Source organism: Neolamprologus brichardi, chromosome 6 (assembly GCF_056152115.1).
Source record: "Neolamprologus brichardi isolate AB-2024 chromosome 6, ASM5615211v1, whole genome shotgun sequence".
NCBI lineage: Eukaryota > Metazoa > Chordata > Actinopteri > Cichliformes > Cichlidae > Neolamprologus > Neolamprologus brichardi.
In genome coordinates this window covers 7,378,559-7,434,777 of record NC_142109.1, presented here as the reverse complement: position 1 = coordinate 7,434,777, position 56,219 = coordinate 7,378,559, and the positions used below count along the sequence as shown (strand labels likewise).

Here is a 56,219-nt window from a genome sequence, read left to right as displayed (position 1 = left end):
AACTGTCCTTTCAAGATCCCCACTTTCACTCCTGCTTATCTGGAGGTGCACACAGTTTGTCCTGGGCATCCCTTATTTTTATGCTAACTTCTTGTCATCCTCTCACAGGTAATTCAAGGATCAACTTGTCAGTTTTCCTGCATTTACACACACTGCCCTCTCTTCCAAGTGGAGTATTTGGAAATGCGTTGGTTTCTGTCCCGCCCTGAATTTAATTCAAACCATTTAAAAGCTATGCAACACAATGATTTGAAAGTCAAATATGCAGAGGACAGGAAAAGCCTTCTCCCTGCTCAGTATGATAAAGAAACAAAGCAGATCCTTGCAGCAGCAGGTTTATCAGCTGCTCAAGGCCATGGGAGACTAGAGTTAGGATACAGTTTAAATAAAACTGTCCACGTTATTTTATCCACACAAAGGCTTCAGATGTGTAGTTCTGTTCTGTCTGGTGTTTTTGTTTTTTGCACACTTGCACTTTATGTAGGCCTGTGTTGATTGTCCCTTATATGTAGCACCATGATCTTGGAGGAGCGTTGTCTTGCTTCACTGTGTACTGTACCACTGTACATGGTTGAAAAGAGTTGGGAGCATGAAATTCTTTGAATGCTGAAGAACGAGTTCCTTTCACTGGTGCTAAGGGGCAGAGCCAAACTCCACTCGGCCATAGAAACCCATTCCATGAAGCTCTCTACGCACTGTTTGAAAGTCTTTAGTGATGTTGGCAACCTCTGTGTACTATATGTGTCTCTGACTTTATGTAACCTTCCACATTGTTAAAATATCACTGACAGTTGACTGTGGAATATTTAGTAGTGAAGAAATTTCATGACTGGACTTGCTGCGATCCTATCACGGTACCATGCTGGAATTCACTGAGCTCCTGAGAGCGACCCATTTATTCCCAGATGTTTGCAGAACCAGTCTGCATGCCTAGGTGATTTTTACATATATTTGATTTTTTACACCTGTGGTCGTCAAAGAGATTGGAAGATGTGAATTCAGTGATTTGGATTGGTGAGTAAATACTTTTTCTTGGCAATAAAGTTTCTCTGGCTTTCACATTCACAGAACTAAAACTGCAAAAATGTATTATTGCTTGATTTTTAAACAGTTGAGACAGGATGGCTGCTAAGGTTTTCACTTGTGTTTCTGTGTATTTGTGCAAGTGATCATAGGAAAATGTGTTGTTGTCACCTTGCGTCACAGCAGCCTCCACAAATACATTTTTGAGTACTTGACAGGTTTTAACATCTATGTGGAAAGACTTCACCAGTTTTGTTGAGTCACGTGTGCTGTTGAAATTAAATTGAAGGCCAACTTCTACACAATGGTTGTGGTCTGAACCATGAGTGCTGAGGAAGAGGTGACAGTAGGTGGCAAAATTAGCCACAGTCATTCTTTTTGTTTGTACATAAGTGTGACTGTGCCAGCTTTAAGGTTCTGGTCTGTTTATTACTTAAATGTCACTATGCAATTTTCAACAACTGAAGTAGGACAGACACGGCAGCATTAGGCTAATATAAACATTCAGTTTCAGACAGTTCTCTTTCAAACCCTCTTTTCAGTGTCTCACTGTTGGGAACACTCTTAACGCTGCACTAAGCACCTGCAGGTTGATCACTACACTGATTTGAGCCTCAAGTGGAGTCTTTCATTATGAAATACAAATGCATTTATATTTTGGTATTATAAATGGATTTATAATAGCAAAAAAAGAAATGCAGCATCATTCACATTCCTCCTCTCTCCTGAATGGGTCGTGTCTGCACTGCTTAGTCTCTACCGAATATTCAGGTTGAGCGAGCTCCAGACAAACCTTGCCTTTTTGCAATAGTAAAGAACATAGCTCCGCCCTGACACAAGCATCACAGCTGCCAGACATCACAGCTGAGTCTTGTAACAGCTGTTATGTTTATCATCATCAGACAATACCTGATTGGGAGCTTTTTTTTGTCAGGCTATATTTAAAAAAATAAATAAATTTTAGAATTGCTAGAACTGCTACAGGTTGATGTGAACACAACAGTCTATCTGCGTTGGCTTTGCGACCTGTTCAGTGGGGTACCTTTCCCCCACTCCGATAAGAGATCAAACAGACATTTGGAATGAGGTAACTGGGCCAAAGTGTGAAGTCCATCCAGGATGTGCACAGAGTGGAGCTGTACTGTAACAATGACTCTTCAGTGAGCAAAATGATGGAACAGCCCCCCCCCTTGGCAGACAGTGGATAACTAAAGTTCACTTGTTTGTAGACTCAACCCATAAAACAAAAAACCATGAACACCCAAATATTTTTTAAATATTATTTTAATACTTTTCTTTAAAAAACAAAAAAAAACAAAAAAAGATGTTGTACTCCATAATCTGAACAAGATGAATCTATTGACCTCAATGCCTCACTCACCAACATACCAACACATTGTTCTGGGTAAAAGAAAAAAAAAAAACATAGCAAAAGGAAAAGAAACTTAAAAACAGTTAAATATGAAAACAGAAAGGAAGTAGAACATTAAAAAAAGGAGAAGAAGAAGACGTGATTATAGAGTCAGAAACACTCACGGATCAGTGGGCCAACCTATAGACAGTTTGGGGGGAGGGAAAAAAAAAAAGAAGCTCAGTTTCCAAACACAATGGCATACAACATCCCAAAACTGTTACCGTGGACGATAAAAACATCTCAGAAATAAAAGCTAAAAACGACAGAATCAGAACCTATTATACAGACTGCAGAAGCTGGGAACGAGATAGTGGGAGATGAGACGGCAAAGAGACTAAAAACATGAACATGATGAAAAAAAACAAAACAAATCCATAAAAGAACACAAGTAATCAATGAGTCAAGAGCGGATTCATCGAACAACTGGAGCATGATGGGAGGGAGCTACTAAAGTAGTCGCATAAGATGATTGGTGGAACCGCTTCAAACTAGTACAGAGCAAACTACTGCATGGTTAAAAAAAAAAAAAAAACGGGGGTGGGGTGGGGGGGGGGGACAGGAAAATTAAATAGCAGTAAAAACAAAACCTTTCATATAAAGTGAAAAGAAGTACACGTAAAAAAAAGAAAAAAAAAGAAAAGTGAATGACGTTTCAGCACTCGATAGATTGGTTTTGGCATAGAGTTGAGAAAGAAAAACAAAACCAGAGGAGAGAGAAAAAAGGTGTGTGTGAGAGAACACATCTTTTCAATAGAATCATAAAAAAGTTCTTCTTCTTTACAGTAATTTCTACAAAATCAAAACCAGAGCTCAGAGATGAACACCGAGACGAGCTTTGCTCCCCGCAATCCAAATCCTTCTCATCTTCCTTTTTCCCGTTGACTTTTCATCGTATAGAATATATATATTTATATATCTATATTTATACGTATTTGTTTCTATTTATATATATAATATGTATAATTTGTGGGGTGCAATCATTAGTTTACAGGCCGGAGCACTAAGGCGAAGGACACGTTGAAATTGTTTTGTTTAAATGTGGTGACTGGCTCTTTCCTTGCTGCTCTCTTCAACCTCTTCTGTTGGTAACTGGAGAAAGAGAGAAGCTGAAGGATGTAAAGGTCTTAGAAAAAGTGTTTGAATGGAGCCATGGCGGGGGAGTTTTCCCCGTTCCCACGGTGCCTTAAGAAGAAACAACGGATGACCGCTCAACCTGGCAAACGTGAGCACCCCGGCCCGACACTCCCAGTTAAAAAAAAAAACAAAAATCCAACTTAAAAATAAAATAAGAGACAAGATCCAGAGAGAAAACTAAAAGCATTATTATTCATTCATCTGTGTGTTTTTAACCCCATCTTTTCATACATGCTTTTTACTGTTTTTTTTCTTTAAATATAGACGCTCAGTCCCCTCCTTTTCATCATATCCTCATATGGGGTGGGGGGCAACCATTTGGACCTGTTGGCCATGGTGATCAAGAATCTACAACCAGAAACACCAAGCCGGGGAAGGGGGGGACAAACAAAAACAAAAAACAAAAGGGGGGCTTGTTATTTTAATTTCACTTCCCCTCATCTCTCATTCACGACACAAACCAGCTGTTTCAACTGCTGAGAGAAAGGGACAGTTAGTACTGAGTCTGTGTATGCAGATGTGTGCATTTGTGTAAGCAGCGACCGTGTGCGTCACAGCACGGGTGTTTGGAAGCGATCTGCAAATCTGCTTCTTGTGAGTCTACGGGGTCCTGCTCTTGTGCCTTCCTCTCAGAACAGATTCTCCTCAAAAATTGCCATCAGGTCACTCTGGAAATTGATGTCAATGGTGTCTGCCATCTGCGGAGGAACCAGAGGACGAGAAGCAGCATGAAAGATCGATTCTAAAAAGAAATTCATAAAATAATTCCCTCCCTTTTTTTCCCCCCCATTTTCTCTCCCATACCGCCTCTCTCCTGCGCCTCTCCTGTGCCTCACGCCGTGCCGTCGCCCTGTCCTGGTTGAGCGTATTCTGTGAAGCGGAGGTGGGTGGGGGGGCTTGTGATTGTGTAGGTGGGGCCTGCGGAGAGTGAGTGGGAGGAGTCGAAGCTGGAGGAACTGGAGCGTGCGGCGACTGCTGATTTGGGCGACGGCGGTCGTCATCTGGCACTCGGCGAAACGGCTCCGCCGTGTCCTTGTCGTCACGGCTGCGACAACAAGCAAACAAAAAGTGAGACAGCTGGCAGTCAGCACTGCATGATGCCCATAAATGATTCCCATCAAGGTCACACTCAAATACAACCTAACCAACAGCAGATTCTTTAGTCCAGTTAACTTGAACCTCGTTTTGCATCGAGGGTCACATACAACCCACTTTGATCTTAAGTGAGTGAAACTCGACTTTCTGTCAGTTTAACTACACGTTCAATCGCTGCAATGTCTTAAGACAAGATAAAGCAGTGCAATGTACACTGTCCCATATTAATAAAAAAATATTTTTTTATTGATTTGAATTTTTCTCCTTGTACCTTTCGTGCAGCTCATGCTTTTTAGTCGTTTCAGTATTCTGGGAAAACCAACCCACAACGTAGCAGCTGATTCACAACCGGAGCAACCCACTTTCAAGGTTTCACATCAAAGTGTGAGAGTTCACACTTACTCACAGGTGACTTGTAAGTTTGGCGGAAATGTCTGACATTTACATCAGCTGGCAGGATACTAAGCTGTGTGATACTAAACCATCAAATGAGCAAAAGCAATAAAGTGGTGATGAGTGCGATATTTATGACTGTTCAAGTCAAGCTAAACTCTAATAGGATTACAGCTTCTGACGCGTTTCCCTGGTCACACATTACCTGCTAACCTCCCACTCACCGTAGCTTCTCTTGCTCCCTCCTGGCCTGTTCAGCCTGTGCTTTCAGCTGTCTCTCTCTCTCCTCCTTCTCTCTCGCGACCTGCTTGTATCTTTCAAAGCTGTCGCTTGAAGAGCGCACCGAGAACGCCGGTGTGGACTGGGACTTTTGAGCCAGGCTGGCCCAAGAACCCATGTTCTTTATCTTGACGTCCTATAAAAAGAAAAGAAACAAACAGAAAAACCAGGTCAAGTTTAAAAAAAGGCCAAAATGAAGGACAGAAAAAAGAAACCAGGAAGGACAGTCTGGTTAATGTGGCTTATGAAATTATTCTCTCATCTCAGGCTTCTACACACCTGTGCCTTCTTGGGAGCGATGGGAGTTTTGGGTTCTTGCTTGATTTTGTTGTCCTGCTGGGAGCAGGGTGGTGCAGGCGAGTCTGCCAAATGTGAAATGGGACGAGAGCCATCCATCGGCTTTATATCTAACCCTGTGAGAGACAAAGAAAGAGTAAATCTATATACTACACACTTTAAGCCACGTCGACACTAATTTCCATTTTAAAATCCAACAACCTTTGCGAGCTTTAGCTGGGAAACTTTTTATCTGGAATCTCCAGGATTAGTTTGTGGTTTTCGTGGGAAAATTGAAGACATTGAAGAAACCCACCTTTGTCTGTCTGACTGCTCACGTCTCGAACAAATGACAGGCGTTGCTGACCATGTAATATTATAATGCTACTACCTCCATGTGCATGTTGCACACGCTGAATAGTGGTGTTATTTTCTGGTGTGTTCGTTTGGACAGACATTAGTTCTGAACAGCTGTTAAAATACTTTGCAATGAAAACAACACTTGACTCAATGCTGCTTCCATAAGCTGGCTATAGGGAACTCTGGGAGAATGCATACAAAAGCCTTCTGGGTTCGATATATACAGTGGTCCCTTGCTATAATGCGGTTCACCTTTCGCGGCCTCGCTGTTTGCGGATTTATTTATTTTTTGTTTGCAATTTTGCTGTTAACCATGTCAAATTAAAATAAATCTTCGATGGCTAATAGTGGTGCAACGGATCACGGTTGATCCGTAATCCGAACCGATCCCACTCCACGGTTCGGCATGCACGTGATCCGAAGATTCGAAAAAGAAGAAAAAAGTATGTGTATGGTGCGCGTGGTGGGTCTGTCAAGCGGTAGTTATGGCCAGCGCTAGCGGTCCAAGTGGAGGAGCAGAGGAGTTTGTGGCATTTAAGCAGCCCTTTGCTGCCCAATGCGACCGGGCTGAAACTATTACAAAAGCTATTGGGGTGTTTAGCTGCAGACGGGAGGACGTATGCCGTTGTGCAAAACAAGGGGTTTAAACTATGATGAACGAGCCACGCTATGATATCCCGCTCGCGTCCACTTTAGTGGCAAGATCGTTCCAAGCATGTATGAGCAGGAAAAGACTTAAGTTGTGACTGAACTGTCCCAGGCATCTTCTGTTGCCCTAACTACTACAAATGGGTGGACCTCCAGGGCAACGGAGAGCTACGTGACCGTGACAGCTCATTATATCACAGCGGAGTGCGATATAATGAGCGGTATGTATTATTGTAGGGTCTACCTTACAATATAAAGCGCCTTGAAGCGACTGTTGTTGTGATTTGGCGCTTTATAAATAAAATTGAATTGAATTGAGAGGTAGATACAAAGACTGTACTGCCCTAATATTGTACCATAATTTCTTTTTAATAATTGCGTGGAATGAGTCTTGAGTTGAATGTTTTTAATAGGCAAAAAAATACTTCAATAAGTAAATGTTAAATTTTTGTCTTTTTTCTTTTTTTGCTGATCCGTGACTTAAAACCGTGATCCGATCCGAACCGTGAGATTTTGGATCCTTTGCGCCACTAATGGCTAGCAGTGTAAGTACAAGTGCTGTACTGTATGTTTGTAGGTTTTCTACCCAACAAACACAACAATGTTGACGAAACGTTTTGCACCATCACAGGTACCTGCAGTAGCACCCAAAAGGCAGAGGAAGATGCCAACCATCACACAAAAAGTAGGACTTCTGGTAGAAGTTACTGTATGTTTCGGACCATAAGGCACACTGGATTATAAGGTGCATTAAGCAGAACAAAACAGTCAGATAAGTCAAACTTTACTCAACTCATTCTTTTTGCTTCCTCTACCTCTGTACCACTGACTTACTAATGTTGAATTCTCTTGCAGCTGCTCTAATCCCGTGTTCTGGAACTGAAAACAGGGTTTGATCTTTGGTTTCATTCTATAATACTAAACTTGTTTTTCCACGAAAGTTTGAACTTTGAGATTGTTTAAACAAGAGAGAAAAGTGTGAAAATGTTCATGCCTGTCTGAAAAAAGTGTATAAAGTGTGTAGTGAGGGGTTTTACAGCCTTAACACATCTATAATAATTGCAAAAACTAAAGCTGGCTACTTCGCGGTTTCACCTTTCGCGGGTTATTTTTAGAATGTAACTCGATAAACGAGGGACCACTGTAACATGAGGTTTGAGCACAACAAAAAAAAATGCAAAAGGTTACCTGCAGCTAAATGTATGATTCTTTTTATTCACATACGACTGGATTGTAAAACAGACACATACACACTTTTGCACTCACTGTGTTTGTTGTCTGGTTTGTGTGCATCCTGACGAACGCCTGGGCTGAAGGGCGAGGGGGGCAGCACTGGTGACTGGGAAAGCTTCTCTTCTTTGATCCCCATGTTTGACCTCTGCTCCTACACAGGATGAACAACCACTTTTGTCAAATCGCTTCTTTTTAACATTTAAACTGATTATTTTACTTGTTTGTACTCACTCAAAATACACATTTAAACATAAGATGAGGAGAGGCATTAGCTTCCAATCCAGACAGACAAACAGTACAAAGTCAATGCTAAATCACTTACGTGCTTCTTGGTCTGTGGAGGCGACTGTTGTCCCATTGAATGGAACGCAGGCATCGGAGGAGAGTGCATCATCAGCGGAGAGGGGCAACCTGCAAAAACATCGGTGTCCCATCATTTAATTAAATGCCTCATTTAATGTGTGCCTACAGTGATTATGTCTAATCGGTACCAAGCATTAGGGTCAACATTACACAACGTGCAGTGATTTGTAACTTTTAAGTATTGTTTTACTGTGCTGTTATGCAACAGGAGCAGCCTCATGTTTTCAGCTGTGACCACAGGTCACATGACAGACGCCTTGCAACATGTAGCAATGTTTTAAAAGACAGAGATTTTGCTCCACACTATGACCAAGTGCAGATATGACACAATATGTTGGGATAAGTTTTACTTGGTACAGTTCACTGACAAAGACTGCGAATGGGCTGTGGTGAGATCTGTGGTCTAGGTCTGTTTGTGATCTGCTCAGTCTGTCGACAGCAGTGGAGGGAAATTGACTGGAAACAGGCAGCTGTCAGCAGTGCAGCTATCTGAATGTGTGTGACCATGAGGCATTAAGACACCTTACCTGTTGTGAAAGGTTCCACTTTGCTTTGTGGTGATGGCTGCTGTTGGTGCTGTTGCAGCTGCTGTACCTTCTGCTGCAGGACCCCGCCCTTCTGCTGCTGCTGCGGTGTTGACGTGTGCGTATGTGGGAACGACTGCTGCATGTGCGCTTGGCCTGAGCCGTGTCTCTGCGTCAGAACGGGGGCGGCTGTTGTCATGACCTGCGCATGCAGTGGCGGCCCCAGCTGCACGGGAGAATGCGTGTGCAGCGTTTGCGTGGGGGCTCTGGGCTGAAGTGACTGCAGGAGGCTGTGGACCTGGCTGAGCGGTGGGGTCTCGGAGCTGGTGGGCGTTGGCTCCTCGTCGTCCTCCAGCAGGGCTTGGGGAGGCTGCGCCGAGAGGGTGCCCAGGATGCCGTGGGATGGCGGTGACGGGACGCGAGGGCGGGGGACAGGCTGTGGGGGAAGGGTGAGAGGAAGCGAGGGCTGAAGCTGAGGTGAGGAAGCTGGAGGCATTGAAGGGAGGGAGGATGGAGGAGGCTGTGCAGGTTTGGGTGGAAGTGGCGCTGCACGGTTGCTAGGTCTTGATGGTTGCTGGGGAAGAGCATTATGGATTGCTGTAAACATAGGAGAGAAGAATGGGAAAGGCATGAATGTAAAGAACACAGGAAACAGGAGGATGTGTACATCATGAAAGCTCCAGCTCTTCAAGCTTCACCTCTCATTAGACTGAAATATTTCACCATTTCCCTACATACAGATTACAGACATATTTAAAAACAAAAAACAACAACACACAACAACCTTGCAAATGTAATTATCTGCTTGTCCTTCCTTGCCTTACTCAAACACTTTAAACTACTAGACACTACGCAATGGCAGCATGTCACTTTGGAATAATTCAGCCATCTATTGTTTTAAAAGAAGCGATACTGGAGGAGAAGGTAGAGAAGAGGAAACTGCATTAAACAGAGCTGCTGCTGATGGAGCAGAACTCCAAGAGAAAGAAGAAGAAAGTCCAGACTAGTAAGCGTTGATGTGTGTTTTGAGTAGCTGACATGAGCCTCCAGCTTAAAAACATTTACAGTTAATAGTGTTGCTCATTACAGATAAAAACTGCTGCCCCCACTCCTTATTCTCCTAGTAGATGCACCTGTGGTGTAAATTTAAAAATCCATGGTGATTTTCAGAAAAGTGGACCCCATTGACCTTGAGGTCGAGGTCACTGAGGTTCGAACTTGTGTAAGATTTTTAGCAGCTGTACCTATGATATCGATTTGAAAATCGTACATCACCTCATTCTTGAATTATTGTATTCACAAGAGAAGAAAAACACTATGGACAGTTCCAGAAGTGATTTTACTTACTTTATTTTGACTGACGAAGCAAGCAGTCTGAACAATTAACTGTTAAGTTGTAACAGAAGACGGCAGCTGTCTTCTGAATAAATGGAACAGTCATTTTTTGGTGATAAACATATAATTATCTCCAGCTATTAAAAGATGTACTGTCACAATAAAGGAGGCCTGTTATGCACACTTCAAGCTCTACGCTTTAATTCTTAGAGACTTAAAGAATAACTGGTATAAAATGATCCTCATTTAGTCCACCCTCTGAAACATCCCAATATGATTCCCTTTGCTCTCTCTTTAAGGAAGCTTTGCTCTGATTGGCTGCCCACTGATAACACAAAGAGTAGTTGGGTGTGACCTCTTGCTCCACTCTCAGTAACATCAGAGCTGAGAGTATGGGAGAAAAAAGGGCCTTAAACAGATTATTTGAACAGCCTGACAGTCTGAAGCTTTTAGCACGCATGTAGTTCTTGGACAGACACTGAACTCATTACTCCAGAGTTGTGTTTGAGGATTTATCAGTGTAACAGTACATAGATGGCCAAAAATACGGGAAAGCATAAAAATCCACCTTTTATTGGCTCTTGATGAAGTGAATACAGAGTTGTTAGCAGAGTCCTGTTCTGATGGACGTACCTGGAGAAGGGATGATGGGATGTTGGTTTAGGAAAGGGTGCGTCTCAGAAGGCGTCTGGTTGGTGGGCGCGTTGGTATTGAGGAGGCCAGAGGCAACAGGAGCACTGGCAGTAGTAATGGTTGCATTAGGCTCTGTGTTGGACTGCGTCAGGTGAGAATTCATGAAGTGGGCCAGCGGGTCAAATCCTGAGGCCAATAGCTGGGAGGAATCCAGAGAGGGGACAGGGACAGGGAGGGAAATAGCTGGAGCCGGGATATATGGTGGTTTGGACTGGACCACCTGAGGCTGTGTCTGAGGTTGAAGCTGAGGCTGAAGCTGAAGCTGTGTCTGAAGCTGTGTCTGAAGCTGTGACTGAGGCTGAAGTAGAAGCTGAGGCTGCTGTGGCTGAGAAGTGACTGGGCCCACTCCACTACCGATGGACTGATGCTGCGGTCTCTTGGTGTCCTTGTTAGTTGAAGTCTTCTTCGGTTGCTTGGGAACCAGCCCTGTACAGACAGCACAATATGAAATGAAGAAATATAACATGTTGAAGACGAAACCTATGACTCTGCTGGTGCAGACTGCCAAGTGTATATTACCACTGTCAGAGTCTTCACTATCTGAGGAGTCACTGCTGCCTGAAGATGAGGATCCCGTCTTCATCTTTGTCACATTTGGCATTTCCAGAGGCTTCTCTGCTGCAAAAAAAAGAGCCACAGCATTCAGAGATTAAACAGAATATAACATCATCCAATAATAACAGAAGCAGCGACACATCTTCCAAAAGAAACTATCAATATGCAGGGCTCGCAAAATTTCAAAATCTCTGGTAGCCCTTCGGGCAGGCATTCTTCCATTTTTGGTAGCCCAAAATAAATTTAAGTAGCCCGAATAAAAAAGAAAGCAATTTTTTTATGTTTTGTTTCCGTTACAATATTATACATTAAAGTATAATATTGTAACGGAATATTGTTACAAGAGAAACAAAATTAATCTCTCACCTCCAAAATTAATCAAAATTGTTAAATTGTTAAAATACAAATCACAACAACTGTATAAAAATTACAAACATCAACTCAAATACTTGGTTCAAATTGAACAGAAATTTCTATGAATTTGTAAGAACTGTGTAGAACATGAATCAGTCTGTGTCAGATCCTGAATTTGAAATTTCCACTGAAGTCACGGGTAAGAGGCAAGTGGAACCAAGATCTAGGCCATTTGCTTTTTGAAGTTTGCAAAAACTGCTAAATTTTGCCAGTGGTAGTTCACTCTTTGCAATATAGCACGCTGTTCTAAACAGCTTTTTCAGGAGTTCTTGTTGTGCTTGGTTTATTTTTAGTATGTTTTTTGCAATTGCTGTTTGTTCTGGGAAAGATACTGCAGACTGGGCAATAATGCATCTCTTGCATTTCTCATGGGTTCTAATGGGGGCCTTTCTTAAAATTACTGGTCCCAGTAACAAAGGCGCTTATGGACTCAGAAATCAAATGAAACTCACAACACACCTGGCAGAACATCATGTTCTTTAGCTTGTCCTATTCCAGCCACAGAAATTCTTTTGTCCATGAAACCAAAAAAGCTGCACTTTCTTTTTGCCTTATAGTCTGATTTGTCATAACTTTTCCGTTTTGTGGTAAGCTTTTCTTTGGCTGCCCCTTCTTCACCCTGACCTGTCTTATTTGGCTGAGCAGAACTAAAATACCTGCGTAAATCCTGCTGCTTTTACACACGTACTTACATAACGGTCAGCGATTTTTTGCGCACTCAACCTCTCACATGTTTAAGCTTGAGATTTCACTTGTCGCGTTTGAATAGTAAGCTAATGAGTGATAAGACGATGTCAGAGGAATTGGTGCGCAATTAATCGTCACTCACCAATCAGTGCTGCTGCTCTCTACACACCGTTCGCGCGATCGCAAAATGAAAGTGAAAGCAAAAAACAAGCGCAAATTCAAACGTGATTTCAATATGTCACATATTGACAGTGGCTCACCGATGCCAATGACATAATTACTCAGCTACATTGGCGAAAGAATGCAAAAGCATAGACATATATTTTCCTTCCTATGATAGCCCAACGGGCAGGGCTGAGTTAGATTTTGGTAGCCCGACTGGAAAGATCGCTAGCCCCGGGACGTCGGGCTAGCGATTTTGCGAGCCCTGATATGTGAAAGCAAGATTGCACCCAGATAACGTTAAATGGAAAGCATGGGGAACAAAGACTTAAAAACAAGAGCTCACATGAGAATCTTTGGAACCTTACGAACCTTATGTGAAAGTGTTTTAAAGCCTACCTGATGGTTTTTTCTTCTTCCTGAGGCAGCTTGAGACATACTTCTCTAGCTCTCTCAGCGTGGAGGGCTTCAGCGTCTCAAAGTCAATCTCAATCTCATCCGGATTGGAGTTTTTCAGCGACGGCTCACGGGTTTGGATTATGTGCACGACACGGCCCAGCTTGTCTCCGGGCAACTTATTGATATCCAGGCTCAGCTGGCGCTTCTCCTCATACGACATTGGCTTGCACCTGTCGGCAGACATGTCTGGAGGAGGACGCATTACAGTAGGTTTACAATAGTCCCAGGCATGCATATCAACAAAACTCAATCATATGTTCTTTAATTAACGTACCGATGTCAACATCTTCAAGAGAAGCCGAAGGGACGAGAGGGGTCGGCCCAGGCTGAGGGGGCACAGCAGGCCGGGGATTTTTAACTCCTTCTTTTTTACTGTAAATGAGAAGTTCTTAGATGAGCTCCATGCAGCGCAGGTACAATAACCTAAGTTTACGTCTGGAAAACCTACCTGGGCTTTTTCCTGTCTTTCTTTGCACTGATAGGTTCTTTACTACTTTTGCTTTTCTTAGATGCCTGAAGCATTGCAAGCGGGAGAGTCTCCAAAGGTTCCTCTGCTCCCACTTTTTTCTTGTGCTTTTCTTTCTTCTTTTCCTTCTTCTCCCTCTCTTTCTTCTTAGGCTTGCTGACCTGTGGCTGGGAGAGCGCTGCCAGCTGCTCATGGACAGCTTTAAGCTGAAACAAACACACACACATTTGTGTGTTAAAGAGATGATGAGCCTCTGCACATTTGATTCTCCAGCATTCAGCTGTGTTTTAATCAGACCATTCTACACGGCCAACCCAACTCTTGTGTCTAATTAGCCAACCTCCCCTTAACTTTCCCTCATCTAACCTGTTCCTGTAACTCAGCTAATCGCTGTTTCCTTTCTTGTTCCGAGTCTCCTCCTGAAGACTCTGATTCTGACGAGCTCGAGCTCTCATCTTCCGAGGCGGCAGAAGGAGGTGGGACTTGTCGAGTGGAGGGGGCAGGGTGGAGAGCTGATGACGGGGTGGGAACAGGGACTGGCTCCTCTGGGTCATCGGGCATTTTGGCGAAACGCATCTCAAACACGTCCTGTAAGATTGAAGGACAGCAAGAAAAGCTGTCAGCTCGAGTGGAGCAACAGACACATTCAGATACTGTGCTATTTGGTGAACTGGCCTTTAGAAGCTCTTCTAAAACTGTTAAATCACACTAGCTTTTTATGCTGTACACCATAGACTTTTTTTTAACCCTCTATGTGAATTTCCTCCATTTCTTCATCGCAGAAGGTCAGCAGCTCAAACACAAGGCAAGCTTTATCAGATATGTAACTGCAATAGAGAATGCAACATGTAATATGTAAGCAGCCTATGAATAAGAGAACAGCTGACTGCTGGAAGTCATCGAGGTTGTACTCGAGTTTGTGCTGCTTATTTAACTGCTGTGCATGCTATGGCTGTTCGATATAACAATATGTATCGGATGATGATATAAAAACGTCTATCGTTTCATTTTACGCTATCGTTTGTTTCGTGGTGTCGCAAAATAAACTGTTTACGGTAATATTTTTTTCATCGTTTTGATGGTCACTGTAGTGGCTATATTAATTTCTTAAAGTTCTCTCTTTCTCTTATATTTAATATAACCACACTACTGACAGACAAGCGCCTGTTTTTATGCGTTGTCATTAGCAACAACGACGGTAAAACCATCGCATGTCTGCTTGTTTATTTTCCACATAAACCTTTCACAATACAGCTCAAGCTGTTGAGATTTTTCAAAATAAACTGAATCACGTGAAAAAGTATGCAGATTATTTACGGATGAGAAGTAAAAAAGAGCCGCCAGGTGCCAAAGAATAAGCCTTAGACTCAAACGTTAGAACAGGTGTTTCCCCGCAGCACGCCGTGTAATAAATACTCAAAGAAAACGGCTGTTACAACCTATGTCTAAAAATGTGTAGTTTCATGCATCGGTTAAAACACTCGACTCCAGGTACACGACGCCCAGCTGGAAACACTTCAGCTGCCCGAGATTCACAGAATTAAAAGAAAATCTTAAATTTTTGTAATTTATATCGTTATTGGGACGATAGATGTTTTATATCGGGATATGAGATTTTGGTCATATCGCACAGCCCTAGTGCATGCTCTTTTTCTCTCTTTTTCTCTCACTTTACTTTGGTGCTGACTTAAAAGTTTTCTACATAAGAAAAACTACTCTGTAACCTACAAAACTGATTTTGATGCTTCTCTCAGCAGTCATCAATTAACACCAGCTTGATAGATGCTGCAAAGGTGTACTGCTTTACAAAGAAAACAATCCTGCAATCATCCACTTGGGTTCTGCAATGATCTCTGCTGTCTCACTGATAGGTCATCTCTGACTTTCTTTTTTCCAGCTTAATGTTTATGCTTGAACTTAAAAGTCTTTTACTTACACCAAAACCTCTTTGTTACACATATCAAGAGTTCAGATCAGCAGCTACAAAATGCAAATCAAACATATGGAATAAACAATAAGACGTTAAAACTCATTAAGATGTCATGATATAACGAGGAAATTGTCCACATCCACACACTGCAAAGCATGTCACCTAACAATCAAATCTTTGTACAATAAGATCAAAATTGTGTGGGCACAGAAGGTTATGAACTTTATGTGATTGTTCAAAACTTTTCTATGAGATTTTGGTAAGAGCTTTTTTTTTTTTCAAATTTAGAGGGCGGTCTAAAGACTTTTGCACATATAGGTTATATAATGTTGGTTACGGTTTGCAGTGTGTGAAATGTCTGGTTTACCTGTAATTTGCGCGCCATGGCAACCACATCGTGGTCTGGAGGGTTGTATTTGTAACAGTTCGAGAACATCAACCTGACGTCTGCTGCAAATTCTTGAGCATCTCTGTACTGTCTGTTGTCCAGCTTTTTCTGGAGGGGATTAAAAAACAAAACAGTAGCGATCAAAATTCTGCAAATTTAAAGACACACGAGACATGCACGTTGTTTGGCTCATTAGTTGTTTAAATGTTTGTGGTAAAAAGATTAAATAAAAGCAAACTAAACAAAAAAATCCAGCAAAATGTCAAAAAACTTTGGTATCAAGAGCAAATTTTATCACAGGCTAAAAACAGGTTTGTACATGTTGTAATAAAATCACCTTGATGGTGCTGAGATCCATGGGGTGCTTGATGATTTCATGGTAGTCGTGGAGACCGAGAGCTTTTGCATCAACAGGTTTGTAAAAAGGCCAGGCATATGCCACGTGTTTCTTAGACAGCATCTCTCTGACGAGGCGTGCACACCAACGTAACTGCTCCTGGCGCTTCGGTGTTCCTGACCCTCCCATCTCCAAGACTCCTCCAAGTTGATGCTGAGAGTCTGGCTGTGATGCTTCTCTTTTGGGCTGCTTTGATGGGCGGCTGCTGTCTCTGCGCGGCCGGGTCTCGGCAGAAATGGGAGACGATTCGCTGAGCTGATCGTTGGCGGTGGGTGTCGTGGTATCAGCTTTCCTCTTCTGGCTCTTCTTCTGCTGTTGGAACAGAAGAGTTTAGAGGTCACAGTCTGAAAAAACCCCCAAAACATCAGCAAGTGTCTTTGTAACAATAGATGCTGTCTTACCTTGATGAGAGCAGGGGAACTTTGCAGTATGGGGGCAGTAGGATGAAGGCCTGGGTGAGTCACAGTCGGAGGGGGAACTGAAGTCATTCCCTGGGCCAGGACGTCTGAAGTGGAGAGGGAGAATGGAGGCCCCAGATGGGGCGCATGGTTTGTGGTTGTAGGAGGCACACGGGGAAGCTGAGGTTGGGCTAGACTCTGGGCCAGAGTCTGGACCAGAGGCTGGGCCAGGGGCTGAGCCAGGGGCTGAGCCAGGGGCTGGACCAGAGGCTGGACCAGAGGTTGGACCAGAGGCTGGACCAGAGGTTGGACCAGAGGCTGGACCAGAGGCTGGACCAGAGGCTGGACCAGCACCTGGTCCAACCTCAGGGGTAAGGCAGGAGAACCTTGGGGGGCGGGTGCAGCACGGGTATGTGGAGTGGTTGAAGGGGACGAAAAGCCTCGTGTATGTGGGGTGGTAGAGGGGGATGATGAGTCATGTCCTGAATCTGATTTTGAAATCAGACCTAGAAGGAAGAACACGAGAGCAGCACAAAGACGAAACTTTAGCATAGTTAAACATTAGGTCAACAGGTTTAAAGCAGATCACCAACAGGCATGACATAACCAAAACCTGATTTCCCAATAAAAGTTCTATATGAGGTGTGGCTGATTAAGTGGGTGGAGGAGAGCAGACAACAATGAAACCAAACATACAAGCTGAGCTGGCTAGATTAGCAGCATTTGCATATCACTGCTGGTGACGCATGGAAACTCTTCCATGAAGTCTTAAGTGTTCACCAGGAAGTAGAATCACATCCTCTGGCATAAAGTTGGAGTACCAATTCTACTGAGGTAAAGCAGCAAGAAGAATTCTTCTGCTTCACAGAAAAACAAATGAACGATGCTAAAATAATACCTGTGTCCTGCCTGCCTCCTCTGCGTCCCTTTGTAACCACAGCAATCTCAGTCTCCTCCTGCGGCATCTCTGTAATCTTCTGGAGAAAGAGCTTTTCCAAGGCCTCTGCCATTAAGACAATATCATCCCCGGGCTAAACACACAAACAGATGAAAACCGCAGAGCACATTAGCCACAATCCACATCTCTTAATGTCGCTGAGCAGGGCAGTCGCGTGTGTGCAGAACTTCTAATGTGGCTGACCTTGTTGTAGATGTAGCAGTTTGTGAACATGGTGTTAAAGTCTTGGATACACTCCTGGGCATTCCAGTAGTAGTTGTTCTCCAGGCGTTTTTTAATCGTGCCCATGTCCATAGGATTCTTTATGATCTTATAATAGTCCTTAAAGAAGAGCAGGGAAACACGAGTATTAGTATTTTAGCTAGACAGAAGAATAATTAAGAGAGTTGAAAGTAAAACATTAAAATTAAAAGCTCATCCAGTTCCTCAAGGGAATGACATTCATAAGAAAACTGGCTATTCCCTGCACAAGTTTAAATACTATGCTAATAGGATCCTAAAGAATTATATTTACCATGTAAAGTAACTCAGGCAAGCTGCTCAGGATTATAGACTGAACTCAGTTTATGGGTTACTGAATAGACAAAAGGCTAGTGAAATTCCATTCTCAAGCCCGGCGCTCAGCATTTTCCTTGTCACCATCTTTGTGTTTTTTGTGTTTGTGTTAGAGACTTTGGAATCTTTTTTGCATTCATTTTAATGGACATTAAAGAAACTCTAGGTTTAAAGCACTTCTGTTTTCATACATAGAAGACATCCATTTTTTTTCTTTGAATATTCCTCCAAAAATTACCTCCCTTCTTTTTTTTTTCTCCAAACCTATTTTCCTTGATCTCAATGGAAAATATCTTGAGTTCAGGGAAAGGTTTTCAGGAAAACTGATATGAACTTACTGCCATATTAAAACTACAACATTCAGAAGATGGACTAAAGAATTGTTATAATAATCTGAACTATCCTGTTGCAGGTCATATAAACTTCACTGAGCTTCACTGAGTGAATGGGTAAATGCAGAGAGGAATTTCCCCACGGGGATCAATAAAGTATACGTTATTATTATTATAAACAACAACAACAAAAACAACAACAACAGATGAAAAATATCACTTCATTACAAAAGTCTCAATTTGTAAGAAAAAAAAGGAACGCAGGCCAGAGCTGAGCCCTACATAAACCTGCTTCTCAGTAATACCACTGTTACTGAGGACAACTGAGCTTCTCTCTGCTTGGATCTGTTACAAACTAATATCTATCATTATACAACTACTTATGAAACAGTGAATGTGTTTTTAAACATACTGTGTCTAACTGCACTTACTGTGAAGTATCACAACAAAACAAAATAACCCAGACTGATGTGTGCTTATAGCTATGTGGCACAGTAACAGTGTCTTAATTAAGAAATCAGAGGCTCAAGATTTTGAGGTAAATAAAGTTTTGTGGTCTTCTGCACATGGCACGCGTCAGCTGTTACTCACAGATTTCATGTTTATATTGTGAAATAGTTCATATGAGATGGAGGCTTGATCCAGCTCTCCTCTGGATCAATCCTGCACTCCACCTGACTCTCAGTCGCAATGTCACACAGTCCTGACAGTTTCTATCAGTTACCCTTACATCAAAAACAGAACGATCCTCCTTCGGCTGCCTGTCATTGATCTGAACTGCTGAACAGATCTGTGCTTACCCTGTAATACGCCTCTCATTAGTACATTACTCAGTCCTTCATGGTGTCTGCTGCTTCTTGAGCCTCTAATTTGTGCTTCTCTTGACAGAATTTTGGTTGCTATTGAAATAAACTGGCTGTTTCTTTGTATCTAAATCACTGCACTGTTAGTAGATCACCCTCCAATCACAGCACATAATTTAACAACAACAAAAACAGCAGTCACAGCCCTAGATGCATCCTTAACATTCTCCCTCTGAAAAACCAACACCTGCAGCAAAAAGTCAGTGCAAGGACTAAAGGTACTACCTTGTGTGTCTCCTTGGTAACCATAACTAGAAGACCACAGAAGACTGCAGGAGAGTTTTTTCCCCAACTTAACTGAAATACTCAATGTGACGTGTCGCAAAGTGTCAAATGAGGTAATGCAGAAAAGAAAAACACACTTTCTGAAAAGCAGAAAAGGCAGCGACATGTTTTACTGCAGGGTTCCACCATCACCGGGTCCTACTGTGTGAAACTTTGCATATGAATTCATTTACTAGTTGTTACAGTGCTGTCTTTGTGCTCAACTCTTATTGCACACACACTGAAACACACACACACACTGAAACACACACACGTGACTCACAGGCAAATTGAGTTTGATGGCATCTACAGGAGCCTGGAAGGGCCAAGCAAAATTGTGTTTCCATAATGTCTTCAATACCACTTTTTGCAAGTACTGAAAAAGAGCAAAAACAAAAAAATAAATATACACACATTAAATAAGTGAAACTGACATTTTACTAGCAGACATGGTTCACAAATCAAAGTCCTACTACCTGCAGCTGGTTGGTCTGTCGTTTGGGTCTGGAGGGGTTCCATGTTTCGGGGGGTGGAGGGTTGAAGGGGATAGGCGGTGGGGCGGAGGGAGGGTTCTGGCTGCTGCCTGCCTCCAGTCCGTCCCCCATCGCAGAGGTGGGCTGCAGTGGCTGAGCAGACACTTTAGGCAGATTGGACCTGGCAGGGGCAGGTGGGACCGGGGGGAACCCCTTCAGGCCATTCCACTCCTCACGTGACTCTCTGAAAGAACCACCGAGGAAAACATTATCTCTGCAGCCGTTATGAGAATTTTGACATGACTTTCTCAGAATGTATCTCACATTTATCATTACTGCCACACGTCGAATCTGAAACCAAACTCCTATCACCCCACTATCTAGATCAAACCCCTTTTACATGTTCTGTCTCAATTATCTGTTTCACGACTAGGGATGGGTACCGGCACCGGTTCTGACATAAACGGTAGTAACCAGACCGAAAAGCAGCGCACATTTCGGTGCTTTATTTCGGGGCTTTTTTTCCCTGAGATGTCACACACTTTGGATTCTAGCCAATCATTTTACTTTTAGGCGTACGTTCTTTTAGAGCAGAGCTACAGAATAAAAAGTCTGGCTGTACTTCACAGCAAAAGATGCAAACTCAGCAGCCTGCAACAAGTGCTTTAAGGTGATACTGTGCAAAGGAGGTAACACCTCGAATCTGATGAAACACCTGGCGACGCATAGCGTCTTTTTAAAAGCCGAGAAATGCACCGTATTTGATAGCTTGCTGCGAGACCTCACACCGTGCACATCTACTGCGGGTGGGGTGCCTGTTATCGGACCTGGAGTTAGCAACATCCCCCAAAAACCCGAGGAGGAGAGTCCTGGCCCCTAGCCCTGCCAGTGTAGCAGAAATGATGACGGATGATGATGGCAGCAGCAGCCGTTCTTCTCTGGGTCAGTAGCTTAATGTTGTTCGTGTGTAATTTACGTTGAGTAGGCTAACCACATTATTACATTAATGCATGTAAGGTGAACTAACAAACACTGTCGTAGTTACATGCGGCTGTCTTCTTGTTTGATGGCAGATACTCCCTTCACCCTGGCCAAAAAGGCTAAAATGACCAAAGAAAAAGTGGAAAACAGCTAAACATGAGAGGTTTTTAGACAAAATTGGTGTTTTTTCCATTGATTAAGCACTGCTTCCAGCCAAGAGTGATACCATTTATACTCTATAGCTGCAGAAAAGGCTAACATTGTTTATCTTTTTACAAAAAAACAGCTAAACATCAGAGGTTTTTGGACAAAGTGTATGTTCTCCATTCTTTAAGCACCGGTTTGAGCACCGTTTAAGCACCGGCACCGTTTCAAAAGTACCGGTTTGGTACTGGTATCGGATAAAACCTAAACGATACCCATCCCTAACCACGACCACAACCCAGTGTGAGCATTTTCTTCTACAGTACATCGCCAAAGGTCTCTGCATGAGAAAGAGAGGCAACTTGGCAAAGGGTCAATCTTTTTCACCCCGCTCAAGACAACAATAAAGATCTCATCTTTGACACGTTCACTGCTCTTTAAGCTGTGACTCAAACTCAGTATCTGATTTTGTCATCACGTGCTTGAAACTACTGCGCGAAATCTGGGATCAGGCACTGAGGACTCAACGTGTGTTTATGTGCACAAACAAAAAGCATGCATTCCACATCAACATCAAACTCTTAGTTTAAAGCATCTGGGAATAAATATTGAATCATTGCTTAAGATCAAATACCGTTATGACTGTTAACCTGCAAAGTTTCTGATCCATCAAATGGAAGCAGAAAGTGTAAACACATTACATGCTTCACCAGCTATAAAATATCCACAAACAATGCAGAGCATTTACTTGTCCTAAAAGCACAAAGACTACAAAACAAATCCCTAGCTTGGAGTATTTTTTTTTTAAATCAATCATGCATTTGTAATTTAGGCAAAACAACAGAAATACACTAATATTTACAGAAGGAATTGACTGAACAGAACAGGATGAGGCAGAACTTCAAATGCATACCTTATTTAAGACTCAGGTTTTGTTAGTAATATCAGAAATTTTGTAATATTAATAATAACTATACACAAGGCAAGATAAAACTGGGGTTCAGGTTTAAGAATGCCTTGGTAAAGTCTGATTGAAGGAAAGGTTTTATGATAATGGCGACTTTTTAAAAGCTGAAAATACAATGTAAGTGTATTTACTTTCTAATCACAGGTGAAAAAAACCCCCCAAACTGTGGTAATTATCTTGCAGAAAAAACTCATCATTAAACTCTCTCAACTCAAAGGCCAATTATTTTTGGTGGACTTACATGTTTGTAGCTGTGCAGCTGTGGTCTAAAGCAGTTGTCTGATCATATCTCAGTTGGGGAGGTGGCAACTTCCCAGGGTGATGTGGGATGTTTGTTAGTGACACGCTGCGGCAGCACAAAAACCACAACACACAGAGAGTCGAGTGTCACACCTGTGAGAGACCGAGATAACAAATTGAATTAGAGTCAATTTATGTAGTTTGTTGGATTTTGTTTGTGCAAACTGCCCTTTTTTAAAACTGAAACTGTCACAATAGAAAACAACACTTCCACATCACAAAACACAGAATTGAAAGCCCAAGACAGCTGCATCATCTGGATAATACAGGCACATTACTCTTCTTTATTCCAGTCAACATCTAGTACATGGAGCAGTTTGCAACAACAAGTTAATTCTCAGGATTTTGGGGAGGGGGGGCGTCCTATATATGCATGTTTTCATAGGTCTTTTGTGCTGCTGTTTATGTACAGCAAACTTAGAACAAATTAGGTTACAGGAGCTAATATGGTACTCTTTTGTATTAAAACTGAACTCTGCCTGACCTACAACCTTGGCATGCTTCAGATGACCTTTGGTACCCCTTGAGATCAAAGGTATTTCTCAGTGAGACAAAATGAATGAATCAGAGACAACAGCTAACATTTAGTTTATTAACACCCTGACAGTTTCTTCTACTAAAGACAGAAAGCTTTATTTACATCTCTTTCTATGCCTGTTACCCGTTACAGATCCATATTCCAGCTACAGATCCGTCATTAGTTAAAAAAACAAAAACAAACATTAAGTGAATAATTGTTCCCTACATTTACCAGTTAAGTGGGTTGCATGTTGATAACTATCTTATCAATGAATATAGACGTGTAATATATGCATAATAATGCTAACTGGGCAGCAGTTAGCACTGCAGCGAGTGCTTGAGACAAAATAAATAAATATTGCGGGAAAATACACGAAAGACCAAGTCATTCTCCAAACTACGTAACTGCATACAATTACACACAACATACACAGCACGTTAAGAACGCAGCAGTGTCGCAGGTAATCTGATCAACAACAAATCAAATATTCTATCAATAAAGCCACTAGACGTAACGATACTGCGAAAGGTATCACATACTGCTACTACTTAGTATCTACCGGTAACCGGGTCATAAAAACGACCCAATTTGTTGCAAAACAACTTTACTCTTCAGCTTTTCCTTTGCTAACCTTCCATGTCTGCCCATCGCCATTTCCACTATGCTCAAGTGACAGCTGCGCACGTAAACTGCGTTTCAGAATACAACTTTGACGGGATTGATATTCTCGAAATGACGTACGTCACATTTCACATGAGCTTCTGCGCCATAGCGCCTTTACTACGCTACCAAGAGAACGTAACTTGTGTCACGAATACGGCCTACGGGGCTACAAACAAACAGCCTAGCAGCTAGCTCACTAGCATGTTAGCGACATGTAGCTAACGTGCACACTGACAACAGACAGCGCCCGCTGCTACAAAAACGACCTTTACGCGAGCGTTAAAAGGAGAAAGACACAACGCAGAATATGTACAACAACACCAAGTCGCTCGCGCCTAAAAGCTAAAAAATGAGCTATATCGCGTGCCCGAACCGGTGCAAGGCCTTGCGAAGACAGCTCATGCTCCGCTTCCCGAAGCGCTCACTGAGCGCGCGGGAAATACGCCACCGATGCCCGCTGTAAGCGTTTTATCTGATCCCCGGGGTCGTAAGCTTTCGTTTGATGTACGAACGTAAGCCACACGAAGGCGAAAAATGATATTTTTACCTTCTTCAGTCGGTTGTCAGCGTTCACAGACCTTCCTCGCCCCAAATCCAGAACAAACAGTCCCGTTTCACGTCAATGACGTCAGACGCACGGGGGGCAGGCCAACAAATGTCACCTACAACTCCTCCCCTCTCTCCTGGGTTAACATCACGCAATAGCTTGTAATCATTTCAGTCAGGAGACAGGTCGGTGTTCACTTTACTAAATGAGTGGGTTTAAATATATAACCGAGTAAAAAGTGCGCGTACACTAAAACGTGTTTTTATTTAGTAGAAAACAAGCTGACAGCTTAAATGTGCACGGCACGGACGGCACGTAGGCCACCCAGCTGCCATCTGTTTCCTCTGTAAATACGTTTTCTACAAACTATAGAGAACATAACGAAAGTTTAAAGCGTTTCTAAAACTTGACAATTTGTTATACGGCTTATCGACCTATTGCAAATAACCTTTTATTGCCCGATTTGATCTCAGGCCCGTGTGAGCATGGTTGTTGTACGTAATTAGATGTTTAGATCTTGATGGGAGCGGTGTCTTCCAGATGTAATGCTGTGTGAGTGGCATGAGGGCTCATTCTACTGTTTGGTAAGTGTGAAAGTCGTGAAGATGTCAATCCAGCTGAATACTGATGGAGATAATGGCGGTAAATTGTGCTTTTTCAGCCTTTTCCTGTGTCCTAGAAGATATTATACCACTCATGTTTATGAAAACTGTTATCAGTGCTTGGGTGGGAGGGAGTAGGTACACCACCTAGTGGTTGGGATGGTGTTAAATTAAAGCACAGTATCAAAACAACCTCTGCCACAGGTTATCAGAATTGTGTGGTCAACAGTCTGCATCAAAATGTGCAAAATTAGCAGTGAATATGTACACATCACAAATGTGATAAGTCTGGTTGCTAGATGATTTGCTTTTGATACCCTGCTCAGTTTACGTTAAAGGTCTACACATGCAGTCCTTCTTCAATTCAAACTTACTGGCCACTTCATTAAGTATGTTTGTTCACCAGCTTGTTAACACAAATATCTCATCAACTAACCATACGGCAATATCTCAGTGCATTTGGACATGTAGACATGGCCAAGACGACCTGCTGAAATCCAAACTTCAGTGACTTTGAACGTGGAATGGTTGTTAATGCTAGACGGGCATTGCTGATGGTCTGGTTTTTCCCGCACAGCCATCGAGTGTTTACAAAGGATGCTCTGAAACAGAAAATATCCAGTGAGTGGCAGCTCTCTGTGAAAAACTGCCTTGTTGAGGTTAGATGTTTACGGCATGTGCAGAAGAGCATCTCTGAACGTGTAACATGTTAAATGTTGAACTACACTAGCAGCACTGACTTGTACATATCTTTCTTGTGTAAATGTAAATGCCTGTGTTATTGTGTATTACAAACAACAGAGAGATTGCAAACTGTGTTTCATTGTTTTTGTAATAAAGACATGTAGGAAAAGACGGAGCGATTCTTTTCTATTCAGAAGACCACATCAGATGCAACTCCTGTCAACTAAGAACAGGAAACTGAGGTCACAGTTTGCACAGGATAAATCAACAAAAAATATTGTTGGTCTGATGAGCGGATTGCTGCTGTGATATTTCGACAGGCTCGGAGTTTGGTGTAAACCACATGAAAGCACAGATCCATCCTGCCTTTTCTCAATGCTTCAGGAGGCTGGTGGTATTATAGTGTCAGGGTAATTTTTTTGGCACACTTTCTCAAACATAATACTGAGCTCTCTGTACTCAAATTACCTCAACAGCCACCATATCTCAATCCAATAGAGCACCTTAGGGCTGTGATGTAACAGGAGATTCAGCTGCCATCATCATTATGAATCAAAAATCCATGAGCAGCGTAAGGCACCTTTTAAGCAGCCACTGAGTTAATTTCACTTGTATTTAGGAATTAACACAAAGAAACTGATTTAGTCAACGAGTTTATTTCTTTCCCAGACCGAGATGAAACTAAAATGACTGAAAATATTCCGAATGATATTCAAAATGTTGCACGCTTATCCTACAAACAGTCCCCTCAATCATCTCAGGCAGCCCCACCTGCAGAGTTAAAAAGTCCTCCTCCTAATAGATTTATCCAAAAGCTTGGAAAACAGTCATTCATCAATACTGGGAAAGGCCTGAAAGCCATAACAATGTGTAAACTCTGGACCCCCCCAAAAAAGTACACAATATATCTCAATGTTACAATAGCCGCAATTTCTTAATTCTAAACAACTTACATTTTAACAAAAAGGCACAACAACAACAACAAAAAAAATTACTTTGACGTTTTCATAAATATGCTCATGTGTCTTCTTGCCAATGTTGAAATGAAAAGTCCAACAATGCCTCTCATGTCTGCACCGAGTACAAAGCTATTCCTGGGAACAGATCAGTTCAGCATTGAGACTGAGGAAGGGTAAACCACACGTCCGGTCTACTCTGATATTTAAAAAGAAGTCTACCCCTAACTTTGTCAAGACTTTGTATGCATGCAGAAGACAAGAGTTACTATTTTTGACATTTGCTTTCATGTAAATCTCTGCAAGAAAGTGAAGAAGAAGAGCAGTAGACAAAATGTGCAACTGCTTTTTACCAAACTCAAACAACAAGCTCAGACTGACAGTGAAACATGACGGGAGCAGGTATATGTAATCCACAATACATGTGGCAGTCAAACTGGACAGTACAGGTCATAGACTGGTCCAAACAGATGTTCAGATGGAAAGGTTACTCTCTCACACAGAGCAGAAATCATTCATGATCATTGGCATCTTCCTCTTCGTGCACTGCTGCCTCCAATCCTTCATCTCCCAAGTCACCGTGTAATCCCTCTTCACCAATCTCATCATGAACCACATATCCCTCATCCTCTTCCTCCCCAATTTCAAAACCTTCCTCTTCATCCTGGTTCTCCTCATTCTGGTTCCCCTGCTCCTCCTCCATCTTTTCCTCCTCCTCTTCTTCTTCCGTGCCTGCTGCTGCTGCTGCTGCTGCTGCTGGTGCTGCTTCTTCTGATGCTGCTGCTGCTGCTTCAGCAGTCTCTCCTGCTTCTCCTTCGACCACCTCTTTGCTAATCTCCCCCTCAGGAGCAGGCTCATCTTTGGCAGGTTCTCCTTCCGCCTGGCTCTCTGCCGCTTCGCCTGTAACCTCCAACTCCGATACGTCCATTGCCATGCTGTCTTCTGGATCCTGTTCATCTTGGTTACCAGTGAACGGGTTTTCACCCTGACGAAATAAAAGAATTGAGAAAAATAATGACATTTTGACCCACTGCACTCATGGTCAGTTATGTATCTTTGCATCAGACAGTTTCTGCACACTACAACCCATATTGCTGATGCAAACCTCCAAAGTGTTATATTATTAATCAGATTTTTTCCAAGTATAAGTTCCCTTTTTTCTTAACAGTGCATTTACTGACACGGCTGGTCTTTTGTTCTTTGTGTTTACAAATAAATAAATAAATAAATACATACATACATACTTGTAGTTGGTGCATATTTATAATCACATTTATTTCTGATCCAAGCCCACACAGGACTCTGTGCATACCTTGAGGTAGCTCTCCAGCTTCTTGCCAATGAGTTTGTGGTTAAGGATGCTTCGAGCAACTGACAGACTGGCCCGCTTGGACTGCTCCATCATACCCTTCAAATAAACAACATTTCCATGTCAGAACAAAACATTCTAAACAATAGCCTCAGCTCTGTGGCACCATTTGTAACATCAGTGGAGGACTTTGCAGAGTTACTGCATTATAAAAAAAATAAAATAAAAAAAAAAAGGCACTGCACAAACAGGGAGTGGATGGGACAAACTGTCTGTGAAGGTTCTCAGTCATCCAGGTCATCGTAGTCAAAGGAGCTTGCAAAAAAAAAAGTGTCTGGACTTCTTTAAGTTACTTGAAGATACTTGTCTTCAAGTAACTTAAAGAAGTCCAGACGCTTTTCTTTGCAAGCTCCTTTGACGATGGGACAAACTGTTACCCCATCCTCTGACAGTCTGAAGTTGTAAATGTTTTCTGATAAGGCAGAATCAATATTAGCCAACCTCTGGCCTTCAGTGCTTCAGTGAAAAGGTCAGCAGCAATGTCTCTACAGAAATCATGACCCAGTTTCACGCAGCCTACAAACATTGCTGTGTGAGCAGCTTCATATACAAATCATTTTCTTCTACTGACTACATCTGCCAATTAAATGAAACACATTCTGCAGAATGACAGGACGGTGTAGTTGGAAGAAAACAGTTACTACATGAAACTGGTCACAACAACATTTGTGGACTTTCTCAATGATGCTGAAATTATTATTATTTTTGGATGCACTGTGTGCTATTTAGATCCATTTATACCGCCGATATCTCCAGAACCAGACAAGCCGCACCAAAATAATAATGATCATCATCTAAACCATTACCCGAAAGACGGCGATAATAATAAAAGTGCACTGATTTGAATGTAGCATTGTCCTTTTAAACATATAGGCTTGTGGGGCAGTCCATTTGCAGAAGACCTGCTGTACCTTGCGGTTGTAGTTGTGGTCAGGAGACTTGATGTGTTTCTGTATCAGGTGGGGCTGCATGGGAATGAAAAGGTCACATGCTGCACAGTGAGCAGCTTCCACCTTCCTCATAAAGTGCTCCATTCCAAGCTCTGTACAAGCGTGAGAGAAATATCTGTAGTGAGCAATCCATGCGCATCTTCAGTTCAACACACAGCAGGAGTTTCTGCTTACCCCTGGTGAGGTCCTGCTCTTTGTACACCTGGCAGATTGCAGCACTGTGGTTCTCCAGCTGGCTCACCCTCTCCTCTGTCTTCTTAAACTTATTCTGCAAATACTCCTACAAAGGAAAGGTTTTTTTTTTCAGTTTAAAGTTTATGAAACGTTTACCTCGCCCAATATCTTTACTCTTGCATACATGTATAAATCACACGTCGGCTCTGGAAGATCACTGCATAAATATTTCAGCACATTCAACCAGAAATGTTTTTCCATTTAACCACACTTCAAATTGTTTTAGTATATTTACAACAAGCACTTCCCTGAAATTTGGCTCAGAAATGTAACATTTCTAAAAGCCTATGATTGGCAAGTTTCTTCAGTTTCGGTTCTTCATCTTCATTAATCATAAATATGACTTCCAATAAATTTGAGTTACCTGCAAAAAGTCTGTAGTGGGCTTGGACAACTGGCTGGAAAGGAACTTAAAGTGGTCCTTGTGGAAGCGACTCTCAAGATGAGCCTCCATTTCTTCCTTGTAGAACGAACGGAACTTGCACACAGAACATGCAAACATCACCCTGGAAAAATATTTAAAGTCTAGTCAAAAAAGCCCATCAGAAAGAGCCACGGGTGAGATTGAAAACAAAAACAGTAAATGAGAGTTGAAAGAACTTTCTAGGAGTTTGTAAATTCACCTTTCCAGGAATCCTCGTCTCTTCCTCATTTTTGGGTGTCTGTCCTGACCCTGGGCCGGTGTCTGTTTGCCCTGTGGCTTTTTCTTCTCTTCCAGTTTGGATGCAGCTAATCAGGAGCAAAAGTGCAGAAGATACGTATATGAACAACCCCAATGAAAAACACACAAACAAATAAAAAAAAAAAAAAAAACAAAAACACAAAAAAACAAAACAAAACAAAACAAACAAAAAAAGAGTAAATTGTAAATAAATTATTTAACTGTACATAAATAATTAAAGAAATAATGAAACACAATATCAAAAGATTCAGAGAATCTGGAGAAACCTCTGTACGCAAAGAACAAACCCAAAAACCAATGCTGGGTTTCCACAATCTTCAGTTAACCCAAAATAAAAAAAGAATATCAGTGAGGAGTCACTGGAGTTAAGCTTACCTTTATCACCTTCTTCAGCAGGTTTTGTCTCCTGCAAAGAAAAATATTTCATTACTCAAAGAAATTTAAAAAAAAAAAAAAAAGAGTCAAAAATAGCTCCATCATCTGAACAGATGTGTATTGCTGGATGTAGTCATGCTGTCATAAATATTCGCAACACGTATTCAACTCAAATCTGTGACACTGGTTGATCATGAAGGAAAAAAGAACATCGCGTTTAGCCTGTTTTGTAAAACCACATTCTCATCCTCATTTGCATTTAAATTATTATTTCCATCTGAAACTGTACACCGGTTGCTTAAAGCAAGTTCCAGGGGCAAGTTAATTAGATCCTAAAGTAATACAATAAACCTTTAAAATACCACTGTTGACAAAAGACTGAGCTGTCAAAGGCTGATCCACTAACCGCAGCAGCTGTTGTCTTTGGCTCACCACCATCGCCGTTTTTCTCTGGTTGCTCTAAGAACACGGAGCACACACATAAGACCAAGAATAAGACACCAAAATATCTGCCAAGTAAAGAGGTCTTTTGAGAATACCACACAGTCGACAAAAACAGTACCTTGCGTAGCCTCTGACTCGGCGCTGTCCGTCTTGTTCATCTTCGACTCTGGCTCATCACCTGATGTCGGGGTCTGCTTTCTTTTCTTCTGAATATCCCGCTGTGGCTTCACCTGCTACAGTACACAGAAATCAGTTTACACACAAATGCATTTAGTGATAATAAAAATAAATACAAACCTGGACAATACACCTTCAACTTAGAATTAAACACTAATAGATGCTAGACTTAATGTTTGGCAATGTTCATATTCTCCTGGTGGCATTTCCACATCAATAGTGTTAGCCTCATCTTAAGACAAGCCACAATTGGGGCAAAGGAAAGAAAAAGGAAAAATCTATCTAAGCTACTTAATGCAAAAAAATAAAAAAAATAAAAAAATCAACATCCGGACAGTTATCAGGGCAATGCATTGTGTGGGGAGATGTGGGATTTGTCTTTGCTGTGGATGCAGGGCAGTTACTTTCTTCTGGAACTAGAAGGGCAAGTGATACTGCAAATATGTGTTGGGCACTATCTGTGACAAACTGCTTTAGGTAGCAAATAGCAGGCACAGGCAGTTTAGCAAGACTTGCCAGTTGACTGAGAATACAAAAGGAGGGAATTAGAAAGGGCTTAACTTTTTCCAGGTATCTGAGGAGGTCTTATTTGGCTGGAGGTACTTACTTTGTTAAGGGGTCTCTTGCGGCCTCGCTGCCGGCCAGCCCGTGGGCCCCCTCCAAAATGCCTCCCAGGAAAGTCGTGAGGCCCTTGAGAAGAACCCTGGAAGCCCCCACTCTCAGGGTACATGCGGTTGGACAGGAGGGAAGGGAGCTTTCCTCTACCACCTCCTGGAGAGTGGCCACGGTGGGACTGGCCACCGCTACCACTTCCCCGCAAACCTCCGCTTAATGGAGTGGGGTCTGACCTGCGGCTTCCAAACCCTCCAGTAGCTCCTCGACCCCCGGCGCTTCCACCCCTTCTGGGGGAACGTCGGCCTGCTCCAGCCCATCCTCCACCTCCAGAACCTCCTCCTTGGGGACTGGTGAAGGACTCCCTCATATTCTGTCGCATTTTAGCGACTCCATAGGAAGAGGAGGGGCTGTCAAAGCCTCCTCCTCCTCCTAGCCCAAGTCCCCCTCCGAAGCCCTGGCCTCCTCGCTGACTCAACAGCATGCTGTCCTCCCGGCCATCACCAAAACCATAGCTACCGCCGCCAGATCTGTAGAGATCTCGGGAGGAGGCAAAAGCGGAGGAGCGCGAGTCGAATGACTCGTACTGGTCAAACCTGCAGGAGGGAGGAAGAGGGTTGGTAGAGAAGAGCAGAGAGCAAGGGAGGCAGAGGGGCAGCCAGGTTTGGATTTCTCCACCTGCTATTCCTTCTCCTCTGTGGTCTCGCTTTCTCCATGTTTTCTTGTCACTCCCAGCTTCATTTCAGAAAACAAATTAGATCAAAAATTAATGATCCACAACAACTTAAACACTGTGCTTGTGGTACATTGAAAAGTTATTCCTTTTGTTTTTAAAATCTCAAGTCTACTGCAGATTAGGGAAATGCAGTTAATTTTTTAAGCCTCCCTCCTTTTTAAAGGATGGGCTGTAAAACCCTGAACAGACATGAACATGGTCCATCAGAACCAATGACGCCTCTTACAAGAAGTAAAGTGTCCTGGGAACTGACTCAATTACAATAAATACTGAAGAAAAGGGGTTTATATACAAAAAAAAAACAAAAAAACAAAACATATATACTGGGCATTTTTCAAGGGGAGATTGTGTTTCTGTAAATACATTGAGCATCCTTCAATAAACATTTCAGCTTAACAAGGCATTATCAGGGCACCTGTAAACCCATCTCTCTTCAGTAACCTAAAGCCAGAAGACAGGGTTAGGTCACACAGAGGATGAGAGAAACAACGTGTGTAAACACAAACACAAAGCCGGGACAAAAGCAATGCTCAGAGTTTTAAATAAAGATGGATTGGCTTTATATGCAACAATGTCAGTTTGTAACAAATGGAAAAGCTGGTCTGTAACTGCACCTCCAACAGGGGACCATGCATGTCACAATGTCTTTGGTTTAAAGGATCACATCATCATTTTCTTCTCAATAAATGAGGGATACTGCAGCATAGCAAATGGGAGCAAACAATGCTTCCTCAGATGCTGAGGCATTCAAATGCAGCCTGGACGATACGATCTTCTCATCAAGCAGGAATTGAGGCAACATGTTTCCAACAAGGACTGAGTGCAAACAGTAATGCCGTAACAAAGACTAAAACAGCACAATTTACTGGTGCAACCTCAACAATTTCCAAAGGATATCAACTCTCCAAGTCTCTGCAAACAGTGGAATCCCTTCGTTTTTTTACCCCCTACCACTGTGAATAATTGTTCTTCAGAATCAGTGGAGAATCGCAAGCTAGGAGGGCAGCCAGGTGTGAATTGGTCCTAATGCTTGACTTTAAAGTTAGAACGACTATTAGAAGGCCTAAGCATTTACTGAGACAACTGTAGAACAAAGTGGTAACTTGACATCAGCCAGACATGACGTGACACTAAGAGACGATGTGCTCAAGCAACCAGAGGGCCAAATTTGTTATGCAAATTTGGCACACATTCAGGTGCAAATGTGTGGGAATGGTACCCTACCAAGAAAGATGGTATGAAGCATAAAAAGGAAAGTACTGTTACCTGTCACTCCGACCCCCTTTAAACCCCCCCTCCAACTGAGTGAGCATGTCCAAGCGCTGGTTAATCTTAGCAATGACTGCATCTGCATGGGTGCCCGTCGATGAGAGCAGAGCTGCTCCCGAGAGCCCTCTTTTCATGTGGCCGCTGCCACCTCCATAGCCTCCGAGTCCAGACATGGAATCCTTATAACCTCCCCCGTGCATATCGAAACCACCAGAACCTAGTAAAGGGGGTGGGGCAAAAAGAATAACACACTCCTTGTGAGGAAACAAATTAATTAAACAGAATAAACATGCACTACTTACTTGCTTCATGAATAGCAGTAATTCAGGGCTGAGTGTACCAACTTACCTCTGCTTCCAGAACCTCCACCTCCCCAACTGGAGTAACCTACAAAAGGAAAGAATATGGACTGATAACACAAACGCGCTGGGAATTTTATACTAACAGGTCCACAAGCATGTGCGGATTTATTACAAGGAGCTGTTCAATAGCGCAAATCGTTCAAAAGCATAGGAAGGTGGAATCCACTGCACTTAGAGTAAAATGAAACAAAAACTGGCCGTATATTTATTTAAACTATAACCATTTGACAATTGATTTGCAAGTTTTCTGTCTTAATAGATATTCAGCTAGCGAGTTGTGCAGTTCAGAAAGGAAAAGCAATTAAATCCAAAGACTTAGAGGCATCTTCTCAGAGGCGGCCATTTTATCAGCTAGCCTTTAAACTATTCCGACATTGACTCCATTTTAAAAGAATAAGCTAACGAACTTTGGCAGAGCAAGTGACAAACCGCCAAAGACCCATAAAGTCGTCTGCGTTAGCATCGCTAGCAAACAAGCTGCCCGACAGCGAGATGGGCCGCGTAGCTAGCAGTGTTTCATTAATCGTGGCCGATGGGCCTAGCGTAACGCTGACGATTTTTTTTTTTAAATTTTCGCTAAAACAAACCTACTGGTACTTGGCAGATTTTGTAATAACTGGTAAGAAAATACAACACGACTACTGTTTAGCTAGGTCTTTGTTTCAGGCTGCAACCGGCTAAAGGCTGGCTCTTATGCTGGGGAGTTTTTTTGTTGTTTTTTAAACGGCATTAGCTTAGCTAACGGCTAACAAACTGGTCATGTTTCAGGGGAACAAAGCATGTGGCTAACTGGGTAACTATCAATATCTATGGCCAAATGTGAAACAAAAGCTAAGCAGATTATATTTACCAGAGCCGTAACCCCTGCCTTCCATGATATTCTGTGCGCTGTTTGGACGAAACAAGCAACACGAGCGGCTACAGATCCAAGAAAAGAGTAGCTGCTTGTAGCAAAATGTATCGAGCCAAGTCCGACGCGTCAAAACCACGTGACCGACAAGGCCTCGTTACGTCACTGGTATGCCTATAATAGAATATGAACGTGAATATATATTAAATATAAAATTGTTTTAAATATAAATAATAGATTTAATGAAGGCAAGAAGAATGTCACCACCGTATCCGGATCTTGACCAAAGGCTACATGTGTAGTGTAACGCCCATAAATGTAGAGATTAATATTGAATAATCAATCTATCAGTCAATCGAAGACTCAGTGTACTATATACAGAGGTATACAGATCGCCCTGAATTGAAACATCTTAACTATGTACATACACAAAACATGTTAAACAGAGAATTTGCTTCTGTAAATATAAATATTGCCAGTAAATCTTCATCAGCTGTCATTTGAGGTGCACAATAAAATGTCTAATATATGTATATGTGTATAACAGAAGACGAGACTGTTATCACACACATTTAAGATCAGGAAATCTTAAATATTTCGTCTCTTCAAAGCACAAAGACCAGTGTTAAATGAACTCCCACAGAATCATTTTCAACACTTTTTCAGGGTTTACATAGCTCCACACTCTTTAGAATTAAATCCACATTTTTAAAATAGTTAAAATATTTAACACTGTGCCAGAGTTCATGTTTTAACTCTAAAAACACAGTTAAAATAACACTTTAGAGACTGAAGTGACTCTGCTGAGATACAATTTTTAACCATCTGGTTAGTGTTGGCTTCACTCCCTATACTGTCAGGCTTTCTACACTGAAAAGTGTTAAAATTAAACTCTGAGAAAGAATTACATCGCACACAACACATTTTCCCCAAAAGGACATTTATTTTGTCGTCAAAAAATAAATGTACAATGTACACTGTCAAATCTGAAACACTGTATGACCTTTGCAAATCAAAAGGTTTATAAAACTTTAGATCTGACATTTTCACATTGTACCTACCATCTCTCCAAGGTAGGTACAACTCTGAATGCATATAGATGGTTATCGAAACACTATGTAAACAGCTTGTTTCCCATAAAAAATGTCATCTTCAACCAAAAGTTGAAAACTCTTTTGCCAAACAGTTTGGCAAAAGACAGATATGTCTTCTTCCACTGCACTGCAAATAACAACTTCAGCTTTATATGATCTTGGGACAAATTAAACACAAAATGTGCTTTGAAAAGTTCATCAAATGCCCCAAGCGAGTCACTCGCCTGGCATGTAATGAGATGCTCATCCATGGTGATGTAAAAGGTGTCAATCTTGCTCTTCTTATGCCTGACAGCGAGGCAGTATGGTTGCCAACCCTTTTGATTGCAGAGATGCTCTTCCAGACTGCAGCATGACTGGGGTTGACATAAGGAAACTGAAAATTATTCACAGAAATGATGTCCAAATACAGAAAAAAATAAATAAATGTAGAAGAGATTGCTCAAAGACTTTCATATTATTGAAATTTCATGATATAATTACCTTATAAAAGACTACGAGTCTCTGACTTGCATCACTTGCGCTGATTTTTGGAGACCTTTGTCCTCGTGGTGGTGGCGGAAGAAGATGTAACAACAACAACAGCGATGCCATTTCTTGTTCAAAGGCTGAAGATGAAAAGACACAAAATGAATACCATTTCATTAAGTGACTGATCTGTTTTACAATGAAAACAGGGAAAAGTTAAGAGACTTATGAGTCTTCTATCTATTGCTGAAAGTTATCAAAAGTAGATCAATTTTTAGAGATACACAAGAAGAAGAAAAATCTATAGGATTATTAGTTCAGGATGAACATACAAACAAAACAGACAATGCTTTGTTTGACTTTATATTATGTTCTAAGAGCAAAACTAGAAAAAGTGAACAAATATTTAATTTGTCTTAATTATGAATTTAAATGTTAAAAAACACAGAAACAAATGAATATGTGCCCCTGAATGCAGCTTTAACCCTTAATATATATATATTAAAAAAATACAACTCACTTGTAGAATCATCTTGATGATTTTCTGGATGACCTTCTGCTGACTGCATCAAGCAAAGCAACTCTGGCCTCCTTGCAAGCATCCCCATCAAGCTGGTGTATAACATTCACAGTCCTTTGGAGATTTGGGCCACCTGAAGAACTGTCTGTCAACCTATTAGGTGGTGTTGGAGATCCACGCCGAATCTTTCTTTGGACAGTTTTCATACGCCAAGAAATGTATCCTGCACCCCTTGCTGCTCCTGGATAAGTGAAAACACAACATATTTTGTCAGATTTAGCTCATAACAAAATATCAGATAATTTTTATGTCCATCATTAAATAATTTTGTGTTGTATAAATATTGACTTTTACTTTGTCTGCGTATGGCTCCTTGAGCGAGGGGATCAGCATCACAATGCCCAAAGAGATACTCCTCTCTGATTGCTTTTGGGGGAAGGTGCCTGAGAGGAGATTTTCAGTTTTTTAAATTTAGACAATTTGTATGCATTTATTGGGCACAAGTATAAAGAACACAACATACACTGAATACATACCCATGATTATCAATCATGTGAGCCACAAGTATGTTAACCATTTGTCATCTTGTGGCATCCTTCATGGTGTTTGTTGCTTGGTATTCCTGTATTACTTTGTCACCACCAGACTTGCTTCTTAAGACAGTTTCAATTAACTCTTAAAAATGAAAAACAAACAAAAATAGAAAAATGAACATTGAGAAAAACCTGGCAATAAGGAATCTTTCTAGAAACTTGAGAGGAAAAAAACAAAGCACAAGTGTGAAGCTTTGTAGCAACCTGTTTAGCAGATACTGCAGCAGTATTGTTAATTCTTTGTCTGTTGCATGAGACCTCATCTAAGATTATAGTTGAGGCACATGAGCTGAAGCTTGAGTTGGAGTCAGACAACTCAGAAGCAGAAGACAGGTCTGAAAATACTGAAGAAAAAGAAAACATCAAATAATTTCTTCAATTGAATGTAAAGTGCTTGATTATACTTTTTAGTGTGTAGTCTCACCATCACTGGAGAACACTGTTAACAGCACGTTGCCTTGTCCAACAAGGTCACTGCATCAACCTCTGTCCCTGTTGCATCCTTGTAAGTAATGTTTGCATCAGGTAGCAGGCAAAATCTCTCGGTGACTGTGAAAAATGGTACAAAGAAACTCATTGTGCTTCTGGTGTTAGCACTGCTTCTTACTTGTGTCTTGTTGTATATGGTGCTCAACAATTTGTTAATACAAACAACACATTTGCTAAAAACACAAATCTGAATCTACATCAATGTAAGAAGCTCCTACAATATGTATTAAAATATTATCGTGAACATATTCTTTATCCAAGATAAAGTAGCAACAACCTACACACCTTTTACATTAAATTGCAGAAAGTCATGCTGTCCTTCATCCCCATTTAGCTTCACATACTTTAGTTGTTGATTATACTTAACCTGGACCAACATTTTTCTGAAAAATGCAAGACTGAAATTTTAAGAAGACAAAATAAAACCTACCCTGAGTCAGTCACGCACTATATAAAACAGTGCATGTTTGAAGACTTTTGATGTCAAACTACCTGTCGGAAATTCCACAAAAAAAATCAAACAATAGAGGGGCATTAACCAGCCTGAGCAGTTTACTTTGGGTTTTTTCCATCACTAACAGCTTGAATGTGATCTGTAACACTGATATAGTTAGAGGCTATTAACAGTTTGCATTAACTCTTCATTGCTAGCGCCAAAAGCTAGCATGTTTTCTTCGTTTAAATTGTTAAAATGCACAAAATACATTTTATAGCACAAGTTTCTAACTATCTTAGTAAGTCTGACATAATTCTACTTATGCAGGTGCATGCAGTACTGTTCTGCCCGCACTGGGGGTGTCTGGGAGGGCTGGGCTTAACTTCAGTTCAAAATGAACTCTATACAGAGTTAAAGCTATTAAGTTAACTAATGACAGAGTTAACATTTTTAACCAACCTCTGTGCAGAGTTACAGAATTTAGAATTTTCTCTTTTAAGAGTTAAATCAACACTGATGGAATACATTTTGTCAAATAACTCCAACACAGAGTACAATTTAAACCAGAAAGTGTTTAAATCACACTTTGAGGGTTAAAATAAACTCTGAGACATTTACTCCAGCACATTTTAATGTGTTTGATTCCTCATATCATCACAGCACTTTAAAAGGCATTCTACTGAGAACTTTGTTTCATTTTAACGTTACACTGAAGGGGAGATCATGTCGTCATAAAGTATTTCTCATCTCATCACATCATCATCATTGTCATGATTTCCGTTGCAGTTCGGGGCGTATCTGCTATAAGATTGTGCGTTTTGCCATGAGTAGTGAATTGTAAATTAAAGTTTGTCCTCTAAGAGAAGGCAAGAAAGCTGTCATTAAAACCTGCATCCAAAGTCTAGTAATAAAATCTCCAGAAATAATAAAAATAACTTTTTGATTTTTATTATTTGCACAAAAATCCTTTAAAAACAGTCAAGTTAAGATGCCATACAGAAGCCATACAGAGGCTGGGACACAGTCCTAATTAAAGATGGTCAAACTCAAGTCAAAACAAACAAGGTTAATAAACTAAAAATGATAAACACGGCAATTAAAACATGAAAAATGAAACCTGAAAAGGGTTTAATCACAACATGCAAAACTGGCTATTTATTTACAGCATCACTAATGTGTGAAACTTGGCATCACAGGAAAAGCTAGTTACACTGAATTCACCACCACTGCATGTAAATAAATCTTCCTGCAGGAAGCAGGAAGATGATAATACAAAGTTATCTGTCCTTTCTGTGACCTACTGGGCTCTTAAATACAAAACAAGCTCAACATATGTTACACATGTTAAGGTTAACATGTGTGTGTTCACATCAAAGGGGTGGTGCTGGCAGCATTTCACCAATAAAGATTATGGATTAAGTGTACTAACAGCAGAACAGCTGATTTCATACAACAACATTAAACTACATTATGGGAAAAATACGAAGAGGTTAAATACAAATACAGACTCAAAGTAACACAGTTGTTGCAGAGCAATACGACTGGACAAAAATCAGCTATATTAATACAGTTTAGCTCATTTGAAGCCAGATACAGATACAGATTGTCAGTATCACAGCTCTGTTATTAAGAAACGAGGGAACTGGATGAATTATTATCACGTATTTAATTAAATTGTTATTTAAAGAACCATTTTAGTATTTATTCAATCAGCTGCAGCAACAGTGGTGCGTAACTGTCTGAGAGCACGTAAATAATGACTATAAAACTATTCAAATGTAGGATTAGTCTACTTGCAATTTTGATATATCAGGAAGTACAAATAGGTGTTCCTTATTAGGATCGCATATTCATGCTTATAGAACAGTAAAATAGTTGTAAACTTATTTGGAGTCGACAGGAAAAAGTAACAAATAATGCTGTGGCCAAGAAACTATATTTATTACTGGAGCTCACTGGGGAAACACAAAGATATTAGACACTGTTGAAAAACTGCCCAGGGGTACCAGGGATCTTTTAGGAATGGCGATGCTATTGTGATTTGATACATACAGGTTTCTAAGTTACCATGGCAATGTACCCCAATAAAAAGTGAACACTGGTACAAAAAAGCAAGGGTCAAAGCTAAAGATGGCCTGGATAAGAAGAAATCCTGCTTTGGAGTACAGGCCTCAAGTTTGACATACTCTAAATTTGCAGGGCTGTTTGTCTCTCTGCACATGCAGGATCATATTTTGCCAGCATGAATCTAAATGAATAAGATCAATTGTATTCAGATTATACTCTGCACATGAGAGGAAGAGCAAGTCTACAAGCTACCCAACCAGATGTTGCACAGTGTCTTCCTGCTTCTCTGCTGGTTTTCTCTGTGCAGCAGGGTTCAGTTCAACACTCTCATACAGCTGGTCCCTCTGAAAGGAGGACATGCAGATGACTGTGGGCACACTTTCATAATTTCAGTAATTTCAGAGTTGGACATATCTCATTACCTGTCCAGGTTGTTCCCTGTCACTTTTCTCAGCAGTGGCAGTCACAGTTTTCTTCTTCCTACATTTGTAATATATCAAACTCAAACTTTTCTTATATGAAAGAAAAGAGTTTTGAAGACAGTCAGAAGATATGACACAAAATCTGAAGTGAAGTAGTTTACCTTGTTTTCATGTAGAGTAGAAATACAACTGCAGGGATCAGCGATAAAAGAGTCATTTTCAATACGTTCAGCCCTGCTATGGTTTTCTCTAGAGCTGTAGAGATTGATGTAAGATGTAAGTAAACATTGTAGTAAAATATTTCAGAACAATATAAAATTAACTGCCAGACTGCTATTTTGTTGGTTTGGTCCAGAAAAAAGTTGAAGTTTCTGCCTGCTGCTATCACTTAGCCTGCATTTCTCCATTTACCAAATGTAAAAGGAGTCAGAAAGTGAGCAGGATCTTTAACATTAAGTCCTTCTCACCTTTGACAGTGAGAGCCTTCTCAGCTGAGCTAATGTTCTGAGGACTATTCACAGCACAGGAATAGTTCCCTTCATTCTCCTTGCTGACTGGGTCCAGGATCAGATGTTTCGTTTGGTGGCCGACTGGTCGACTCTTCAAGTACCAAATGTAGTTTGTGTCGTCAGTCAGAGGACAGCTGGTACTGCAGGTCAGCGTGACCCTCTGACCCTCTGTCACCACTGCAGAAGGACTCACGCTCACTTTCACACCTCAAAGATAGTTCGATTCGATAGAAAACAAAACAAAACAAAAAAACCCAGAAGAGTTATTGTGCCTTTTGACAAAACTGACGTGTGATTATCAATTATATCTGACATGCAGTTAGGTCCATAAATATTTGAACGAGACAATTTTTTTCTAATTTTGGTTCTGTACATTACCACAACGAAATTTAAATGAAACAACTCAGATACAGTTGAAATGAAGACCTTCAGCTTTAATTCAGTGGGTGGAACAATGCATTTTTTTTTAACACAATCCCTTCATTTCAGGGGCATTTCAGTAACTGAACAAATTAAATAACTGAAAATAAAATGTTTATTTCTTATACTTGGTTGAAACCCCTTTGCAGGCAATGACAGCTTGAACTTGTAGACGTCACCAGATGATGAGTCAAATGTCCAATTACTTTTAGTCTCTTTAAAAAAAGAGGGTGGCCCATGATAAGGAGCTGAAACTGTCACGGTCCCCGTGTCTCTCTGGTTGGCTCACACTGGCTACAGGTTTTGTTGTTGTTGTTTGTTTTCTTTGTCTCTCCTCCTCCTCTCTGCCTGGGTGGAGCTCGTTACGGGCTCTCGCTCTTGGCCCACGCACCTGTGTGATTGTGTCCACCTGCTGTTGATCTGGCTGATTTCCCCAGCTGCTATTTAAGGCAGTGGCACAGAGCAGCTCACTGCTGGAACGTTGAACCGCCTGAGTTCGTGCTCTTGGCATTATCAAAAGAATCCCCTGTATGTGTTTTGCTGTGGAACTAACGTTAACTTTTGTGTGTAGACATCCCTCTTCTGGACCAAATCACGGGACCTGCCCGGGTGTGGCAGCGTGTGTGGAGTTTTGGAGCGAGTGCGGCTGAAGAGGAGTGCGTGTGTGCGGAGGAGCTGTGGCGGTGACTGTGTGGAAGAGGAAGCGTGTGTGTGTGTGGATTCCCCCCCCCCCCTTCTCTCCCCTCCCTAGAGCCCTGGACCCCCCTCCCAACTCACTGTACATATATATAGCACTGAGGTGATCCCTGTTGTAAATAAATCTCCTTTTGTTCTCTAAGAAAGAACTGTCTGCGCGTGAGTCCGTCCAATAGCCATGACAGAAACTCCTAAACCTTTCATCCAGTTTGATTGTAGAAACCCTCAAATGAAAGCTGAGAGTCTACACATTACGCCCATGTCCATGATGTAACTATAATTGGAATATGTTTCAGTAAACAGGTAAAAAAAAAAACAACAACAAAAAAACTTGTGTCAGTGTCCAAATCTATATGGACCTAACTGTAAGGGTGGTTGTATCTCAAATGAACACGGGCCTTCTGCTTGACTGTCTCCAATTCGCATAAAAATTTTATGGTACAAATTCTGAACATCCAAAATGATTGCTTTCAAATTTTAGCTTCATATCTGAAAGAATAATGATAATGATATCAGATAATTTGCTGTAATGTTTTTTTTTTTTAATCAAATCCTGTATGAAACACATTTTTGTGGACCATCAATATGATATAAAAACATGAACTTCACTAAACACTGCAGGTGATTCTGTATTAAATCAATTAAACTTACCTGTGACAACTAACATCACTCTAGGTAAATGACAGTGATTCTCAAGAGTGAATGAGTATTCAGCCGAGTCATTCCTCTTCACATCATTAATTGTCAGTGTGTGGTTGTTTTCCATGTTGTCGTGATACTTCACACGGCCCGTAGCTTCTTCAAATACCTCCTTACAGTCATCCTCCTCACCACCAAGCTGTACTTTATACCACAACTTCAAGATAAAATGGCTCGAGTATTGACTCGCAATGTTCACAGAGGAACCTTCCAGGGCACAGATTCTCCTGCTGACGTAATTTACAGCCTGGCAGTATGCATTGTTGACGCCTAAAACAGAGTTTAAACACATGAAATTTTACTTCTGCTTCAACCTGCCTGTTGTTTGTTTCATACGTATGTTTGGCTCATACACGTACTCACAGGATTCATGAGAGACCACATCTTCATTGCTTTTTACAGCACAGGAGAAGAAGTCTGCTTTGGGTCTGAAAATGGTAATGTCTTGACGCTCGCAGTCATTGTATAACTTTCTGTTCCAGTACCACTTATATGCAGTGTGAGCATCAGCCGCAGGGCAGCTGGTGTTACAGGTCAGAATGACAAAGCTCCTGACAGGAGTTATTTGAACGTGCAAATCTGTTGGAAGAAAATAAATACTTTTTTTTTGCTACGACCTGTGATATATTTTGGGGAGAATGGTTTGTTTCCATCACATATCCTGTCGGATATGTGATGGAGCAGAACTGGTCCTTTGATTTCAGCTTCTCAGAACACATGCTGCTTTCAGTATAAGTCACACTGAAACAGGTTTTAGTTACAGAATCTGCACAAAAAGAGATGAAAATTAGTATTTTAACTTTAGAATTTGTTAATGGCTTGCCAGGATTTTGTAGCTTTTAACACTTTGGGGTGTATTTGGAACGTTACTCACCCACAGAGACTTCAGGGGCTCTGAGATGCTCGTAGCCTTTGACAGCACAGGAGTATGTGACTGCTTCCTCACTGCTGAGAAGCTCTTGGTACCAGGGAGACCAGTCCTCATAGAGAAACTCTCTGTTCTTGTACCAGATGTAGGCTGCAGGCTTTTCAGTCAGAGGACAGCTGCTGCTGCACATCAGTGTTACTGTCTGTCCCTCTGTGGCAGGAATCACCTTTACCTGCAGCTCTGAGGGGATGATGGGTAAAATAAGTGCGCATAAACTGAAGTGAGCAGTAATTTCTGAATGGCAGCAGCTCTACCTGAAACACGGAGCTCAGTTTGGTTGTTCAAGCAGGATTGTGGGTTCTCTGTAGTTTCTTTGCAGCAGTAAGACTTTGCATCTATTTCTCTCAAAACGTTGATTGTCAGAGTAAAGTTATTGTCTTTGGCCATGCTGTATGTTCCATTGTCTCCATCCACAGAGAGCTCTGTCAGGACATATTTGGAGCCATTTGTGTGTACAGTGTACCAGCTTATGTTTGAGGTGGCATGTTGAGCGGAGCATAGCAGATCCACTGATGAACCTTTTAAAGCACAGATTCTGCTTTGTAGCCCTATAACCGCTTTAACAGAAGCAGAAGGACTTCATTTGAATACTGAATGTCAGATAACGTGTGTGGGTATGCAAAGTTTTGCTCTACCATTAAACATGTTTGTTTAAATCAGTGTATTTATGATTCTGATTTCTACACTATTTTGACCACACAGGTGAGCAAAGGTGTTAAAAGTTGTTTAGATCGTTACTGCAAATATCTCATTAGCCGGTCACGTGGTAGCGGCTCATTGCATTTAGGCATATACACATGGTCAAGACAACCTGCTGAGGGAAAGTGATTTAAGTTACTGATGGTTGTTGGTGCCACATTGCTTGTTTATTGGGATATTCTCACACAACTTTCTTAGAGAAAGTATTTCCGACAATGAGAAACTATCCAGCACTCAGAGAGAAAATGCTATAGTAATGATAGAGGCCACAGGTGAGATGCAGAAGGCAACAGTAACTCAAATCTATAGGAAAGGTTCTGAAGAAAAAAGAGGTGCAACAAGGTGTTGCTAATAAAGTCTATATCAATGCTCTGTGTCAGAAGATAATCCTCATTAATGTTGTCAGTAAAACCAAACTTACTAACAACATCACTCCTATTTCATGTGAAATGTCTAGCTCTATTAAAGTTTATAGATACAGATCTTTAATTAATAATAATAATAATAATAATAATAATAATAATAATAATAATAATACCTGTTATGTGCAGGAGGAAACACATCACCGTCCACTGAGTCTCTACAAACAGCATGACTGCAGGAATGCTTCGGTTTCTATACGAACAAGAAAATGTATAAAATAACAGAACTTGTATCTGTTTTTTAAGATCTCCTACTTTATATTCATAAAAAACATCAAATTTAACTCACATGTTGAAATTAAGAGCAGTGTCTCAGCAAAGGCAAGTTTTCATCTTGTTGGGGACGATAAATACATCCCACGCAGCCCTGAGATCTAGCTGTAACTTCCTTCCTCTTGAAATGCTTAATCAAAATAATCTTGTTTAATGGTTTTAGTGTTGTGCAAAAGTCTTCCACCATGTTTTACAGATGTAGATACGTGCTTGTTGTAGGTCTCTGCCGGTTACTTCGGGTACAGAGCTTTGTAGGTCTGCTACTTACTGTTGTGCTCTACTTGTAGAGTTTCTTTATATGCGAAGTGACAGGATTAAGTCATAGGTCCGTATTAGGTTGCTTCAGAAATAATAATAAAAAACCAACAACACTCTTATGAGTCAAGTTTAAGGACTGGAATGAAAATGAGAGAAAAAGCAGCCAGACCTTCAGAAAGCCTGGAGAACTGTTGTATATAACTGCCTATAGAACACTTTAACACATGAATGTCTGGGTTGGAAACAGAATACATGACTCAAGACTTTTATTATTAGCTGGTCTAGTTTAATACACAGTAAATGCAAATGCTGAAACTACTTAAATAAATGAAGTAATGTAATATTAATTAAAAAAAAAAACTAAGAAATAGCATAAGTTCATCTAACATTTTGTTCCATTTCAGTTCATTCAGCTTATTATTTTTGATCAGCTTCATCTACTTTGCATATTAAGTACCTGCTACTTAAAAAAAATGTACCAATTTATCTATATGGTAAATGGCCTGTATTTGTATAGCGCTTTACTAGTCCCTAAGGACCCCAAAGCACTTTACACATTCAGTCATCCACCCATTCACACACATTCACACACTGGTGATGGCAGCTACATTGTAGCCACAGCCACCCTGAGACGCACTGACAGAGGCGAGGCTGGCGGACACTGGTACCACCGGACCCTCTGACCACCACCAGTAGGCAACGGGTGAAGTGTCATGCCCAAGAACACAACGACTGAAACTGTCCGAGCCGGGGCTCAAACTGGCAACCTTCCGATTACGAGACGAACCGCCAACTCTTGAGCTACGATCACCCCGTGGCCGAGATCTTGTAAGGTTTTAAATCCTGGGATCAATTTGACCCCAAACATTAAATATATCAGTCTTTAGTTTGATACAACAGCTGGATTGATTTAGATTCTGATTTCAAGTTCAAGTTCAAATTTTATTCGCCACATGCAGTGGTAGGTTGCCCTGCAGTGGAATGAACCCGCCCCCCGACCTTACACACACAACACAGACATCACAAGGGGATACAAGTCAGAGCACGGTTGCAATACAGAAAAACCACTGAAATGGACACTACAATGGAAAAAAGTACAAGAGGAAGAAAAGAGACCTCTACTCATGCTGGGCTACAGGAGGACAGCATGAGAACAGGAAACAAAAAAACTCCTCTTGTCAGGGTTCCTGGGTCGGTGACCCAGTGCTTTCCGTTTTGTTCACGTTCAGTTTATTTCGTCACTTCCTGTTTGTTCCTGTCACCTCGTCTCGTGCCATTAGCCAGATTATGTTCAGCTGTGTACTCACCGGTCTCTCATTATCATCCTCATCAGTCTGTGTATTTAGGTCTTCTGTTTCCATTCGTTCTTTGTCGTGTCATTGATGATGTTCGTGTGATGTTGTCCTCCCCGTGTTCTCTCAGTCAGTCAGCCATTCAGTGTTCCAGCCAGTCAGTGTCCGTTCACCCTCTGTTCCTCCACTCCTTATAATAAACATCCACCAGTCTTCACCTACCTGTGAGTCCTGCGTTTGGGTTCCTTCTTCCTCGCCTCCACACAACGCCTGACAGAATGACACGACCCGTGCCACGAAGACACGATTGGGACCCAGCGGACTCGGACCTCAACGAGCGGCAGGTGGCAGCGCTTTACCGTTGGGCAGAGGTGGTCAGGGGAAAACAGCGGCTCTTCGCGGAGCGAGAGCACGTCTTCGAGGGGACTCGCCTGGCTCTGGGCGGGCCTCGGAGACGCCGCGTTCCCCCACCTGCTGCCACACCTGCCTCGGAGCATTTGCCGCGGAGAGCGGACGTTTCGTGCCGCGTTTCGGCCGCTCCCTCTCTCGCCGCTCCGCTCCTCGTTCGCACACCCGCCGCCTCATTCGCCGGACCTCCACCTTCGCCACGGCACCGCGGCTACGCCTCCCACCTCGACTCAATGGAGGCTACCGCGCCAGAGGCTCAGCTGTTCACCCCGGCCGCTTCCTCTTCCCGAAGAAAGCGGCGCACACGCCGCCATAATATGGACTATTTTCAACAACTCCCGGTGGTGAGTTCCACTAACTGTTTTCCACATCCATCATCTGATTATCCCCATAAAACACATAACAGATCCACCACCGATCCATGGGGAGTTTCCCTCCTGGAGGATGTCGACTGGGAAGATTTTTTCTGCGCTGCTCCCACAAAGACTGTAAATCGTGGTGGCAGAAAAAACAGACCGAACTCTGATAAACCTGCCAGTAGCACACACCCAGTCACCATTTCCACACCCGTCACTCAGCCATTCCCCACCAGCACGGCAGCCCAGATTTGGCCTTCTTCTTCAGCCATTTCACCTCCTCAGATGTCTAGGGCCCGGCCTACACCCACACCGGTGCCAGCTCCCAGGAGGAAGGCAGCTGCGACGCAGTCTACCTCCACATCCACTCTTGTTTCCCGGGTGGGGGTGACTGGTGTCCAGCCACCTCCCGTGCCTGTCCCAGCGCCCAGGCTGAGGGCAGCCTCAACCCAGCCTGACCTCCCTGGAGGCTTGGAAGAGCTCACCGGCCCACCTACTACTTCACCTCTTCATCCACCTCCTGATCCAACCTTTCACGCCCTCGCACTGTCCCTGGTTAGGCTAGCTGAGGTGTCCCCTGCTCAGGCACCAGCCTTATTAGCCCAGGCCGCAATCTTATCCCCCTCGGTAACTCTGTCATTAGCTCAGCCATTAGCATCGCCAACCTCTGTTCATCCCTTAGCTTCCCCACTCCAGTCAGTTCCCTCACCTGCTGCTCAGCTTCCACTCCAGTCAGTTCCCTCACCTGCTGTTCAGCCTTCACTCCAGTCAGTTCCCTCACCTGCTGTTCAGCCTTCACTCCAGTCAGTTCACTCACCTGCTCTTCAGCCTTCACTCCAGTCAGTTCACTCACCTGCTCTTCAGCCTTCACTCCAGTCAGTTCACTCACCTGCTCTTCAGCCTTCAGTCCAGTCTCCTCCCGTCCTCCAGTCCCCTGTAGTCCAGTCTCCTCCCGTCCTCCAGTCCCCTGTAGTCCAGTCTCCTCCCGTCCTCCAGTCCCCTGTAGTCCAGTCTGTAGTCCAGTCTCCTCCCGTCCTCCAGTCCCCTGTAGTCCAGTCTGTAGTCCAGTCAGTCCCGTCGCCTCCCGTCCAGTCAGTCCCGTCGCCTCCCGTCCAGTCAGTCCAGTCGCCTCCCGTCCAGTCAGTTCAGTTCCTGGACCTGCAGCCACAGCACCCAGAGCCAGCTGTGAGCCCTCCTGCTTGTCAGCCAGGGGCCTCCGCGCCCGCTGGCCCGGCCGCTCTCCCGCCAGGGGCCTCCGCGCCCGCTGGCCCGGCCGCTCTCCCGCCAGGGGCCTCCGCGCCCGCTGGCCCGGCCGCTCTCCCGCCAGGGGCCTCCGCGCCCGCTGGCCCGGCCGCTCTCCCGCCAGGGGCCTCCGCGCCCGCTGGCCCGGCCGCTCTCCCGCCAGGGGCCTCCGCGCCCGCTGGCCCGGCCGCTCTCCAGCCAGGGGCCTCCGCGCCCGCTGGCCCTGCCTGTCTCCAGCCAGGGGCCTCCGCGCCCGCTGGCCCAGCCTGTCTCCAGCCAGGGGCCTCCGCGCCCGCTGGCCCTGCCTGTCTCCAGCCAGGGGCCTCCGCGCCCGCTGGCCCTGCCTGTCTCCAGCCAGGGGCCTCCGCGCCCGCTGGCCCTGCCTGTCTCCAGCCAGGGGCTTCCGCGCCCGCTGGCCCTAAAGCTGTGGCTCCGTCACCCCCGGCTCCCGTGCCGTCACCTGGTCCAGCCTCAGCGTCAGCGTCTGCGTCGCCTGGGCCGGACTCAGCTTCAGCGTCAGCGTCTGCTTCGCCTGGGCCAGCCTCAGACTCAGCTTCAGCGTCAGCGTCTGCTTCGCCTGGGCCAGCCTCAGACTCAGCTTCAGCGTCTGCTTCGCCTGGGCCAGCCTCAGACTCAGCTTCAGCGTCAGCGTCTGCTTCGCCTGGGCCAGCCTCAGACTCAGCTTCAGCGTCAGCGTCTGCTTCGCCTGGTCAGGACTCAGCCTCTGCTTCAGCTTCTGCTTCGCCTGGTCCGGACTCAGCCTCTGCTTCAGCGTCTGCTTCGCCTGGTCCGGACTCAGCCTCTGCTTCAGCGTCTGCTTCGCCTGGTCCGGACTCAGCCTCTGCTTCAGCTTCAGCTTCGCCTGGTCCGGACTCAGCCTCTGCTTCTGCTTCGCCTGGTCCGGACTCAGCCTCTGCTTCAGCTTCAGCTTCGCCTGGTCCGGCGGCTGCCGTGTCGCCAGCCTCCGCTTCGCCTGGTCCTGCGGCTGCCGCACCGTCGCCCCAGCCACGTTCTGGACGTCATCGCCTTCCTCGCGGCCGCCCGCCGGACCAGCTCAGCGGCCGCCGCCGCCTTCCTCGCGGCCGCCCGCCGGACCAGCTCAGCGGCCGCCGCCGCCTTCCTCGCGGCCGCCCGCCGGACCAGCTCAGCGGCCGCCGCCGCCTTCCTCGCGGCCGCCCGCCGGACCAGCTCAGCGGCCGCCGCCGCCTTCCTCGCGGCCGCCCGCCGGACCAGCTCAGCGGCCGCCGCCGCCTTCCTCGCGGCCGCCCGCCTGAACTGTCTCGTCTCGGCCGCCGGCCACGCGGCCGCCCGCCTGAACTGTCTCGTCTCGGCCGCCGGCCACGCGGCCGCCCGCCTGAACTGTCTCGTCTCGGCCGCCGGCCACGCGGCCGCCCGCCTGAACTGTCTCGTCTCGGCCGCCGGCCACGCGGCCGCCCGCCTGAACTGTCTCGTCTCGGCCGCCGGCCACGCGGCCGCCCGCCTGAACTGTCTCGTCTCGGCCGCCGGCCACGCGGCCGCCCGCCTGAACTGTCTCGTCTCGGCCGCCGGCCACGCGGCCGCCCGCCTGACCTGTCTCGTCTCGGCCGCCGGCCACGCGGCCGCCCGCCTGACCTGTCTCGTCTCGGCCGCCGGCCACGCGGCCGCCCGCCTGACCTGTTTGTCTCTCTGTGGACTCCGTCCCTCCGTCCTGGGCCCCCTCCGCCCTCCCTGTTCTGGTTTTTCTTTCTTTTGGCCGTCGGGTGCCGGCCTTTGGAGGGGGGGGTACTGTCAGGGTTCCTGGGTCGGTGACCCAGTGCTTTCCGTTTTGTTCACGTTCAGTTTATTTCGTCACTTCCTGTTTGTTCCTGTCACCTCGTCTCGTGCCATTAGCCAGATTATGTTCAGCTGTGTACTCACCGGTCTCTCATTATCATCCTCATCAGTCTGTGTATTTAGGTCTTCTGTTTCCATTCGTTCTTTGTCGTGTCATTGATGATGTTCGTGTGATGTTGTCCTCCCCGTGTTCTCTCAGTCAGTCAGCCATTCAGTGTTCCAGCCAGTCAGTGTCCGTTCACCCTCTGTTCCTCCACTCCTTATAATAAACATCCACCAGTCTTCACCTACCTGTGAGTCCTGCGTTTGGGTTCCTTCTTCCTCGCCTCCACACAACGCCTGACACCTCTACACAGAAAAGCACATAAATGTCCACAGTACAACATTATAGAGCATGTGACCAGCAACAGGGTTGGGTAGGGGATAAGGAGTAATCCCAGGCAACACAGCAGCCATCCTGCCACTTTTTCAAACATTAAACAATAAACATTTTAAACATTAAAAACCTTTACTGCAGTGAATTAATTGGGGGCATTTAAAACATCTGCATCAATTGCAAGCTTTAAAAACAACCAACCGACCTTTTGTTCAGATGGTTTTTTTTCATATTTTGCTTTTTCTCCTTTCTGCCTTTAGCTCAATCTCCAACATCTTTTCATGCTGAAACACATTAAAGTATCATGACATTTTGCAGAATCCTCTGTTTTACAAGTAGTGCAAACACCTTTCTGATGAAGATTATGATGAAGACGAGAAATTGGAGAGGTGATTTGTCCTAAAATCATCTTGTAATTAGCCGATTCATTTGTGATCACTCTCACTCATTCGTTTAGGACGAGTCTGTTAAAGCAGATCTGAAATCATGCAGATTAAGGCAATAGGTTGCCTTAAGTTTTATTTTTTTGAAGCTCTGCTACTGTTTTGAGGTTTGCAGTGTTTAAAGTGTACACTAAAAATCCTCTTGGTTTGCAACCATAACTACTATCTGTAGCTGATATTGCTACTGATGGCAAATATATAACAAATCTCACTTCCGTGTAAAGAGTTGCAAGAAAGCGAAATATGTTCCTACGTCTTCTTAGAATTTTATCTGGCACACAGTAAATATCAAGTTTGCTTATCTGGCTTTAACATACTTATTTTTTACATTAAAACATTTGTGTCTTTATTTTGAACTTTTTAAAATTTCTATTTCTCCAAATGTATTTGAATTAATATACTGAAGAAATATTTTAGCCTTATTACTTATAACTTATTACTGCTGATCAGCAATATCGCATCTACAGCTACTTCCTGTTCAAAACTTTGCATACTAGAATTGCTTCGGTCCTACTCTGATATCTTGCAAGCCATCGCATCAAAGTGTAATATATAATATAATACAGTATTAGTAATTATAATAACATTTAATCATCCTTTTGTCCAAATTAAACTAAACTATGTCTAGTTTTTGATGTGTGAAGTAATCCAAAGGTGTTACACCAAAACCAGTTATCATTATTAATTACTAATGATGAATTTATCAAGGCTGAAACTATCATACATATTTATTGTTTCATATAACTAGATATGACAACAATATTTGTTTTCCTAATACACAGATTCCTCATCTGGTCCATAAAGTAAATTTTATTTATTGTTTTATTTCCATAAAACATCCTTTTGAAGTAGCTGACATTTAGTATTTTTTTTTAAAATAATTTTATATTCTTCTACAAAGATCATTACATGATAATATAAGAGAAATAGTGAATATTTCACTAAAAGTGATAATTGTAAATCTGATTAAACAGGATTCATTTATTGCAATTCATATATCAGGATTTAAAGTATCACAAAGAATATTTTTTCATGGAGATCTGGAGGTGATCACACTACAAGACAGAGAGAGACAACATAACATGACAAGCATCACATCAGCAAGTTTGTATTTTGTATTTTAAAAACTACTCGTCACTTCACTTCTGTGTTACTTCTTCAATTCTCTGACCAAACGAATCTAATTTGTCTAAGCTGCTGGTTTTTGCCTTGGAGAAAAAGAAAATATAAAGGGCTGTAAGAAATATCAAATATGGACATTTTAGAATATTTTTTAAATGCTTACATGTTGTTTGTTATTACTATGTAATTATCATGTTGTCAATAGCATGTAGAAACACTTCAGCACAGCTTTTGAACACTAAAAAGGCTGGTGTGAGGCAAAAATGACCCTGCAGGGTGTAGTGTTTTCCTGAATCTCCGTGAGAGGTTTTTTGTATAGTTTTGCTTGAGTCTCAGAAACATCCCTGCTAATGTTTACACAGGATCTCCTCACATCTGTGAATAACTATAACTATAAAAGGCGTGTAATTTATTAAATGGGTTTGCTGTAGATTGACAGAACAACCTTTTAAGGTGTTTACAGATTTATTTTATTCTCAGTCCAGTACATGATTGGATTGCAGAAACGACCATACTTTATTTTTTTGAACAAAGTATGATGAATGTGTGATTGGTCCACTTGGATCTTTTCTATTTCCTGTTTTTTTTTAAAAAATATATGTTTTGCAATGACCCTGATGAAGGCCACAAACTGAAACATGTTGGTCACCTAATAAAGTTGTTCCCTAATACCCGCTGGAGTATTCATGTCATAATACTTTATTTTTTACCATGTTATTATCAAAAAAGGACATTTTTGAAAACTGACATTTACTACTACTACTGCTGCTAATAATGTCTAACAGGTTTGTGCAACTGATAAGTGACTGTCATCATCCTTGTAATAAGTATGAAAAGCAAAGAGAATGGTTTAGTTTAGTTTACCAAGATCCCCATTAGCTCCTGCAGTAGCAGTAGCTATTCTTCCTGGGCCCTGACGAAGGTTTTAACAATTTTTTTTCATACATAAAACGTGTACTACATGGAAGACAAGAAAAGGCTCATAAACAACAAAACAACACAATTAAAAACAACAGCTCTACATGAAACATAGATGAATTGTTACGGTGCAACATTTAAAAACATTACATCAATAATTACACAGATAAGATTATTAAGATTATAAGATTATTACCCAACTGTTTCAAAAAATAGTTTTCAAGGTAAATTTAAAGAATGGAGTATTTACATTTCCTGTCATAAGCACTGTGGCCTAAACAGCAGGTAGAAAACAGGATAGAAGTTTACATGCTCCTGATTCAAAAAGGGACTTTCTTTATACCACAAAAAGATAAATCATACGTTTTTTAAGTAGACTTATACAATACAACTGGGAAATTTCTGCTTATTTCTGCACAAGAGTGAAACAATGAACACAAACGGCGCAGGTACTGGTTCCATCTGCGCTACTATTGTGTTTAAGAATAGAATAAAAGATCAATAGAAGTCCAACATGATACAGATGGTTTATTCAAATGTATGTCCCTGGCTTCTTCCTACTTGACTAGCTCAGTAATATACAGAAAACTGATAGAAGTAGGCATTATGACTCAAATAGAATAATTTGAAACTGACGGCCTTCATGCAGAAGCTCTAGAGAAGGACATGCCCATTCGGTTCTGCTGGTTGCTTAGCTCTGAAGTGTGCTGTAAATAGTTGTTGTTCTCGGAAAAAAAGCAGCCAGTGATTGCACTGTGATCACCTGATTATACTTTGGTGGTGGTTTCAACTTTGACCCCACCAAGGGGCCCTTGATTAAACATTAAAAAAGACTTCCTAAATAAATTAAAAAGTTGGCAGTTCGTCTCGTAATTGGTAGGTTGCCGGTTCGAGCCCCGGCTCGGACAGTCTCAGTTGTTGTGTCCTTGGGCAAGACACTTCACCCGTTGTCTACTGGTGGTGGTCAGAGGGCCCGGTGGCGCCAGTGTTCGGCAGCCTCGCCTCTGTCAGTGCGCCCCAGGGTGGCTGTGGCTTCCCATCACCAGTGTGTGAATGGGTGGATGACTGAATGTGTAAAGCACTTTGGGGTCCTTAGGGACTAAGTAAAATACAGGCCATTTACACATACTCTGATAAGACTGATGCACAGGGGAAGTCAGGGTTCAGTTTGTTGCTGAAGGATTCCTCAGCGCAAGGGAGGAGCTGAGATCAGACCACCAACCTTCCAACTGGTAGATGTGCCACTCTACCTCCACCCCTGCTGGTGGAATGAACTGAAAAAAATGAGAGAGTTATATATTCATCTCTACATCATTTTCCTGGCCACGGCCCTTAAAGTGTTTACATTATAAAGTGATGAATTAGACTGCGGAGACCTTCTTCCTCAAAAAAAAAAAAGAGCCAGGTCACGACAATATAACTGTTTTAGGAGATTTATGTCCCTGAAAGAGGAGTGATAAAAACGCGCAGCCAATTTGTAGTTCTCAGCACACATGTAGCCCGCCTGCACAGTTTTAGTTTCAGGGAGGAAGGTCAAAGTATTCATCATATTTTCATGTGAAAATTAGCAAACAAAAGCCATTTCAATACACGAAATAAAAGTTAATCAAAAAATGTTTTTTTTTATCTGTAGTTCCCAAAGCAGTCAGCTTTGCTGCCCTTATTTTCCCTGGTTTTCCTGGTTTTGAGCTACAGGCAAATGTTTCGGAGAATTGTGTTATGAATTTGAAAAGTGTTTAAAAAGTATAGGATAATATTGTAAAGCTCTAATGTCACTGCAGTCCTTGAGACTGATATTGCATGTCTCACTATCTGAGCATGAAAAAGCTGCAGTGAAATCTACTCACAGGTAACTGGTGCATATTCACGGTGCAACAATGAAATCTAAAACTTATCTGTGAGTGAAAGTGGAAGTAAAAAAGAAATGAAAAGTAAATGCAAAACAAAGCTGCAAAATGCAAATGTCTCAATGGGGACGGGTCGCAGCCTCCTGGAAGTTTTCAGCCATACTGAAAGCAACTAAATAGCAAAATAAACAAATAAATGAATGAATAAAGCGGAACAATTGCTTCAAGGTCACCTAAGGCTGGCTCCAAATACCCAATATTTATTCCCCTCAATTTATATATATATATATATATATATATATATATATATATATATATATATATATATATATATATATATATATATATATATATATATACACATACATACATATATAAATATAAGGCTCATTACTACGTAATTACATTATGAATTCGAGTGACAAGTGTGCCAATACAGGCTGCTGTGGATGATTGTTGTTTGCTCAGCATCACCTTCAATTTCAGCCTCTTGTGGGCCTCACCACAGTGGCTTTGCTGTTTGTGTCTTTTGGTACATTTGTAATAGAATTATATGAAAAATTAAATGACCTGCTTTGTGGTACAGGTCATCCAAGAAGATTATGATTTCATTTTAATGAGGGGGCAGCTGTCTGGTCTACGTGATCACTTCAAGCTCAAAGAAAGAAAGAATAACACAAAGGCAAACGTCAAAGCCTTAAAACGGGACCACAAATAAATGTCCATCTTTTATTTACAAGAACAAACACGTGAGGCTCACACAACCAATCGTGAGTGTGTGCGCTTTAATTTAAAATCAACATCTAGAAATTCAAGGTTTGTAGCATAATTACCGCTTTTGATTCCCGATTTAATTCCCAGTAATTGCAAAAATAGTGAAAATCACGCACACATGCACCCTCCTTTTAAATCAGC

At 42.5% G+C, this 56,219-nt stretch overlaps 3 protein-coding genes and 1 pseudogene across 6 annotated transcripts; all 4 read right to left on the bottom strand.

Annotated features, from left to right (window-relative positions):
• Positions 1-2,982: 2,982 nt before the first annotated feature.
• LOC102796821 (bromodomain-containing protein 4-like) lies at positions 2,983-24,258 on the bottom strand. Of its 4 annotated transcripts, none has more exons than XM_006804362.2 (22): positions 24,194-24,258; positions 22,405-22,556; positions 20,075-20,315; positions 19,882-19,974; positions 17,768-17,905; positions 17,525-17,657; positions 16,630-17,132; positions 16,169-16,540; positions 15,811-15,939; positions 13,880-14,101; positions 13,496-13,719; positions 13,322-13,419; positions 12,988-13,233; positions 11,290-11,388; positions 10,711-11,196; positions 8,746-9,339; positions 8,178-8,266; positions 7,889-8,006; positions 5,618-5,751; positions 5,284-5,474; positions 4,376-4,616; positions 2,983-4,269 (listed from the first exon to the last, which is right to left on the bottom strand). In XM_006804362.2, the coding sequence occupies exons 3-22, from the start codon at positions 20,201-20,203 to the stop codon at positions 4,201-4,203; spliced, it is 4,308 nt and encodes a 1,435-aa protein (XP_006804425.2). In that variant the 5' UTR covers positions 20,204-20,315; positions 22,405-22,556; positions 24,194-24,258; the 3' UTR covers positions 2,983-4,200. The 4 variants fall into 4 exon arrangements, with proteins under 4 accessions (XP_006804425.2, XP_035769546.2, XP_006804426.2 ...); XM_035913653.2 differs by having other exon boundaries at positions 11,290-11,385; XM_006804363.2 differs by having other exon boundaries at positions 16,169-16,537.
• A 1,860-nt stretch (positions 24,259-26,118) lies between these two features.
• akap8l (A-kinase anchoring protein 8 like) lies at positions 26,119-34,642 on the bottom strand. The gene is made up of 13 exons (XM_006804364.2): positions 34,496-34,642; positions 33,632-33,670; positions 33,281-33,500; positions 31,274-31,874; positions 30,608-30,722; positions 30,452-30,504; positions 30,046-30,076; positions 29,612-29,717; positions 29,353-29,494; positions 28,929-29,034; positions 28,716-28,846; positions 27,748-27,843; positions 26,119-27,420 (listed from the first exon to the last, which is right to left on the bottom strand). Exons 1-13 carry the CDS (start codon positions 34,518-34,520, stop codon positions 26,947-26,949), a joined length of 2,139 nt encoding a protein of 712 aa, XP_006804427.2. The 5' UTR covers positions 34,521-34,642; the 3' UTR covers positions 26,119-26,946.
• Positions 34,643-36,585: 1,943 nt separating this feature from the next.
• LOC118455257 (uncharacterized) lies at positions 36,586-38,038 on the bottom strand (annotated as a pseudogene).
• Positions 38,039-40,410: 2,372 nt separating this feature from the next.
• Positions 40,411-45,128, bottom strand: LOC148102472 (B-cell receptor CD22-like). Its single transcript, XM_087842399.1, has 10 exons — positions 45,074-45,128; positions 44,091-44,393; positions 43,783-44,016; positions 43,578-43,674; positions 43,272-43,495; positions 42,861-43,178; positions 41,052-41,300; positions 40,746-40,839; positions 40,585-40,642; positions 40,411-40,506 (listed from the first exon to the last, which is right to left on the bottom strand). Exons 1-10 carry the CDS (start codon positions 45,126-45,128, stop codon positions 40,411-40,413), a joined length of 1,728 nt encoding a protein of 575 aa, XP_087698525.1.
• Between the last annotated feature and the right edge of the window lie 11,091 nt (positions 45,129-56,219).

Bases quoted from the DNA above. Each gene is read 5' to 3' on its own strand.
- LOC102796821 (XM_006804362.2), bottom strand. From the start codon at position 20,203: ATGGGGGACGGACTGGAGGCAGGCAGCAGCCAGAACCCTCCCTCCGCC. The intron at 17,658-17,767 runs GTCAGCCACATT...TTGTGTGTTTAG, and splicing joins ACTGCTACATCTACAACAAG to CCCGGGGATGATATTGTCTT. The intron at 8,007-8,177 runs GTAAGTGATTTA...CATCCTGTGTAG, and splicing joins CTCCACAGACCAAGAAGCAC to GAGCAGAGGTCAAACATGGG.
- akap8l (XM_006804364.2), bottom strand. From the start codon at position 34,520: ATGGAAGGCAGGGGTTACGGCTCTG. The intron at 29,035-29,352 runs GTAACTCAAATT...TTTCCTTTGTAG, and splicing joins CCACTACAGACTTTTTGCAG to GAGTATTTGCAGAATAAGTT. The intron at 28,847-28,928 runs GTAAGCAGAAAC...ACGCTTGTACAG, and splicing joins AGAGCAGGACCTCACCAGGG to AGCTTGGAATGGAGCACTTT.
- LOC148102472 (XM_087842399.1), bottom strand. From the start codon at position 45,128: ATGCTGTTTGTAGAGACTCAGTGGACGGTGATGTGTTTCCTCCTGCAC. The intron at 44,017-44,090 runs GTAGAGCTGCTG...TCATCCCCTCAG, and splicing joins AACTGAGCTCCGTGTTTCAG to AGCTGCAGGTAAAGGTGATT. The intron at 41,301-42,860 runs GTAAGTTTAATT...ACTATCTTTGAG, and splicing joins AGTGATGTTAGTTGTCACAG to GTGTGAAAGTGAGCGTGAGT.